The sequence below is a fragment of the Dipteris shenzhenensis genome, chromosome 9, assembly GCF_047967505.1.
Source record: "Dipteris shenzhenensis isolate YYH24624 ecotype China chromosome 9, Dip_SZ_1.0, whole genome shotgun sequence".
Lineage (NCBI taxonomy): Eukaryota > Viridiplantae > Streptophyta > Polypodiopsida > Gleicheniales > Dipteridaceae > Dipteris > Dipteris shenzhenensis.
This window is the reverse complement of record NC_141604.1, coordinates 41,795,842-41,867,930: the sequence shown is the minus strand read 5'-3', so window position 1 is coordinate 41,867,930 and position 72,089 is coordinate 41,795,842. Positions and strand designations below refer to the sequence as shown.

General features: G+C 41.4%; 2 protein-coding genes across 7 annotated transcripts; one reads left to right on the top strand and one right to left on the bottom strand.

Moving 5' to 3' along the window:
* Positions 1 to 15,659: 15,659 nt before the first annotated feature.
* LOC147898651 (pentatricopeptide repeat-containing protein At2g33680-like) lies at positions 15,660 to 19,861 on the bottom strand. Of its 6 annotated transcripts, none has more exons than XM_087379505.1 (5): positions 19,492 to 19,861; positions 18,955 to 19,337; positions 18,710 to 18,818; positions 18,433 to 18,611; positions 15,660 to 18,290 (listed from the first exon to the last, which is right to left on the bottom strand). In XM_087379505.1, the coding sequence occupies exons 2-5, from the start codon at positions 18,993 to 18,995 to the stop codon at positions 15,761 to 15,763; spliced, it is 2,859 nt and encodes a 952-aa protein (XP_087235631.1). In that variant the 5' UTR covers positions 18,996 to 19,337; positions 19,492 to 19,861; the 3' UTR covers positions 15,660 to 15,760. The 6 variants fall into 6 exon arrangements, with proteins under 6 accessions (XP_087235631.1, XP_087235630.1, XP_087235634.1 ...); XM_087379504.1 differs by having other exon boundaries at positions 19,497 to 19,861; XM_087379508.1 differs by having other exon boundaries at positions 15,660 to 18,245; positions 19,497 to 19,861.
* Positions 19,862 to 47,306: 27,445 nt separating this feature from the next.
* Positions 47,307 to 67,230, top strand: LOC147898650 (putative MYST-like histone acetyltransferase 1). The gene is made up of 9 exons (XM_087379046.1): positions 47,307 to 47,809; positions 52,205 to 52,293; positions 55,630 to 55,692; positions 58,574 to 58,783; positions 60,087 to 60,155; positions 60,455 to 60,616; positions 61,231 to 61,324; positions 63,724 to 63,866; positions 66,844 to 67,230. The coding sequence occupies exons 1-9, from the start codon at positions 47,431 to 47,433 to the stop codon at positions 67,048 to 67,050; spliced, it is 1,416 nt and encodes a 471-aa protein (XP_087235172.1). The 5' UTR covers positions 47,307 to 47,430; the 3' UTR covers positions 67,051 to 67,230.
* The last annotated feature ends 4,859 nt before the right edge of the window (positions 67,231 to 72,089 follow it).

Genomic DNA, 72,089 nt, shown 5'->3' with positions numbered 1-72,089 from the left:
GGTGCGTGACAGCCTCGGCAAAGTGACTAGCTACCCCTAAGATGGCGGCTCCACCTCTCCCTTCTTTATGGTTGGTACATAACCACTGTCTTGTATTGAGTCTTGTATTGTCAATTTGGCTGAGTTGCCAATGTAACGTATCCCCAAAAACTTTGACCTCTTGAAGTGCTAAGAAAACAGGTCTAAGGCATGACATTTTTAGCCACCTTTTAAGGATGGCGGGGGCTTGAGGTCATTTGTTAAGCCTTGAACGTTGATGCTAAGAAAGGAGAAGTTGTCTTGCATCATTGAGGAGTGTTTTTGTTTCTCTTCTTCTTGAAGCTTACTGGACTATTATGGGGAAACAATTGATCGGACAGTTCAGTGTTTCTTCACAACGACTTTGCATTAAGAGTGGGTGGGCTAAGAGTATACCTAGAAAGGGTCACATCCGCACCTTATGTGATCAACAAGAAATCAAGCCGGAGGAGCATTTTGCTTTCAAATGCCTTGTATACTATGAGATCTGAGGTCACCATCATTGTCTCAACAAGGAGTTTTCAAACTGCTACCTAGTTTCTTGTCCTACCCAGATCAGAGATTCCTCACAATTTTCATCCATGAGGCCATCCAACATAGGGACCATTTGCTCAAGACATACAAGCGAGATCAGGGTGCATAGTTAGACTCCACTCAAGCATGATCACTGCATTTTTTCCTAGCCAGACAACATTGAGCTCAAGTAGACAATGGATCCAATGGCCAAATCCAAAGACACAGCATACTAGCCCTTTTCTCTAATCTATAGCTGCTAGAAACTTCTTCTTAAGATCTGTCTCTGTTTCAACTGAAAAGTTGAATAATATCCGGTGCCATCTCATCTCTAACGGTATTTACTCTGGCCTCTTATGTCACAAGGGTCTCCTTCTCCTTTCCCTCCAAGTGAATTGGTCACATCTAGGTAACATGCCTCAGTCTTATTTGCTGCTTCATAGGCACAAACTTCTTGGCTGCCAGGACTACTTTCTTTTCCAATTCTCCTTTGGTTCTCTTGGTATTCATCATGATGAAGATTAGGGTGAACACGAAGTCTCACAACACACAATCATGCACACAAGGGTTCCTAAGCTGACCTAAGGCTATGTTCCATGTTCTATTAGGCTCTTGAATGGGAAGGAACCACCCTATAATATCTGACAAAATGTGCTTATGCGGAGCACAGTTTCCACTTAATGAACTTAGAGTTCAAGCTAGCCATTACTTAGAAATGCTTACACATTTCATTCAAAATTTCAGCAGTGGATGGACAAAAGCAGTAGAGCCTAATCTGGCTTCACAGCCACCCTCATCCACATTTAAATCAAGTGAACAACACCATCAAAAGGTAAAAGGCATTCATTCAACATCCTTGTCTCTTTACATTGAATTCATACACTGGCCACATTTCCTCTAGAAGCTTAACAACCTCAAAAAGACCCAGTGGACTACACAGCCCAACACAAGCCCCTACTAACTGAGCTCAAACTCAGAAAACACACAAAGGACACATGAAACATGAATTCATCTCTATAAGAGCACTCTACAACTACAATTATTCACTATGCACAACCACTTAAGGCCTTCACCCATCTCATATACAAGCCATTTGCTATCTATGAGCTCTCATCAAAATTCTTTGGGTCAGAAGTGAACCAAGCTCTCCTACAATAGCTTGCTATCCTTTGAGTTCATCATAGCCAGTATTCCATCTTCTTTCCTACCTTCACATTTATCCACTAAATTACCAACCACCTATTGGCAATACTATCTACCACCCACAAGCTCCTTATGGACTAAAGGAAATCTGACGTGCACTATGCTCCCGTATCATAGCTCGCCACCCTTGGAGATGTTGATATCCTGCCTGGCAAGGCCTCTCTGCCTACACTCACATGGAAACCTTGTTCTGGAGTGCATCCACCTACTTTTCATCATATCCCAAGAGTCCCTCACAGAAGTGTCTACCATCTCAAGGAAATATCTATATCAGTGTAGAGTCCCTCATGAGGGTGTCCATAGCTCAAAGCCACCACCAACTAGCTATGTACATAGCTATGCACATACCCATTAGCATGCAACAAGTGAAAAACATATTTACTTTTTTATCCACACATCTCTAGCAACCCTTTCTCTTCTGCTATGACATTCATGTCCAGCAGCTAAAAGAAAAAAATCAGCAAACCTCCTGGATCAAAAACAAAGCAAGCTTGTACTCTATGCCTTTGCTTTTCTTTTCCCAAATCAAAAGGATAATTTTGAACCCTCCACTACCAAATATGCATAATCCACCATCCCCCTAGATCAAAAGGAATCAACAACACACCAAATTGATATAGCCACCGGCTCCTTCCATATACCCACATCCTCACTAAGCCTCTAGGATCCCATAGCTTATCCTACCAAGACATCACACCACTCCACTGGCTATTAGCCATCACACTTGTATCATGAGTCACATCTCTTGAGGTTACTACCTCACACATTGATCTCACGGGCACAACTAGCTCATAATCTATGATTAGGGACTTCTCAACATACCCTATTGCCTCAACCTTGTAAGCTGCAAAACTTAACCCATCACATGAATTATCAAGATCACCGAAGAGCAAACAAACATCCTTCCCACCTATGGAATGCTCAAACATATTAGCACACTCTTTGCTATGAATCTTGTCCTCACTGATAACCTCATTCTCTGAACAATCATGAGAAGTACATTTTTTCATGTCATTACCAACTATACATGCAAAATCCATGAGGGTATCATCAAGTAAAGCATCTAGCTGATCATCAACCACACTATCACTACCATTTAGCTTAACATGCATACTAGTGAATACATTCTTTTCCAAAGAGATCAATGCTAACATATCATCCAATGCATCATCAAGAATGCAATCCAGCTCATCATCTAAATCACCACCATCATCCTGTAAACACTGAATCTTAATCTCATCATACACATCAAAGTCTGCATGCACACAATCAACACTTACAGGTCCCATCCAAACTAAGAGTTTTAAATGCAAGTCTTTTACTTTATCAGTAATAGCCACATCAGCTTCATCACTGTCAGACATGATTGAGCTCTCATCTTCACTGCTAGTTTCACCTCTCTCTTCCTCACTTGCTGAACCTGAAATCTCAACCTCTTCAGTATGCACAATCATAGTGTCAACCACGAATCGATTGCATTTAGCCATGCACTCCTTCCAAGCCTTGTCTTCAAGTGGCTACATATTTGCTGTAACATGACTAGCCAGCATATGCACATCATCACATAACACTGGAGCATCATCTACCACTACACACATAGACTTATCCTTAGCTGCCTTTAATGGGCTCTCAAACTTTCTACCATCTATGGAAGCAACCCCTTCACTCAGGCTCTCCTCTGGCACCTCACCTAGATCTGGTTGAGCAACACCCTCCTTCATAGCAATTGACAAGCCTCCATTCATAATAAGTGTAACGATTTCCAGCTCCCTACATCATCAACACTATATGCATCTGGTTTCTTCAACAGTGAAGACAACTGACTCTCTTCCTCTGATGAGATACTCTCTTCCTATAATGAGATGCTCTTTTCCTTTGTCTCACTCTCTGTATCTTTGTCTGTGACTGTCTTCTCAGGTTCCTCTTCCAATTCCAACCTATGGCTCATATTACACTGCATGGGTACAAACATAATCTTTGGTATGGTCTCCATTCTGATCAGGCTAATTGCCTTTCCTTTCCCCTTATCCTCCCATTTCACACCACTGGTAGGGTGCTGATTCAGATCTTTCACCTCCATACTATAATCACTTGATCTATCATTTGTTCTCTATTGCTCAGGATCCCCCCTGACCTGGCTAGCTTATCACAGTGAGGGCTGATATGTTCCAACTCCCCACAATTCTAGCATTGAACATTGCTGATATAATCAAGTACTCTCCCTACATCCGCTGAACTTCCTTCTCCAACCATAGCTTCTCTTTTGTTATTCTAGCATCTGCCTCTTCCTGCAGTCTCCATCCAATTTAGGCTGAGTGTTTTCATCAACTCCACATCTTCATGCAAATCCTTTTTCAAGGATTCATTCTGCAAAAGAACAGACACCGGCTCTCTCTCTTCATATGCCTTGATCATTTCTAGGCTGCTGACCAGGGTTTTGGGCTCTTCATGCATGCCCAACTGCCTTAGCCTCTTGAGTTTCCACTCCTTCTCTCTAGCTACTCTAGCTGCATCCTCAAAACTATCGATATTCCTCAGCTCCACCTTTAAATGGAGTGAAGGCTTCAGGCCTAAAATGAAGTGGTCTTTCTTAATCATCTGAGGAGGCACCTCTAGCACAAGAGCTTCACACGAGAGACTCCATAATCTCCCAAAGTGAATCAGGTACTGGTCAACCTCTTGCTCCTCCTCCTGTCTCACTTTGCATAGCTCTTTCCATACTTCATTGGGGCTTCTGGCCTGTGCAAATTGTGTAAGAAAAGCTGTTCTCACCACTATATACGCTGAATTTTGCTACTGAGGATGGGCAGTTCTAAAAATAGTGATTTGGGTTTGCAACCAAGCTTTGGCATCTCCCTGCAAACAATAACTCATGATCTGAAACAAAATCTCAGGGGTTGCCCTATCTTTCATAAGTGCTGTAAATTCCATCTTTTCCAGGAATCTTATTGCATTCTCGTATGGCATTCCCCAGTACTCTGGTAAGTCCTGTGCCATCTCTCTCAGCTCTTCACCACTACAACTAACTGCACAGCTTCACACTTGTAAACTGAAGGTCTGGAGTTCGATCCTCCATGGAGGCACCAAAACGTGGATGGACAAAAGCAGTAGAGCCTAATCTTCCTTCACAGCCACCCTCATCCACATTTAAATCAAGTGAACAACACCATCAAAAGGTAAAAGGCATTCATTCAACATCCTTGTCTCTTTAAATTGAATTTATACACTGGCCACATTTCCTCCAGAAGCCTAACAACCTCAAAAAGACCTAGTGGACCACACAACCCAACACAAGCCCCTAATGACTGAGCTCAAACTCAAAAAACACACAAAGGACACATGAACCATGAATTCATCTCTGCAAGAGCACTCCACAACTACAATTATTCACTATGCACAACCACTTAAGGCCTTCACCCATCTCATATACAAGCCATTTGCTATCTATGAGCTCTCATCAAAATTCTTTGAGTTAGAAGTGAACCAAGCTCTCCTACAATAGCTTGCTATCCTTTGAGTTCATCACAGCCAATATTCCATCTTCTTTCGTGTCTTCACATTTATCCATTGAATTACCAACAACCTATTGGCAATACTATCTACAACCCACAAGCTCCTTATGGACTAAAGGAAATCTGACGTGCACTATGCTCCCGTATCACAGCTCGCCACCCTTGGAGATCTTGATATCCCACCTGGCATGGCCTCTCTGCCTTCAACCCATAACTAATGCAAGCCCATGCTCTCTTTACAACACTCCCGGCACCTTCTTCATGAAATTCCCATCAAGAAAAAGATGACCTCTTCCAAAATCCTACCAAGGTGTTCCTATAGTAGTCCTCTTCCCCTCTCAAAATTCAAGATCATAATCGAGGCTATGGCTTCTTCTGCTTTGACGACCAAGCTCCACGGTCTCTTCTTCATGTGACCTTCCTGTGAGCTCACAATGCTCCTTTCTAATCATTGCGCTCCTCTCCTCCATCACTCACCTCCTATTCTGAGCAGTCACGACACCCGTCATTTGAGATCCTCCCTTCCTCCTTATGCAATCCTTCACCTCCTTATATGCTCCCATCGAGTTCCCCTTGCTCTTCCTCTGCTCTCCCTGGTCTTTAGTTTCCTCCCTTCCTCGAGCTCACGTGCAATTGCTCTCTACTCCACCTCTTTTACGTAGCTTCCAGTCAAGTCCCGCCGAAGCTTTCGTCTCAACCAACTGCCATAGCCTCTCCTGTTGTTTAGTAAATGCTCTCTGACATCTCAGGTCCTCTCTTTAGCCTGCATAGTTCCAGCAGTCGACCCCCTCAACAAAGCATGTACCTACCTCCTTCACCCCATCCACCTTCTCTCGATCTCATCGCTACCTTGCATGGCAAGCTGAAATGCCAATCTCCTTCTTCTCGAGTTCACACACAGCTACTCTTTGGTGCTCCCAATTCACGCCTCTAGCTTCTGGTTACACCCACCGTCAGCAAGCTCTCCTTCAACCACACTATCAACACACATCCCACTACTCAGAAAATAGGACCTTTGTAAGTGCCACAAGCTCCTTTGTGCTCATCATCACTGAGCACCTAGAAGTCTTTCTGCACCAAGACTCATCGTCAGAGACCCCCCCTCTGATCACAATTCTCCTCCTCACAGCATCCTTGCCCCCCAAATACTGCGGTCGCAATCCCCGCTCTTCTCTACTTAACCCATTCTCCCTTCTAGATCCCATCATAAGAGATCCCCTCGCCACCTTGCATGCAATCTCAAAATGTCAATTCCTTCATCAGGTAACACCTCGCCTCTCGGAAGCTTCCGAAGAGATTCACGTAACCACATTCACATGCCCAATTTCCTTTCTAAATCCATTTGGCCACCTCAGCAATGACATTTTGCCACTCTCAAGATCACATGCAATAACACCAAGCCCAAACAAATTCGAATTTTGGGACTTCTTAAACACCCCCAAATTCATATTTTTCATGTAAGAACTCGTTGCATGCAATCACAAGTGACCGCATTAAATGCCCCATGATATCACAATCAATTCCTCACATTTTAAGACCTTAGCCACCACACCCTACCAAATCTTCATGCAACACATTAATTGCATGCACTCTGAGATGTCTCATCACATGGACCACATACTCATCCTATAACAAGATATAGACACCCCATATTGACACACATCACATGGAAACCTTGTTCTGGAGTGCATCCACCTGCTTTTCATCATATCCCAAGAGTCCCTCATGGAAGTGTCTACCATCTCAAGGAAATATCTATATCAGTGTAGAGTCCCTCTGAGGGTGTCCATAGCTCAAAGCCACCACCAACTAGCTATGTACATGCTATGCACCTACCCATTAGTGTGCAACAAGTGAAAAACATATTTACTTTTTTATCCACATAGCAGGAGATAAGGTAGCAAGAAGAAAAAAAGAAAGGACACCACAACCAATGGAGTGTGAATGAGGTACACCCCCTACCTATGCTAATCCTAGGTATATTTCTTTATTATAGGCTTTGATTAAAATATTAATTCAGATCCTCAGACAAAACCCAAGAAAAGCCGGAAGTCCTAAAACATACATATATTTCGGAGTATTATAATGGTCTCCCCAAGTAGAGAAAAATGGAAGATGAGAATCCAAAGTAACTAAAAGTAGCCACTGGTAGTCCCTCTAGATATCACGGAGCGAAGAAAGGCCAATAAAATACAAGGGCTAAGATCTATAGAATCATTGCATGGGCACCAACCTATCTCTCAAGCTCTCCTAGCTTGTCCAAGGCTTGGAAATATGAAAATAGTAAAGCCAAAGTAGAATATGAGTGGTATTGTAGCAAATTGTCAGATTAGGAAGAAGAAAGAGGAGATTCAGATCTAATTTTGCAAGTAAAAGTGAACCCATAGTGTCAAAACTGGGCAACAAGAGGGGAAGAGCCCAATTGCAATTAAGGTAGAGGGTACTTTCCTACTGCAAACCGTTGTCCACCACCTTCCTTGCTGTGGCAACACTGTTGTGGGATTTGGCAAGTTCAAAACTGCTCTAGATGAATTACAATCACTATGGGAGCTTGCTGGATGTGAAAACGGGTGCTTGGGAGGCGAGAGAGAGTAAGAGAGCTGAAGTGAATTACACGAAGCCGAGCTAGAAAACACGAAAACCAATTGCACTTTTCCTATACCCTCTAAGTGAAAGTAGAAAGCTTCTAAAAGATAGGGAAATTAATAAAGCAGGTTAGAAATTAGTTTAATTTTTTATTAGATCTTTTAATAATTTTTGCCCCATTAGCCATCTACCCATGCACACAATTAATTAAACAAGTAGGCCTAGAACAAATACAATCCTAGGGTTCGCTAGGCTCACAACTTGACCTAGACAACATAGAATTGACATAAAGTCATACTGAAGATAACAAATCACACTGAAGGTGATGGGGTCACACTGAAGATGCTACAGGCTATACTCAAGGTAGCACTGAAACTGGTATGGTCACAATAAAGGTGACATGTGCTATACTGAAGATAGCATACATGGTGATTAATCAATGATAAGAGTATGCTCCGAACTATATCATGTGTGATACAACTAAACCATTAACGTCAAACTTTTCCTGCAAATCACGGGCATAGGCACAACTATGTTCCACCCAACCAACCCCTACTATAGCAAGCTCAAAAAGATACGTTAAGTAGAAAAAACTTGCATGCTACACATAGAGCCCACATATCCCTAGATGGATCTAGTCCGCCAAATGTCATCATTTGAGGGCATCTCCTAAATGCATCATTTACCCCTCTCTTGGGATATCATTGAAATCATTTGCCCCTTGGCACATTTAATGCATTTATACCCCTTAGCCTTAGATCCACCTAGTCTTGTTCCATGTCACCCTCACCAAGGACCTTGACCTTGATGCCTTTTGATCATTTACGTGAAGCCCAAACAAATATAATACAAACATTGATCCTTTAAAGGAAAATGTCCACTGACCCTTCTGAGGTCATGTTACCTCAACTTGAGTGTAACATTCATTCCCTCTTCAAACATTAGCGTCCTCGATGATAAAGTCTGGGAACACCCTCTGTAACTAGTATATGGATTCCCAGGTAGCTTCTGATAGAGGTAAACCATGCCATGCAACCAACACTGTGTGTATCTTTCAATTATTCCTCAGTCCATCATTCTTGTTGGTTTGTGTCCTGCATTATCCTGTATCTCCTGAAACAAAACAACATCCTCAATTAGTGAGTCACGTGCATGCAAAATTTTCTTTAAACGAGAAACATGAAACACTAGGTGCACCTTACATCCCTGTGGTAATTCTACTTTATAGGCCACCTTGCCTAATCTTTTTAGAATTAACCATGACACACAATATCGGGGTGATAACTTAGCACATTCTCCTGCAGTCAAAGACTTAGAGTGCAAAAAAACTCTAATAAAAGCTTTTTCTCCTCTCTAATGGATCTGTTTTCATCTGCATATGCCTTAGCTCTATCCATAGCTTGGTGAATGTTAGCTCTCAGAAGTGCTAGCATCTCCCGCATAGGAACCACAAAGTTCGCGGCACTAGGCACTTTCTGAGGTACTCCAACTGTAGTTGGATTTGCTGGTCTATAACCATAGTTCAGCTCAAACGCACTGAACCCTATAAAGGAATGTTTTTTATCATTATAGGCAAATTCTAACAGTGGCAACCAATTGTCCCATGTATGTTGCCTCAATGACACATATGCTCTAAGCATATCCTCTAAAATTTACTTGATTCTTTCCGTCTGACCATTCGTTTCTAGATGATCCCCACTACTCATTCCCAACTCAGTCCTTAGTGTCTCAAACATTGCAGTCCAAAAATGATTGGTAAATTTGACATCCTTGTTTGACACTATGGATTTGGGTAATCCATGCAAATGAAATATATGTTTAATAAACAAATCCGCCACTTGTGGGGGACTAACAGACTCTCTAGTTGGAATGAAGTGAGCCATCTTGGTAAGACGATCAACTACCATAAGGATAGAATCATATCCACCTTGTGTCGTAGGCAGACCTACAATAAAGTCCATGGAAATGCTCTCCCACCTACCTAGTGGTATTTCCAAAGGCTATAAATGTCCAGGTGGCTTCACCCGCTCTACCTTACTTACCTGACACGAAAAACAATGTGTCACATATTCATGAATATGGTTTTTCATTTTTGGCAAAAAGAAATCTCACTTCACGAGATCATATGTTTTCTCGACTCCTGGATGTCCCGCACATGGGCTATCATGGCATTGTTGAATGACTCTCTACCTGAGATCATTCTGATTAGGTACTACTACATTGCAATTTCTTTTCAGCATACCATCCCTTATGGTATCTCTTGCATAAGTTTGGCCTTTTCTAGATGCCAGGTCACCCTTTTCCCTGGGTTTGAATACATGATCCTTAGGCCAAAGGCTCTAGACGAGAACTCGTCCACCTTTTGAGTTTCTCTAATCTCGGTCATTAGAGCACTTTCTAATACCATGAAACTCATATTATGCATAATGTGCGACAACACATCAGCAACTTTATTATCCTTCCCTCTTCAATACCAAATCGTCAAGTTAAACTCTTGCATGAGTTCTGGCCACCTAGCTTGGCAGCCTCTCAAGTCAGGTTGTTTACAAAAACGTTTCAGAGTATCATGATCAACATCAACATAAAACTCTGATCCATATAAATAATGTCTCCATGTTTTTAAAGCATGGATAATAGCATACAACTCTAATTCATGAGTTGGCCAATTTTGTTGAGAGGGAGAAAGCTTCTTGCTTTCAAAGGCTACTGGCCTTCCGTCTTGGAGGAGAACTGCTCCTACTGCAATGCAACTTGCATTGATTTCAAGAAAAAACGGTTTCTGGGGATCAACTATTTTTAACACCGGTCTAGAGACCCGACCCAGAGACCACGGCTTGCTTTATGGTGTTAAAACTTTCTTGTTGATTTTGTCCCCATATAAAAGGTACTTTATCTGAGGTCAGATCAGTCAATGGTGACACTATCTCGGAATATCCTTTGATATGCCTTCGATAAAATTGGACAAATCACAAGAATGATCGCAAGGCGGTCAAACTCTGAGGGATAGGCCAAGTCAATATCGCAGCCACTTTCTCTGGATCCATTTCTACCCCCTCAGGAGTAATAATGAATCCTAAATATTCAAGTCTTACCATACACAATACAGTTTTCTTTTTATTTACATAAAGACTGGCTTTCCTCAAAGTATTGAGCACTATTCTTAAGTGTTTGTGATGCTCAACAATACTTTTGCTGAAAACAATAATGTCGTCAATAAAATGTATTACAAACTTCTCGATATACGGGCATAGTAAATCGTTCATAAGCATGACGAATGTAGTAGGAGCATTGGTAAATCCAAACGGCATTACCAAAAACTCATAATGTCCAAACCTGCTTCTAAAAGCAATTTTATGCACATCCTCGGCTCTAATGTGGTTCTGATGGTAGCCACACTTAAGATCAATCTTGCTAAAAATTATGGCCCCATGCAATGCATCTAGCAAATCATCAATCCGAGCCATTGTATACATGTGCTTAACAATGATATTATTCAGTGCTCTGTAATCTATACAGAGGCGAAAAGTATCATCTTTTTTTTTTCTCAATATCGCTGGCGAAGAAAAAGGTGAGAAACTGGGTTGAATCTGCCCTAGCTTGAGGTATTCTTCCAGTTGTCTTCGTACCTCCGCTTCTTCGGTAAAACTTAACCTATAGGGAGGTCTATTTACAAGTTCTGTCCTCGAGATTAGTTCAATCTTATGCTGAACATTCCGCTTTGGGGGCAACCCATAAGGTAACTCATCCCTAAAACAATTAGAGAACTCCTCTACTATTTGGTCAACCAACTTGGCCATCTCTCCATTTTGGGTAACATCAGTGCTAGCCAAAGGACCATCAATCGGCTCTACCGATGCTATACAAAGAAACAAAAACTCTTCTTGAGCTTTTCGAACTTCCATTATGGAAACCAACGGTCCTTGAGGTATATCTTTTTCACCTTGCAAGACATACATCACATCATTCATCTTGAATTGATAAATGTGCTTTTTCCAATCTATGCCTAGATTCTTCCTAGAATGCCAAGCCTTACCCAGGGCTATGTCTATGTGAGCAAGCTTTGCCATTTCAAAATCAAGCTTCTCAGCATAGTCCTGAATTCGAAGTTCCAACTGGGTAACCCTTTGGTCCCATACTTCAGTTGAACTTCCGTCTGCCATTCTGACTGTATATGCATAGTCAAATGGGCTAGTTTTTAATTTCAGCCTCTTTACAAGCTTGGAGTTAATTACATTGTGCGTTGACGCCGAGTCAAACAACACAATGACGTCATGACTGGCTACTTGCCCCTTCATCTTAATTAACTTCGTATCGTTAAAGGCTGTATATTCCATGCTGCGGGCTTTGATAAGATATTATCAGGTGCACTGTTTACTAGCTTAGCAACTTACACACATAACAAAACATGCACTGACCTTTGAGAAGATCCCACTAGCTGAATCTGCATCTGTTCTGCTTTGGGACTCTCCTCCATTTCCACATCGCATTTTGGGATCACCATCTCAGCCATGCGACGATCCTTGTTTCATGGACAAGCTTTCCACCGATGAGGCTGAAGGCATCCAAAACACAAGCCTTCTCTCCTCAATTTTTCTCTTTGCTCTGGGTTCAAAGAAGACTTCGACCAAGCCCGGGCTACCATTGGTGTTACTTTTCTTTTCACTCCAATGGTGGTACTTGGTTTAGGAGTCTCAACTAGCTTCGCCTGCTTGGCTGACCACTAGGTTGTGAGGGACTTTTTGAACCCAGTTTTCTTCGAGTACTCATACCGAGTCCCAACCTGCACAAACCCACTTGGTCTGTTCCCTTTGGCATCCTCATCGTTCAGGGCTATGGCAATTGCTTCATCAAGTGTGTTCGCATACTTAGCCCAAACTTCCATCTTGATCCGATCATTCAATCCAAAGATAAAATCTTTTATCTGCACCGACTAAAGTAGAGGTTCATAAATTTTCATTACACTTTCTTTGAACTTATTAGTGTATTTAGCCACTAATAAATTTCTCTGACGAAGGTTTTGATACTGATCCCAAGCTTGGGATGCTTCATTAGAAGGTAAGAAGTGTTTTCTAAATTCTTTTTTAAACCCCTCCCAAGTAGTAGATGCCACTCCATCTTTCTGTTGTTTTATCCACCACCTATCCACTGCTACCTTATTAAACATATGGGTGGCCTCGCGGATTTTCTAATTTCACAAATGGCGAAGGCCTCGTCCCATTTATGTAACCAGGTCTCTATGATATCGAAATAACAGTCAGACATCCGACTAGAATACTTTTCTAGCCTATAATTGGCAATATTAGGCACCTTAGCCCTCCTAGGCTCGACCGTATGAACACTAAATTCAGGCTCCATTGGAGCTTTACCCTTCTCTTCACACGATGGTCTGGCAGACATATCATGAACCATTGTTCTGAGCTTGGATTGCCCTATATTTGCTTGCAATTGTTGAGATAAAATCTGTTGCAAGGCATCCTCCAATAATGCAATTCTACCAAATAGTGTATGGCATGCTGGGCGCAACACCTGCGGGGTCGGTCGGAATCCTGACTCTACTTCTTCAACTTTCATTTAAGTCGATTGGGATTTCTCTTTTTTCTTTTTTTTCTTTTTTTCTTTTTTTAAAAAATAAACACTGCCTAAAACTGTATTTACAAACTGCTTTTCAATCTCACAACCACAAAAGGTGTCTAAATAGGCGTAACCATCAACTGAAAATAGCATATCTTTTCCCTATACTAGGGAAATATCTGCAATCTCAAATACCGAGGGCAAATAAACTAGCATATACCACAACAAATTTTAACAAGCATAGAAAGCTCCCTAGTCATATTTCTGCTGCATGAAGAGATCAACTTGTCCCTGGAAGCCACTCCATCTCTCAATCGAACTCCTTGAGCGAATTCATGCATATGAGCAGACCCACGAGTGCAGCCTCTTCTCTAGTTTAATTATGTGACATCGATCTGGCTTCTGTTGACCAGGCAGGTCTTCATGAGCATAGTCGTTAATCTTTATTAACGACTAAATGTAACCAAGCTTCCCCAATAGCAGTTCATAGCAACGTACGTAGCTCTGCTAGCTACCGAGCCCACAACTTGCAAAATCAACAGTACTATCGTATCCACGGTTCCAACACCCTACCACACCATACGACGTTGTGGCTCCAACTTTTGTCATTAACCAAAATACCACCCGCCAAGCATGACGCCAATCAAATAGACCGGCACCTCCCAGGCAATAGATGAAGGATCGCTAGTTATCACACCCAACTCCTGCGATGCCAAGGAGCCCTGAAGGCAGCAATCCAAGACCCTTCGTGTGCGCCGCTCAAATGTCCTGTGCCCCAACGCAAACAAACCAGATGACAAGGTTTACATTCGTTATAGATTATTTCCTTGCGTAGCGTTAGCTGGACCAGGAACGTAACGATCCTCTTTTCTCATCACTCAATCAAGAAACGCGACGCCTATCCTAGCGCAATCCTTTCGTGATCTGAATTCCCCCCTTTCACAAGTTTAATTGTCGACTCCCCAAATCGTTACCTAGTTTTTACGCTTTGATACCAAATGATATGACTAAACCATTAACTTCAAACTTTTCCTGCAAATCACGGCCCGTGCATAGGCACAACTATGCTCCACCCAACCAACCCCTACTGTAGCAAGCTCCAAAAGATACGTGAGTAGAAAAGACCTGCATGCTACACATAAAGCCCACATATCCCTAGATGGATCTAGTCTGCCAAATGTCATCATTTGAGGGCATCTCCTAAATGCATCATTTACCCCTCTCTTGGGATATCATTGAAATCATTTGCCCCTTGGCACATTTAATCCATTTAGACCCCTTAGCCTGATCCACCTAGTCTTGTGCCATGTCACCCTCACCAAGGACCTTGACCTTGATCCCTTTTGATCATTTAAGTGAAGCCCAAACAAATATAATACAAACATTGATCCTTTAAAGGAAAATGTCCACTGACCCTTCCAAGGTCATGTTACCTCAACTTGAGTGTAACAATGTGCATAGGATTTGTAGAAGATAACCAGCCGGCATGTAAAGTCCTGTCACAAGAACTCACATGTGTGGTCAGTAAACATATGATCATAAGAAAAGTAAATGGAAATAGGATATCCAATAATAATCCATAAATGTGGTCTCAGAAAAAGTGTAGGTCTGTTAAATTGCAAGCAAAAGAATAGCACTTGCCACTAAGCAAAACAACTAGTTTGTTAAGTAGCTTTAATGTATCGAGAATAGAAATCAGCAATGCAATACGATACATTCGTAGTACGTATATTACGAAGATGCAGTACATTATCACAAAAAGGGCATCTGTCTCTCATTGGAGATGATAAATTGAGTAGTCATTAAATATGCGACTTCCATCTATAGCAAAAAGTAACTACAAATGTTCTGTTCTAGTTGCTTAATTGAACTCCCACAATCATTCTCCAATATAAAAGAAAGGAGTCTTTATACACTACCTAGGATTCCTTATTACTCACATTGACAAATGTAGAAAAGAATATGACACAATCTTAGTTACACTTCAAAGTAACTCATTAGATGCTGAGGTAACTACTAGTGCACACAAAGTTACCAAAAAGAAGCAAAACCCTTCTGTGGTGTGCATGCCTAATAATAGATGCAAGAACATAATAAATAATAGGCGTGTGAAGGCATACAATAGACTCAACATCATAGAATAATAGGTGTGTGAAGACAAACCAACCTTCAAAAGAACATATATATATGACTGCACATTAAAGGCCATAGCCAGGCATCTTTGCTTCGTAAGGGGCAACCAAACGTATCAACCATGCTACAATTCATAGAGGCTTTCAAAATTTTAAAAACTCTGCACATTGAAATGTACCTCTAGACAGAAATGGGTAATTTCTCAAACTCTACTCCCTTCAACTCTAATTTGATACCGGATCTAACACCAAGGTTACCTGCGGCACATATCCCCCTTCCTTCATTGTTCTTCTTAATCTACTTAACTTCGCATAGATCTTATTACTATCTTGATGAGTTTTGTCTCCCACAATGAATTCGTGCACAGTGTTCTTAGACTCAACCCAGGCCTTCCCAGGTTTCTTCCATGCACCAGCACATTTTCTCATCTCTTGTAATTTCTGGACGTCCTCCCACATTTGCTGGTCTGCACAGATATTTGACATGAGAGTATACCCAGTGGCACTGTCTGGAACCAGGTGGACAGCTTGATTCAAGCATTCTCTTCCTAGCTCCAGGTTGCCATATCTTCTACAGGAAGTAAGCAAAGATCTCCATAAAGAGACATTGGCTAAGGCCGGGGTTGTTTGCAGCAACTCCTCTGCCTCGTTCATGCATCCTACACATCCAAGAAGGCCAACCATGCAGTTGATGTGCTCAAGGCTGGGCACAATCCCATGCTCTTCTTTCAGTGATTTAAAGTATTGATGGCCTTCCTCCACTTTGCCCATGTGACTGCAGGCAGCAAGAATGCTGGTGTGCGTTCTATCATCTGGCTTCAGACCTTCTCGTTGCATGTCCTCAAAGCATTGTCTTGCCAAAGTGTAATTGCCATGCTGAGCATATCCTGCAATCAATGCATTCCACGGCACCACATTTTGTCTTGGCAATTCCAGGAACACTTTATGAGCCTCCTCCAAGCTCCCACATTTGGCATACATGTCAAGCAGGCTGCTCCCAAGAATTACATCCAAGTCCAGTCCACTTCTGATAACTTCGTTATGTATCAGCCTACCCTGCTCCAAGGCTCCTATGCTGCCACATGCATTCAAAACACATGAATGTGTGACTTTGTTTGGCTGTACACCCTCCGATTGCATCTTTTGGAACAGTTCAAGCGCACACAGAACATTAACATCATGCTGTGCATAACCTGCAATCATTGCATTCCAGGAGACCACATCTCGATCTGGCAGTTCATTGAACACTATGTGCCCCTCCTCTAGGCTTCCACATTTAGCATACATATCTATGAGAGTGTTCCCAATAACCAAATCCATTTCAAATCCATATTTTAGAAGCTGCTCATGTATCTGCCTACCCTGCCCAATCTCTCCTAGGGTGCCACACACTTTCAAGATGCATGAGTACAAAACCTTGTGTGGATTTATGCCCTCCTGCTGCATCTTTTCAAAAAGTTCAAGGGCAATATAACCATCCCCACACTGGGCATGTCCTGTGATCATCGCACTCCATGATACCACATTTCGACTTGGCATTCCATCAAACACTTTACAAGCCTCCTCTAGGCTCCCACATTTGGCATACATGTCTATTAGAGTGTTCCCGATGATCACATCCGCATCAAGTGCACTTTTGGAGATTTGTTCATGCACAAGCCTGCCCTGCTCTATGGCTCCTAAGCTGCCACACACTTTTGCGACGTTAGAAAATGTGACTTTGTCTGGCTTTGTACCCTCGTGTTGCATTTTTTCAAAAAGATCAAGAGCAAGAAGACCCTTCTTATGCTGGGCATATCCAGCAATCATTACATTCCATGACACCACATTGCGATACGGCAATTCATCAAAGACAGTGCGGCCTTCTTCCAGGCTTCCACATTTGGCATACATGTCAACAAGAGTGCTCCAAATAATTGCATCTAATTCCAGCCCACTCCCGATTAACTGATTATGTATTGATCTACCCTTTTCAATGGCACGCATACTACCACAGGCTTTCAACATGCATGAAAATGTAACTTTGTTTGGTTTTATGTCCTCGTTTTGCATCTCTTCGAAGAGTTCAAAAGCCAGACACCCGTTGCCATGCTGAGTGTATCCTGCAATCATTGCATTCCATGACACTGCATTTCGATGCGGCAGTGTGTCAAACACCTTGTGACCCTCCTCCAGACTGCCACATTTGGCATACATGTCAACAAGTGTGCTCCCAATAACTACTCCTGATTCAAGCCCGCTTCTGATGATCTGTTCATGTACCAGCCTTCCTGGCTGAATGGTTCCTACGATGCCACAGGCTTTCAAAGTACCCAGAAATGTGAATGTATCTGGCTGGAAACCCCTGTCCTGCATTTTGCAATAGAGTTCCACAGCCGTCTCACTATCGCCAAGTTCAGCATGTGCTGAAATAATGGCATTCCACGTATATGAAGTTGGTTTTGAGATCTTGCAAAACACCTCTTTTGCTTCAAGCAAGCTTCCACATAAGGCAAACAGGCGGATAAGGTGATCTCCCAAATAAGCGATTGAATCGAGTCCAATACTGATCATGAGAGAATACACTTGCCTGCCAGCTATCAGGTCTTTTGTTTTAGTACATCCTTGCAGAAGGTCATATACCAAGTCCCTGGATATGTGCGACCCTCCCTGACGCATGAGGCCTAGGGTGTGAATTGCCACGTCCAACCCTTCCTTCTGACATAACTTTCTGAGATCTTCAACAGAAACAAAAGGGTGACCATTACCAGCCACCCTGGCGGTGCAAGTATATCAAGACAATGACAGAATATGTTTGCAAAATCTAATAATCTATAAAGGAAAAAAAGGTGACACAAGTAACGGATTTGCTTGGCGAATAGCTGCAGAGTCGCATTACGGGTCATATAAAACAATACCTAGCAGATTCCGCAACTTTACTCTCCTGAATTCCACCAACGTCTAGGAGATGCTGTGGGCTTGCAGTGGAAATCATGTGCGCTTTAGGCTGGCTCGAGCTTACTACGTCTCCTTCATTCAGACTACAAGCACCGAGTAGGCCCTCCTTCGTTGAGACGTCTAAATATTCCCAAGTTTTCTGTAGGGCATCCTTTAACAGCTCAGAGGCTAAGCTACCAAAGCGCTAATGATTTACGATATGGAACGACACTTCCTTTTCTTAGCAAACGAGCTCACCTTTATACACCGGTTGCTCCAACACTGCAGATGGTTTAGGAAAAGCTCCCACCATAACAGTTCTTGCTTGCTCAATCCGGCTGTTACTACTGGCCTCATTCCCAAGCACCTGTGCATGTCTGAGTGTTAAAAGAGAAATGGAAAGGATGTTCCAACTGTTGGGCAATCACTAACGAGAATCAGTACAATTACTAAACAGGCAATCCTCAACATCTGAGAGTCTGTTCCAAACCACAGTCGTGTACCATGTCATTCTTCCAGCTCCAGCAACCTGCAGCGAAAGCATCACGGATGGAACAGATGCCCACAAAAATTGGAGAAAGGGAACAGGAGGAGGTCTGGGCTGATAAGAGAAGATCTAACGATGTGGTTCCTCGACAGCTCGATTTTCGCTCCATAACTCGATTCGATTTGGTTGCTCCGTAGCCTTTATTGCTGCATTTTTCTTCTCGACAACCTGAACCCTCATCCATAGCTTGATTTTCATCGCTGTTGGTGAACAACCCATAGCTTCAATTCTCACCGCCATGGGTCTCTCTCTTTCTCTCAAATTTCCTTCGACATATACAATCAATAATCCTCATGCCCGGACTTTCAACATCGAATGTTGCCCACAAGACTGAGTGAGCTACACAAATGAAAACATGCACAACAGAATCTTGCTTTACACCAGCGCCCAAGTTGGTATTTCCATGCCCATCGTTTTTGAAATTCTCACAGCAATTAAAAACTTTCATTGTGCAATTTAATTGATGGCATGGTGATTTCATTGTGCAATTTACCTCACCTTGCCATCCGAGAGCCGGTGTGTAATGGGTGTGCCCATGCCAGACAGTGCCACGAAGTTTTTGGCGCTCGTGACGGTGTGTCTCTACCCTTATATACAAGCTTAGAGAGCATTCCCGTGCGAGCGTCAGTGCCAAAAAATGCTAGGAATCGGGCGAATTGCCAAGCGCCTGCACCGTTCCCGCCTTCGATGCCACGCCCATTCCTAGCGTCTCAACGCCCCACTGGAGACGGGATTTGGCACTCTCCAGTTAGGCATTAGATCGTCCACTACCTTCTAGATGCGTCAGAGTGACTATGCCAGCATAATGCATTTTTTGATTTGGTACGGTCCCAATGTTGTAAACTTTGCTTCATTCCTCCCAATGAAGCACCATGCAATTATGAGCATGCTATCTTTTAGGGCTCATTTCTTGATGTGGTGATCATGCCATGCCTACCTTTTTTGTTGGATTACACCTTGCATCCAGTCTATCCTCAGCTTGATTTTATTAATTGTGATCAATTTGTCTAGTCCCTTCAGGATAGCTTCCTCTTGGCCATTCACCACCCTTAGGCTTGATGCAAAGGGTTTTATTGGTATGTCTGATTTAAGGCCAAAGGCCAAGTGGAATGAGGTATGCATCGTTGTGACCTTGAATGTCATTTGCTAGGCCCAGAGTGCCTTTTGTAATTGGTGATCCCAATCATTTAAGTGCTCATTCACTGCCTCGTGGAGGATCATCTTCAAAACCTTGTTTGTTGCTTTAGCCTAACCTATTCACATGTGGATAGTATGTTGTTAATTTATTGTTCTGAATGATAACTCCATCGTTATATTAATTATTGAATTGATGAAGTAAACACCTTAGTTGGACATGATCTCAATGGGACACCTAAATCGATATATGAGTTATCATACAAGAGTCATGTTGTGCTGCTAAGTATGTTGTCCTTGAGGGCTTTCACTTCAGCCCCACTCGATGACATAGTCAATAAACCACCATAATGTATCATACAAGAGTCATGTTGTGCTGCTAAGTATGTTGTCCTTGAAGGCTTTCACTTCGGCCCCACTCGATGACATAGTCAATAAACCACCATAATGTCTTACCATGTTCAAAAAACCAATGAAGTTCAAACCCCACTTCTATAATGGATCCAAGTAGGTAGGCCAGTTACAACGACATTTGATCTTGGAAGGTTGGCCATTTGATTCTTTAACATGCATCATAGTTTTTGCAATGCTACCACATTAGTGTAGATAGTGCTCTGCCATAATCCCACACTCAAGATCTTTTGAAACGTGACCTCAGTGGAGAAGAGACCACCCCTTTTATTGGCTTTTGCCATGATGATTGCTCTTTCGAGCAAGGCACATGGCCCTAGAGAACCACATCCCTCCCTTTTTTGTACAAGTAGCCACCTATGAGCAAGTAATTCCATGATTTGCACCACACCCGCTTGTGGTGCACCGCCATATTTGTCTCATGCTGCATTCCATAGCATGTGGAGTTTCTTTTTCCACAATGTAGGCCTTCTGTAGCATGTCGAGTTGCTTTTTTAAAAATCTACATTTTCTTTTTTAAAATCCCTTGCTACAAGACTAGTAAGCTAGTTGGAGCACATTTTTTGGAAGCTAAGGATGGCTTCCTCTAGTGATGGCTGCCCTAGCAATGCAGCTCAAATAAGGTTTCTCTGTCTTCTCCTCCTGAAGCTCTCATGGCTCGTCCCCTCAGCCCGTGTCCCATCAGTCTTGTTCCTGTCAATCTGGAGTCTAATCAGATATACATCAACAGTGCTTCGGATACCGTCATGCAAGATCTAGCTCATTATAAGCGCGATACTCCCCTTCACCCTTCACCTAGATGAAAGCAATATTCTACAACTCAAACAAGGTGGCAGAGAGATGGACGCTCTACGTAAGCTTCTCTCCGAGTTCAAAACCTCTCCGACTAGTAATTTTTTCATTATTAGCTGGAGCAAAGACAAACTTCTCTTTGTCTCCTTTGCTACAAAGGATCCTCGATCCCAATGGAGCCCCCAAGTCCACAGTGCACCGGGTCCCAAAAGGGAACCCCATGCCAGAGCTGCCGAAGAGCACCTATGCTAGTGCTGTCAGTGGAGGACGCAGAAGCCTTTTCAAGGCTCCACCAATGCCATCAACCTGGGAGTAGCTCTCACTATGAGCCAAGAGAATCTTCAATGGCATCCCGCCCTCCTCCACTGTAGTACCCGCAAAGCTCTGTACCTCCTCTGATCCAAACACTATGAAGGCTATAAAGCCTCTCAAAGGTAAGCTTCCAACAGTCAAAGTACACAATGGACTACTTAATGAAATAAAGAAATGGCTCTGTTCATGCACTGCCATAGGATATATTCACAGCCCCAGGCCATCTGCACTTTTCTTGGAAGGATGGGTCTGTAATTTCTGGTCACATAAAGGTTTGGTTGTCACAATGATTCACTTCCTCAAAAATGGGTATATCGTCTTCATTTTTGAAAAGCCGGAGATGGCGATATAATTAGTTCAAAAAGGGACATGGACTATTAGAAATAAGCCTTTGACAGTCCAGCTCTAGGAGCCCTCCTTTAGCCTTGATTCCCCGCCTCCGTCTAAGGCCCCTATATGGGTTGAATTCCCTGACTTACCATTATCTCTCTTTCCCTAGATTGAGACTCTCTGTGCCCCACTTGGCCAGTTCCTCGGTGTGGATGGTGTGGAAAAATGTGTAGGGCAGCTTCATGGAGATAGCGTGTGATTAGGGCAATTCAATCCTCTAGGAGATGTAGATAATCGATGTATGTGAGTAGAGTGGAGAGGCGTGCAAAGTACTCAAGTGAAATGTTGTTATCAAAATGTATGTTCAGATAAGCAACATGTGTGACTGGTGTGTGCCATAAGCCGTGGGATGGATATACTAAAAAACAGATAGGTATGATCCGCTCCTGGAGATGATAGTGAGTGAAACCAGCCTCAAGGCCAACAAGAGGGTGGTAAAACAACTAACCAGCCAGAAGCCTTTGCATTAAAATATTCAGCAAATACTTTAAAGACAGATTGGGGGAGCTAGAACACTCCTGCTCAAGTACAAAGACACACACGGGCCCCAAAGCTTGGCCCCCCTTTCAGTATTTCTTTATTAATTGAAGAGTCCAACAAATAGATTATACAATGAGTACAATATCACTCGCATTCAGTGTTCTTCCCACTCTCAGTAGGCATCAGTATCACAAACATTAGCCCTGCAGGACTCTGCTCTCACACAGGCATCCATTCTTAGTGCAAATACTTGCATAAGAACCCGAGAGATGTTACTAGCAGCCCTTGTAGGACCACACACCCCCCAGCCAACCACAAGTGTTCACTGACTCACTAGAATACCCAAACAATGGGTGAAAGCATAATTAATCTGCCCACAATGCTCAGAACCACGGACTTACTTTGCAAGCATTCATTGTGAACCATCCTGCCAAGCAAGACTCTACAAAAACAGCTTACAACTCATGCCAATTAGTAAGCATACAACATGGCTCTACATGGCATGTACTAAGCCTTGAATTGCTGCCAGAAATCCCACACTGGGGCTTACAATCCCCTTTTGTACCACTAACACCCTCTTGAGCATAAGCATAGGACCAATGGTAAATCGTAAGGTGACCAAGCTCTACTTGTCAACATCTCGAGCAAGCAGCCAGCATTAATAATTGCTCGTGCCCAGACCGTACAATAATTGAACTATCTTGCCAGTCTTGCATCTGTACAACCATCAACATCGTGTACTACAGACCGCATGATAATTAATGAACTGTATGGTCGTCTGTACAGTCCCGTACTTGCGATAGCCAAAAAATACCCCTTACATTCTTATATGCTGTTCCATATAGATTCGAGGGCACAAGCCTTCCCCAACTACAGGCACCTGTCCACAACATATGATCACCAGCCGTACGATGGCTATACTTGCTGTGGGTACTCATAGGCAGCAGTACCTTTAAGGGTCTGTGCACATGAGACACAAATGCGCAGCTGGTGGCACAACAAGATTTTGTTCACACACATAAATTGATCAAGGAGGCTTTGGCATTTAATAGAGGTTGGTGGAGCATTTAATAGAGGCTAGATAGAGGTCTGAGTACCTGCAAGGAGCTCTGCACTTGAGAGGTGGGAAGTTCTCATTGGCCTACCCATCCAAACCTGTACCTTTCCTGGGAGCATTGAAGGCACTTTAACCCACTCTCAATTTGAAATGCTGGCCTCCTATTGGCCGGAGGTGAAATAGAGCACTGGTGCTCAAAATGGCACGTTTAAAAAAAAAGTTGCACAAAGGAGCACCAGTGGCACTCCAACTGTGCCTCCAAATTTGAGCCAGCCTTCAAAACTCACCACCAGTGGTGCATTTTGAGGCGCGTGTGCACTAATCCTAATCGCATAACCTCTCCGCCTACCCTCGTGACACCCTATGCATCCCTTTGCTTTTGTACGTGATACTTTTCTCTACTCCTTCCAAGCGCCCATCGGCGAGCCAGATCCTTCCATGTCTTCCTTGCTAAGTTGAAATGCATGGGCTTGCCATGTGGCAGTCCACGTTTTAAGATGTGCCCCTAGGCCCTAGTTGGTCAACACCAATGACTAATTTAAAGTTCATTTGCCCCTTGCCCCCTTTAGTGGGACCAAACCCATGGCAAACTTGTGTCCTAATCCCTTTCTTTGGACTTTAAAACAAATTCACCCCCAAGGCTAGGGGGGAAACTAGCACACCCACATCTCGTGACCTTGCCAACTAAATTCCCAAGGTCACGGGCCCACATGCAAGTACAAAACTCATGCCCTCATGACATACCCCTCTCTTGAAACATGGCAAGCGACCTCGATTGCATCTAGATGTGACAAGGATATGCAGTAACTAAATTAGATGTGAATATACCATCATGAAAGCATGTATTACCATTTGGGATAGCATATATGATTGTTCAGAACCTAGGATATCAATCCACATAAACTGCTAAAACCAACTCATAGTGACTAGTACACTGATCATAGAAGTCCCAAGGTAGATATACTATCAGCAAAAGCAGTACCTCAGGTGAAACATACAATGTCACCAACCGACCTCTAGATATCTGAGCCTATTTTTAACAAAGAGATAGAGGTACTACCCCTCTCTTGAGCATCAGGCAATGCTCCAAACCTATGCTCTACTGAGCTTGAAGAAGCCACAACCACAGTCGGCTCAAGCTGAAAAGCATCTAGACAGAGTTGTAATAACTGATGTGTATCTGCCAAATCATCCTCTTCTAGCCACTTTGCATGTAATGAAGAATAATTTTTGAATTTTACTAAGTAGCAGCGGGAAACTCTACCTCTAATCTTCCTTTCCTTATGTGCCAAAATCTACTCTAGAACTAGGATCTCATCCAATTCCTCAACCTCTGGTTGCATCTCAACAGGCATATCCTCTAGCACATCACCCTTGAAAGGCTTAAAGAGACTCACATGGAAAGCGTTGTGAATCCTCCAATGATCTGGTAGCTTCAACCTATAAGTTACATCACTTAACTTCTCTGAAACTTGAAAAGGGGCATTATTTGAGTTAGTTGTGCATTACTTTCCCATTCTCACAGCCTCACCCATGTTTTATTTCCAAACGATGTCTTTCAGTGTATATTCGATGTATATATGCAATTTTCTTTATATGTGTAATTCCTCTTATCCCTTCAAATACTGCTTTGTTATAAATTGTGCTTATGCATGCATGCTCTATTATGATTTTGAATTCCCTTATTTATACCAATTCTTGTGTACATGCACATAATTAATGTTTATCTATAGCTTTGTTGCCATTTGTCTATTGACATACTCCCCAAGTTGTGTGCTAAACCTGTTCACCATGGTAAGAAAGAGCTAGCGACCACTACTTTGCATCATCACATAGGTGCTCCCTTGTGTTAATATAGATTATAGAGCATGACATAGGTGGTGTTGAGAAAAAGACACAGAGTTGACATTTTCTCTATTCAAGTTGGTGAAGTGGCATTTGCAACTTAGCCCGACTTATAACTATTGTGAATATTGTGGCAAATAATGGCATGCGTTTGAGCATTGTTACAAAAGAGTACATGACAAAAGAAACAAGAGAAGCTATTAGTATTCAAAGAGCAATCCAAGGCATGCATGGTGGAATACAAAGATGCACAAGAAAAATTAGATGAAACTGGTTTTAATGGCCTTCTAATGGAGTCTCTCGACTATAGAGACTATATGAATAGAGTATATGTTTTGCAATAAACATGATTTTGCATTCATGATAGCATGGTGATGTTGTAGTTCTAGGTGTTAGTTGTAGGGCTTTGATCTTACCTTTTCTAGGGAGCTCATCTTGCATAGAGGGTTCATATATATTGATCTGGTCTTTTTAGATCTCTCATTGATGGATCTATTGATGGGGTCATGTGTGGATCTCTTTATTCAAGCGACTCTTTTGTAAAGAGATCATGAGTTTGATAGAGGACCTCCTTATGTGTGTAGAGCTCAAGATTGTGCACTTAGCACCTATCTTGATCCTATTTTTTAGGTACTCTTATAATCAACACTTCTCATGTGAAGAGGAGGCAACAGATACTCTTTATTCATTTCTTTCCTCCTTGGCTTGAGAGGAGTTGATTAAGTAAGCCTCGAGTTGACCTTTGTGGCCTATGAGTTGGCCATGCAAAGTGAGGTGGCTAATAGTGTGGACATATGTCCATGCATGTGTGGACATATCCATGCATGATTTATAGGGCTCATGTGGTAAGTAGTACCTAGCATTAACTATAGTTGGTGATATTTGGAGGAGGATTTGGAAAAATTAGTTGAGCTATGTATGTAGGACTCTTAGTGATGGTTTTGGTGATTGGAGAGCTTCCTTCACGTCCTTTTTTGGATCATAAGTTGGGTAGTGCTCTTCTTTTTCCACTCTTTCTCATATATGAGATATGTTTCTTTATTAGTGTGTGGTAGACAAGACAACAATGCCTTTTGCATAGTTAAAAGACAAAGGAGTCACGGAGGAGAAAAAAAAGGAACACTAAAGAGTAAAGGAAGTGCTTGAATGAGTAAGTATAAACACCTATGAGAATGTGGATGTCTTGAGTAGTAGAGTGTGTGACTTGTCATCATGATAGTAGCCATGTAGCTAGTGCTAAGATTGTAGAGGTGTTAGCTGAGCTATGGGATGATGCTATCATTGAATCAATTGCATTAGTAACAAGATTCATTTTTCAATGCAATAAACAAGTTATTATTCTTCCAATCTTCATATATGTTGGTCTAGTGGAATATTCATTTGAGTATCTCCATCAAGCTCTTCATATGCTATCTTGTAAAGCATGTCAATGTAGTATCTCTCTATGCAGTATATTCTAACTTGAATTCTTTCATAACCTTTGCTATGTGGGTTACATTTGTTGTGTGCATAGTTATATGTAGCAATGTAACGAGTGTGCAATGTTTTTCCCCCAACTAAGTTGTACATCATGTAGAGTTCAATTATACAAATCCAATCAAAGGGCTCAACTACTATCACTATTCCAAACATGTAGGGGAAAAGGCTAAGGTTAACATGGATGAGTCAAGAAGAAGCTAGTTTATCAACCCCAATCAGAGACATTATCTAGTGATGAAGTGGCTGGTCCTTTTAAATCAATTCCATGGTCTTATGCTAAGATCCATGGACTGCATCCATTGCATAGCCTTTCTCGTTAAAGAACCAAAGCAAGAATAAAACTTATAAATTAGTAGAAACTTTGTTTTAAAATGAATGCATTTCTAGAAAGTCAAATAAATCACAAATCTTGAGCTCTAATCTCTAGCCATAAGTCTCTCTCTTGATGTTGCAAGCATCCCATAGTATAATGGTAGCCCGATTGCACAATTTCTAGTCCTTTCTAAGAAGAGGGTAGACCATAAAGAGGTGGAACACATCCTAGAGTTCTTGTACCTCTTACACATCCCATTTGATTTACCAATTCCTAAGCTTTTGGAATTTATCAAGGTAGCTTTATGCATTATAATCCACATCAACATAAACATATGAAGTGAAAACTTGCATTTATAACCCATTTTTGCGAGTTGTATTAAGATGAGAGGAGAGAGAAGAAAAACACGTAAAGGTGATTGTGAACATCTCATAAAATTGTCTCTATTTTTAATGAAAAGTTGTAATGATTAAAATCAGGAGGATGCAAGAAAAAGGTCAAGGTAGCATCCGTGTTTGCATCCATAGACCACATCTACAACCACTAACGATGATCCAAAGGCCATGAGGTTGCCTTTTTTTTATGGCACTAGCCTAATAGACAAAGAACATCCCAAATTACATAGTATGCCATCTAGGATGCAGATTTTGAGTATTGGATTGTCTGAGGCATAGTTCCTTGTATTGCCAATCATGCCTAGATGGATGACTTGGGTGCTGTAGGTAAGGTCAATTGTGGCCTAGATGGATGAATTGGGTGGTGCAGGTAAGGTCAATAGTAGCCTTGTTTGATACATTGGTTGGGGAATCACCTTTGGATAATGACATTGTGATGTGTCATGATTTTCCCAATGTACGCAATGAGCACAATATAGTGCAGGTCTTAAACAAGGACACTCATTAGTGGGATGACTCCTAGTGCAAACTCAGCACCATACATTGTCACGTCGTGGGTACAAGTGAGGGTTATTTGGAACTTTCTTTGATGCTCCCCCTTTCCAATACTGGCTAAGCTGATTTAGTAGATTGGTATCCAATTCCTCAAGATTCATTGCTTTAGAGCCTACACTCACCTCTTTAGTTTCTTCTAAAGTAGTTACCTTCAAGGTTTGTGACACATCATATGAATTTCAAGAAGATTTTGTCCTTGGGGATTTCTCCATCATGTTATCACTTAGACAAATCACCATTTTTACACAACTCAAAGGGGTTCATTACAAACAAATGATTGTGAAAATTAAAGTCCTATAGCCCTATGAGATATCATGGCAGTAGTTGTGCATCACTCATTCTCTCATGAGGTTCACATCAATATTCCAAGTACTTTATCTTGGCAATATAATCATGAAGGGATTTAGTTTCTTTTTGCTTCACCTCATATAGCTGGTGAATGGGGCTCCACGTCAGTCCACTTGATGCAAACCTCACTATGAATGACTTGTGCAAGTGGTCCAATTAATATCGTACTCTGGGTTCAAGTCCCTAAAACATTTTCTAGCCTTGTTGTTAACGCTCAATCCAAAGGCATTAACCGTCTCTAGGTCTCCAATATCACCAAATGTCTCACAAATTTGTTCTAATTGTTCCACATGAGATACTCGGTCTCCTTCACCCAAGAATTTAGTGATCCGTTTGGAGATGGTAATCAGTTTGCTCCTTGATGGATTTGGTTCCCTACATATAAATATTGGGGGTGTGGCCCCACTTACTAGTGCTGTCACATAAATATTGGGGGTGTGGCCCCACTTACTAGTGCTGTCACTAGGACCCTCAAAGCATCATCTGTGAAATAGAAGGGGTGAGAGGATATGGCGATCTTGCTTCATGCATAGATGGTAGATGGAGGGTTCCAAGAATTAGGTGGCTGGGCAACTGCAGGTTTTGAAGCACCTGATCCACTAGGCATTTGCATTGTCACTTGGGATTGATTAGGCCTAGTGGCTCGAATTGAAGGTCCCCTAGAGATTGGCATGTTCACCCTAGGCATAGCCCTATAGGTAGTTGTAGATGGGTGCCTCCCATGCTTCTTGTCCAAGTTGAATAGATTGGAACTTCAAGTATTGGGAAATGGATTTACCATGTCTGCTAGTTTAGTCAGCCCAAGCCTTCCCATCATATCAAAAAAGGTTTCCTGTAGTCGAGCTATAGTAGTGAAAGGGGTAGGGGACCGAGCTTTAATAGAGCTAGAGTTTGGGTGCCATTGAAGCTCTAGCATTAGAGGGTTCTCCCATGTCTCTGTCAAAGCCCATGGATTCTTTCAAGCTAGATAGTTCACCATGTAGTGGTTCATGCATGAAGTACAAGCTTCGGATTAAAGCCCCTAATTGGATTAATGTAAAGATGGGATGTTTTTTGAAGCACTATCTATAGGCTCAAGTTTTTCTTCTAGCACTCTTCCAAACCTAAGGTTCATGTAGATGAAACAATCTCACCTTACAAGGTGCTTTTAACCAAGTAGATGTTTGCAATTGTATATGTCCAACTCAGGTTCATAGGCTATCTTAGCATGCTGACTTAGCACTATCTCAGCATGTTGAGTTAGCCCCATTCTAGCATGGGGATATGTACAGCTATCTCGAGGTTGTTTCTGTCATGACATGATATTTGTATTAGATCCTAGTGGATCATTCTAGGGAATATGGCAATTTAGGGTTGTAACATTGTAAATTGGCCAATTGAATATAATAAAATATGCACATATGCATTAGGTCCTAGGATGGTTAGGAAAGGGTAGCATTTGCATGGGTATTGCATTAATCAATGGTAGGCATAAAGAGTCATAGGCTAAGGGTAGAATAATGGGGTATGCCCAAGGGATGTGATCCCAAGAGGCATGAGGGTTGCACCCTCTCGTGTCATTCATGGTGTGTGAGCATGGGCATTTGCATGCATATGGATCGTGGCTTGTGTGGAGCATGTAGAGACGAGTCTAGCAAAAATACACTCACGTGGGCACTCCTTCCACCCCATTTGGAGGGCCAATACTTCTCAATTTATGCATCATCTACACACACGTGCATCACTGCATCGAAAAACGTGACAAGTGGTTTCAGAGCCAAGATCCTCCTACCGTGAGAGCCTGCCATGTGGAAGTTGCAACAGTCACGACATCGGCGTGAAGTCATCAAAGAGAATCAAGATTCACCCATCAAGAAATCACAAGGGGGCTTCCTTTTCCTATCAGAAAGTCACTGTCTTTTTGGTGATTGGCAACTTCGTTTGGTAAAGTCAAGAGAGCAAAAAAAAAAATTTATTTTTTTTGTGTGGGAAACCGGCCTCGCACCGCCAATCACGGGCCTTCAGGCAGGCCCCTGTGCAGTCGACACACGCCATTAATTAGGCGCAAGAGGAGCCTAATATAAGGCCTTGGCCCTTGTGTATAAAAGGCCTTGGGAAGGCCTTTTGGAAGGCCGTGTGGTGCGTGGGTGGAGCGCGGCGCCATAATTTCCATCACGGCCCACACTTAGGAGCTACCCTTGTAGCCTTGTAGCCGTCGCATGGTGCACTATCTCTACTATAGTGGTGCAATAGTCCTGCCCCTCTGTCCTCTGGATCCTAGACTGCGTCCCCATCAACCCTGCAACCCTGCCTACTGCGCTTGCAGGCCGTTGCCCTCTGCCCCACTGGTGCATGTGCCATGTGTCGACTTGTGCATCACCTCCTCCTTCCCAGCCACCTCAACTACCTCTGCCCCTGCATGAATTTCCCCCCCTTTCATCAGCACTTACCATCCCCTTGCAATTTGAAACCCCCCCCTCTCATCACTACATTGTTTAATTACCCCCCAAGGAAAACCCCTCTGTATAAATGGTGACCTCCTAAATATGGTCCCCATCCAATGCTAAGCTTGTTGGAATCCAAATAACAAACCTAGTTCCTAGTTGGCGTGAGGCTAACTACCCTACCTACCACTACCCTGTCCTGTAGTGACTATATGGCTTTCTTCACTTGGTGTTTGTCTTTTATAGAAAGAAGAAGCCTAATAGCTTGGGAGTTAAGGGTGCTTCCATGTGAGCCCCTCTAGCTAGACCAATGATCACCACCAAGCTTTGATTCTTTAAAAGAAAACACAATGCTGCAAGCAAGAGGATGGAAAATGAAAGGCAGAGACTAAGAGAGAAAAGGCCCTCTCAAAGGTCCCTTGGGGGCAGGCTAAGGAGGACCAGCAAAGAAAGCTCCAAGTAGGAGGGAGAAGGCCCATCCCTATGAAGACCACTGCCAAGAGGCTCCAAAAAGCCCCCAAAAGCACACAACTAGCTAGAAGGCCAAATGTGGGCTGCTCCAAGAGGTATGGCACCAAAAAAGGAAGGAGAAGCTGCAAAGCACCTCCAAGGAGAAATGCCTAAAGAAACTGGATGAATGAATCACTCCAAGTCATCCTAGAGGGGAAAACTTCAATGCTGAGGAACACTTGAAAAGCACCTGAGGGTCATCTTGGAGCACAGAGGGGAGTACACCACTTTGAGAAGACCCAGGCCTACAAGAACTCACTCCCCACATGTTACTACCTAGCTGTCAAGGAGGGAGGGATGAGTTCCTCTTGTTTGCCACCACCATGGCAGATTTGCCACTAGGCTCGAAAGGGGCCATGGGCAACAGAGGGGCCCGAGATGGGGGGCTTGAGCTCTCACCTATCTAGGGGCTAGGAAATCGATGGTGTTGGGGGGAGCGAATGTAGTCAGGGGCCGAGGAAGGAGTTGCATGGTAACAAGGTAGCATGAAGGAGGAGAATGCAGGGGAGATATTCAATTATTAATTTGGATAGACTAGTATGCCAATTGAGAGAGGAATATTGCTTTGTACATTATTCGAACACTCCTCCAAACTCGATGGGTTGATCAATCAGGTGAGAGCCTATGGGAACAATATTATGATGGAAGCATGTTGAACTAGTGCCACTCCATTTTTATGGGAACAAGGATTTGGTTCTTTAGAATAAAAGGCCATTGCTTGTTTTTAATGGCACTTATCAGAGGACCAAGCATTCGTTTGATTTTTCCACTTTCCCATTCGTAGGCCAACTAAAATTTTTCACCTTGTTGAGCTACAAAGGAAGTGAAGTAGACTGGCTGAAACTAAATAGAATAATTGTAAAATGCAGGTTTGACATTGTAAAGACCTTTCATGTATGTGAAAGCATGCTAGCTATTTCCAATAGTTGGCAGTATTACAGATTGTAGGATCTATGTGTGGAATGTTGTGATGGAGGCTTAGTCCACTCTCTTATTAGACATACCAAACTGGTTTGTACATACCAACGACTAACATTTTGATTTATGTGCTTACAAACAATAATATGATTCGATGACAACACATTACCTAGCCTTTAATGGCATGGTAGATTTGGGATGGAAACTCTGTTTCTTTTATGAAACTAGAGACTTCAAAATTGTTACTAGTTATTTTTCTCTGTAAGACTTTGCAGCTTGATGGGTTGCAAACTATTGAGGATAAAGATGAAGTGTCGGTGTGATTTTCCAATTTGAATAATGAGATGATTTTGTATATTTATCCTAAGTTTTAAGGCATGACCTTTGGGTTCTAGTGCCACATCTAGAAGCAACTATACCTTTTCTTTCAAGAAGAGGGAGAAACTTTTATGTCATAACATTATTGTGTTATATCTTGCTACTAACAATGCACCACAAGCTCTTGTTTATCTCTTTGTAATTTCAAAAAAATGTCTTGCTTTTCATCGTATAGCCATCTAGGGTCCTATTCTTAGGATAGCGACCACATCACATGGACTTTGAAAAAATCTAGGGATGCCAAAATGTTTCATTGCAAGATGCAATGTCATTATGACTATGCATGGAAAGTCTCATTGCAAGATGTAAGACCATCATGACTAACTACTCCTATAGTGTGGCATTTCCCTTGGATGGACATGATCAAGAGGTAGACATAGACACTGATGGTCCTCTTGTGGATGAGGTTGCTAATTGTGTAGATTATTTATTTCTTCTTTAAATTGAAAGGAACCTAAACCATAAATATATTGGCAGGAGGATGACAAGATGGAAAATCATGAACATTCTAAAAAAGAGGAAGTTGAAGGACCAAAAGAAGCTACCAATGATGACATATCTTGGAAGGCTAAATAGTAGACTGTAAAGAAATAGGGAGAGAGATAGGAGACTCAAGTTCAGCTTTCTTCACAACACACAAAAGAGAGAGGACACAAGGTTGGAGGGTGAAGCCTTTCTTCACTTTTGCACACAACAACAATACAATAGAAGAGGGAAATACCCTATATGTCAAAACCTAGAATACGTGGTTCATATGTGAACCCAAACCAAAACATACGTGGTAGTCTAACTACACCACGAGTACAACTAACATAGGCGGTGACATAAATGATAGTCATCCAGGAGATATGTCGGGGATAGAGCTTGATATCTCAACACTCCCCCTCAAGCTCAAATCCATCTCACGTACACCAAGCAAGCTCCTAAATCTGCGAAGCTTCTCGGTACCCAATGCCTTCGTAAAGATATCAGCCACCTGCTCCTCAGTGCTGACATAGACAAGATCAATCTCACCAGCTAGAACCTTCTCTCTCACAAAGTGATAATGCACCTCAATGTGCTTCGTTCTAGCATGATAAACTGGGTTATTAGCAAGCATGATGCTGCTAATGTTGTCACAATGAATGACAACTGCTGCATGAACTGACTGTCCCATATCTGCAAGTAGCTTCCGTAACCAAGCTACCTCACATGCAGCCATTGTTGCACCCCTGTACTCAGCCTCTGTGCTCGACAAGGCAACTGTTGGCTGCTTCTTGCTGCTCCAACTGATGGCACCACTCCCAAGGGAAAACATTAAACCACTAGTAGATCTCCTGTCTGAGACACTACCAGCCCAGTCAGCATCTGTGTATCCATGTACCTGTAATGCACACCCAGCTTCATAAAACAGTCCATAATGCAATGTGGACTTCACATACCGCAGTATGCGCCTAGCCGCATCCAAATGTGGCTTCCTTGGTGCCTGCATAAACTGACTCACCAGCCCCACAGCATAGCTCAAATCTGGTCTGGTTATAGTCATGTAAATCAAGCTACCTACTATGCGCCTGTACATAGTAATATCTTCAAGAAGCTCACCTGACTCTGCATTGAGCTTCACATTCTGCTCCAATGGAACAGAGATAGGCTTACAGCCTGTCATCCCATATTTGGACAGCATGTCCAAACCGTATTGCCTTTGCAACAGCCATATCCCACTCGGGGATCTAATAACCTCAATGCCCAAGAAGTAACGCAGCTCTCCCAAATCCTTCATCTCAAATTTCTGCTTCAACAGCAGCTTCACTTCATTAATGTCTGCATCACTATCACCTGTAATAATCAAGTCATCAACATAGATGACTATAAGCACAATCCCTCTGTTTGTCCTTTTCACATAAAGTGAAAAATCTGAATTGGAAATCTGAAATCCAATAGTGACAAGATATTGCCCTATCTTGTCTGACCATGCCCTCGGCGCCTGTTTTAAGCCATACAAGGCTTTGCGCAACCTGCATACAAAGTCGGGGTGTGAGTTATCCTCATAACCTTCTGGCTGCATCATATAAACCTCTTCCTGCAAATCACCATGCAAGAAGGCATTTTTCACATCCATCTGATGCAAAGACCATCCCTTTGCAGCAGCCATAGCAATTACTGCTCTCACGGTTGCCATCCTTGCAACTGGGCTGAAAGTTTCCTCATAGTCAATTCCATATGTCTGCGCAAAACCTTTGGCAACCAATCTTGCCTTGTACCTGCTAACAGACCCATCAGCATTATGCTTTACTTTGTAAACCCACTTGCAGCCAATAGCCTTCTTATCATGAGGCAAAGGCATCAAATCCCAAGTGTGGTTTGCATCCAAGGCAGCCATCTCTTCATCCATAGCTGCTTCCCAATTTTTATGCCCTGCTGCATCCTCAAAACATGTGGGCTCTGGCTCCTCTAGAACCTTGACCATATAAGCATAGTGATGTGCTGTATACCCATCATATCTCAGCCTGTCAACTGGATACTTAATACGAGTGGACCTCCGTACAACTGGATCAGTTGCAGGAGTCTTTAAATCATGCCTGCTTTTCCTTGCACCAGGTGTAACAACAGAAGGAATCCCAAGTTCCTCATCAAGGCTCATTTCAGAGCCACTTGACTCTCCATCAACATGAGAGCTACCAGCAGACACATCAAACACTGGAGCATGGTGCACTTTTTCTTTTCCCTTATGTGATACCTGCACAACACTATCAGGACTGCCATGTGACGATTCACTAGATCTCAATCTCCCTGTCCATGCATTAGATCCACTAGTAGAGGACTCTCTGGGTCCACTCAAGGCTTGAGATTGCTGCTCTGCATTTATTGCAGCATTCCCATTTCCTGCATCTGCATCTCCTACCATAACAGTTGGTGCATACCAGCTGCTCATTTCATCAAAAACAACATCTCTGCTCACTTGCATTTTGCGGGTGGAAGGGTTATAACAGCGATACCCTTTCTGGTGCTGAGCATATCCAATAAAGATGCATTTTTCTGCCTTTGGATCCAGCTTTGTTCTCTTCTCATCAGGAACATGAACATAAGCTATGCAACCAAATAACTTCAAGTGAGAAATATCTGGTTTTTGGCCTGTATACATTTCTTCAGGCGTCATGCCATGGACAGCTGCAGTGGGGGTTCTGTTCATAATATAAACAGTAGTTGCTACTGCTTCAGCCCAAAAATAATCAGGCATGTTTTTCTCATTTAGGATCGCCCGTCCTACTTCTGCAATATGCCTGTTCTTCCTTTCTGCAACCCCATTCTGCTGAGGGGTAGACCTGCATGAGTACTTCCTTTGAATTCCCTGTTCTTTCAGATATTCACAAAATTCTTCTGAAAAGTACTCTCCCCCTCCATCAGATCTTAGCACTTTAATATGCACACCTTTCTCTTTTTCAACCATGGCCTTAAAAGCCTTGAAATGGCTGAACACTTCACTTTTGTGCTTCATAAAATAAATCCACACCTTCCTAGTGTAGTCATCAATAAACGTCACATAATAATGGCATCCACCAATAGAAGCAGCTTTGGTTGTCCAAACATCTGAATGGATCACTTCCAAAGGTCTTTTGCTCACCTTAGCATTTTTGGGAAATGCATGTCTGGCCTGCTTACCCATTTGGCATGCTTCACATACCTTTTGCATTCCCTCAACTCTGAATTTAGGCAAACCTGCAACAATGTTTTTCGTTTGCATAGATTTCAGCCTTTGTATATTCACGTGCCCAATGCGCTTGTGCCATATCTCAATATCTGCAATGACACCTCTCCCATGCGCAAACATAGCAGCTTTCACCTCAGGCATATCAACATCCAAGGTGAACATTCTGCCATTTTTGTTGCCTTTCGCAACCAAGCGGCACTTATTTTTCAAGTCCTCAACGAAGCATCCATCAGGGTTAAATCTAACCTGCAGACCTTGCTCAACCATCTGGCCAACTGAAACCAGGTTCTTAGTGATTTTTGGAACATGAAGTACATCTGCCAAGTACTTTGTTTTGCCATCTTGCATAGCCAATGGCACTTTACCAACCTGCGTAATTGGGTGCACAGTATCATCACCTGTTTCAACATAACCTGGCTTATCCAAATTTCTGACATCATGAAACCACTCACCATGACTGGTCATGTGGTTAGAGGCACCTGAATCAACATACCAAACATCATTGCAAGCTGCAGCATCTCCTGACATGGAGTTAACCATATGCTGCATCACAAAAAGGTGCTCATTTCTGTCGTCACCATGCCCACTTGATGATGCATAGTTGCTTTGCTGCAACTTTCCACTTTTGATGTCATTCTGCTTTTTATAGCATGTATTCTCCTTGTGTCCAGGCTTTCCACAATAATAGCATTCTGTGCTGCTATTTACTTGCTGGTTCCTTTGCCATGAACCACGGCCTCTTTGGCTCCCCCTGCCTCTAGAACTACCACGTCCTCCTCCATAGGACTGGTTTTCCTGTTGTTGCTGTTGGTTCTGATTTCCTGCACGGCCACCAGAACGGCCTCTTCCTCTACCCCTGCCTCTACCTGTATTCGAGTAGAAAGCAGTCTCTTGAGAAGTTGAGGTGGCTGAACCACCATTCCTTTGCTCTTCACTCAGCAAGAGAGCAATAAGTTCCTGAAAATCAGGAAATGTTTCACGGACTCCAATGGATGTCCGAAATTGTGCATAATCTTTCCCAAGACCATTCAAGGTCACGGACACTAAGTCCTCATCATCAACAGGTGCTCCAATGGAGGCAAGAGAATCTGCAAGGCCTTTCACCTTCAAGGAATACTCATTTATATTCATATTTTTCCTTTGCACATTGTGCAACTCCTGCTTTAGCTGCATCTTCCGTGCTTTGGTATTTGTGCTATACAGCTTCACCAATGTATCCCATGCCTCCTTAGGCGTCTCTAGATCCTGTATATGCACAATCATAGAATCTGAAATGCTAACGGACAGCCAATACAGGCATTTTCTGGCTTTTTCATGCCATTCTTTAAAGGCCTTCAATTCAGCAGGAGTGGGAGCAGCACCCAAAACTGGTTCTGCAGTTTCACCACTGATGTAATCCCAAACTCCCTTTCCCATAAAGAAGTTTGTCATCCTGAACTTCCATGCTTGGAAGTTGTTCTTGTCAAGCTTCTCACTGACAATGGTAGACAGATTCTCAGACATTTTACAAATCACGAAATGCAACAGCAACCTGTAAACACAGCAAATGCCTCAGAAGGGCAAATAGCAAAACTTCTGCAAAGAGCCTCACAGGGGCAGATCTGCAACACTGACGAAAGTGGTATTTCACCACACAGTCACTTCCTCGTGACGATTTTGCATCAACAGGCAACAGGCATGAATCTGCAACTCCCAATATCTCTGCACATAGGCATACGATGCAATGTCTGTGGCACCTTTCCACCGACTAGCCGCGCGGTGGTCGCACAGCAAAAACAGGGCCTTTTTCTGAGTGCCTGCGAAGAACTTCCGCCTTCAAAACGGGCCCCGAAACAGCCTTAGATCAGAAAAATAAAGTCACCAAGGGCTTCGCCTTCTCCCGCAGCATATACTGTGCTCTCGCCGCACCGCGAAGGGCCTCTCAATCTGAAGCAGTGCACTCCTGCACTTCTGGCTGTGCTACCTGCAGAGATTTGCTCCCAAACTCGAAATAGGAAAGCTACACTGGTCCTCTTACCAGGACACCAGAAACTTGGCTAGCTTTCTTGAGCTCCTTACCACGAACAAGGCTCTGATACCATGTAAAGAAATAGGGAGAGAGATAGGAGACTCAAGTTCAGCTTTCTTCACAACACACAAAAGAGAGAGGACACAAGGTTGGAGGGTGAAGCCTTTCTTCACTTTTGCACACAACAACAATACAATAGAAGAGGGAAATACCCTATATGTCAAAACCTAGAATACGTGGTTCATATGTGAACCCAAACCAAAACATACGTGGTAGTCTAACTACACCACGAGTACAACTAACATAGGCGGTGACATAAATGATAGTCATCTAGGAGATATGTCGGGGATAGAGCTTGATATCTCAACATAGACAACAAAGGAAAAAAACACCAAAAAGACAAGGTAGGATACATGAAGAATTTGATTCCGCATAATTTTTAGGTTGAGTTGCTAGTTGAGACCATGAACAAGTTGAAGGTAAAGAGAGACATTACCAAGAACTAAAGTTTTCAGTATTCAATTGAGACCCAAAGGTGAGTGGTCCAATTGAATGGCAAAAAGAACAAATTGTGCTCCCAATCAAGGAGCAAGTGCAAGGACTAGGCAAAGTAGGGAGTAGCTTGTGCTGCTTGTTGTCAACATTGTGTACCAAATTCCCAATCTCTCGTAGGGCTAGAAAGCAAGCAAGATAGTGATAGAAGACAAGCAAAGAAGCACCATGCAATAACGTGAGGTGACAAAGGACCCCAACTATCCAAGTTCTATGCATGTTGCACAACAATTGAGGAAGAGACAAAGCTAGAACCTGAAGAAAAGTTAATGAACTAGACTAAGGATGAGACTGATGATGTATGGATGATCCACAAGGGCGAAAGATGTTAGATAAGATTGATACAATGTAATAGCAGCTGAATCTTTTGATAGGGAGGTGCAAACCATTGAAAATGTGATGGGTAGTGCTCATTGCAAATGTCAGCATCACTCTCAAAGTACTAGCCCAACTTGTTAATTGGTACCTGAAAGAGTTTTCGCTCCTCAATGGGCGTTCCACTACCTTGGGGTTCAAATTTTCTTAGGACACCATCTGTCCATTCATCTAGTTGGAGAGGTCTCTCCAAAGAGTTTGGTTACCCCATAATAACAGGGTTGCAATGGGCATTTCAACCTCATTGGATCAGAATGTAGCTAGTCCAGCCACATCTCAGGGTTGTGTGATTGGTTCATAGCCCACTGATTGTGGCTTTTTGAGCCCATAAAAGGACATATTATCCTCTTCTTTTGCATGGTGCCATGTAGGGTCCTAACTCAAACATCTTACACCTTAGGAGTGAACATCCTATTGATGAAGCTTGCGATCCTTTCTCATTTAGTCTTTTGAGTATAGTGGAGGATTTGGGGGCTCTATTAGTAGTCTAGTGCTAGGATGAATGGTTTTGGCCCCGTTCTATCCTTGAGCCATTACTCAAATATATCTTGATAGTCATGCACAAGCTATTGTACCTCGGCATATTCTCCTTGCACCTTGGGGTTTGTACTTAATCGGCCAAGGGAGTATGATTAGAAGAGAATGAGGTGGATAAGGTGATTGTTTCCTCATTGATACCATTTTGAATAATCACCTTGTCTAAACTTTTTCCCACTTTAACTGCACCCTTGCCATTTACCTCTCTAGGCTGCAATGTACTATTTTGCCTCTTTCTACACTCAGCAAGTTAATGCTAACCTTAGGGTCTCTGATCATTCTAGGGGTCCTTTGCATTAGGTAGTCTGATGATCCACCACACCTAGAGAACAGTAATGCACCCACATTGGTGGTGTTGCCATTGGCATGGTTTGGTCTTTTGTGTGTGGGCAATCCTTCAAAAAGTGAGGTCCTTGGCACTTGTAGCATGACACTTGTTGATTAGTCATCATCTCATATGGACACTCACTAGCCCTATAGGGACCTTAACATGTGTAACATTGGATCGGGGGTTTTTAGGTCAAGGTATTCAAAGGGTATTCATATCCTAGCTTTCTGGGAGATAGGGGTTGTTTGATAGATTGGGATATCTTAAGCATCCTGCATAACATAGTGACTTATATAGTTGTATTGGTTCATAGAACTCTCCTATTGAGAGTCCATTGTGCACAATGATCATAATAGAGTGCAGGCCTTGGCCTAAGGCAAGGGCACTCATTGGTGGGATGGTTCCCTGTGTAGATGCCACACCACACATTATCGTGGCTTAAAAATATGTGACGATTATTAGGGCCTTCCTTGACCATCCCTCGCTTTAATTGTTTGCTCAGTTGATTCAACAGGTTCAACTCTTCCATATTCATACCCTTGGTGAGGAGGCTTCATTAGGAAAAAAGGGAGGTGATTTTGGGGCCTTTTAGCCTTATCAATTTTGCTCATCCTCTCATGTGGTTTGAACCATGAGTTCAAGGGCTTGATTTGGATAATAAATTCACGGGGGGACTCGGTCTCCTTTTTCTTGACCTCGTATAGTTGGTTAATGGGGCTCCATTTGGGACCATTGGGGGCAAACCTCACTATAAATGATTGTCATAGTGTATCGCAATTGATTTTCTCTTCAGGGTTTAGAGCCTTGTACTATTGACTTTCCTTGCCATCTAGGCTCATCTCAAATTCATTGACTTTATCTAGATCTCCAATGTCCCTAAAAGTTTTGCAAATATGCTTAAACCTCTCCACATGGGACACTAGGTCTCCTTTGCCTAACAATTTCGTGCGATTGTGACTGGCTTACTCCTCGAAGGGTTAGCATCCCTTCCAGTAAAGGTTGGTGATGTGGCCCCCCTTCATTGTGCTTGCAATAGAATCCTCATAGCTTTGTCAATGAGCACCACTTGTGGTGCGAGAGGATTTACTGATGGGGGAGGCACTAGCCCATAATAAGTAGGTTGTCATGGAGGAGGATTATAGGAAGTTGTAGGTTAAATGAAGGGAGGATTGGTAATTCATGACCCACTTAGTCTTGGGGATGGCATACATGCTAGACTCAAACTTACAAGCTGCATTGTTTGTGGCCTAGGCATAGGCACACTTAAGTTGGACACTGACATATAAGGAGTAGCTGTCAGATAGGGAGCATTCTCTAAGCCACTTCCCCAAGTTGAATATAGCGGGGGTTAGGAAGATGACATTCTATACTTAGAGAAGTGGAAGCACAATTTTAACCCTGATCTCCCTAGATCCACTATTACTCCTATGTGGGTAGAGCTCCCCGATCTGCCCCTCTCTCTCTACAACCAACTAGCTTCCTTGTGTAGCTGTTTGGGTGAGGTAGTTGGAGTTGAGAAGGAAAACTTCATCAATCCTAGAGCTAACCCGCAAGTGTGTATTAAGATGGATATTGCTGAGGACCTTCCCAACACCTTGGTTATGGTCAACAAGAACAAAAGTGTGTACAGGCATGTCCCTCTTCTCTCTTAGTTGGTTGTGTAAAGCAGTGTCATCCACGTCCATTAAATATTTCATGGCTCCTTAAGAATGAGTGCTTTGGTCTTGTATCTCCTAAGCAGCTTGTGTGGATGGTTGCGACAATGATGCCATTGTGAAAGAAAGCATACTAAAAACCTAAGAACAAGGTCATGAAAGAGTATGAACCATGTGTACATTGCACAATTAAAGAAATTTATTCAAAATCGTTCTTAACAATGTTAAAATAGCAATCGTTTCTGACATTTGAAAGGACAAGTTGAATGTTATAAAATTATCCAAAATTGTGGATGCATGTAGTAGCAAATTAAACATTCAAAAATGTTCAACTTTATAAAAAAGATAGTACATAGTAGTTAAACTCTTAGAATTATGGCTACAACATGAATCCTATGAAACCATTTAACTATCTAAAAGTGACAAGCATGGATGCATGTAAAATCAAGCTAAATACAAAAAAATATACACCTTGAAGAATTTACAAAATTTGTCAAAATTGTAGACACCTGGTGTTAAAATGTACAATATCCAAAACATGCCTTCATATCCTCTAGGGTCGCATTGCGACGTCCTCATCAACATTGTGTAAATCTTATCAAGATATCTTCCATTGTAGATCTTTCATTCTTGCATAAACTATTTTGGGAATCTATGAGAAGCTTGATCACAAACCATGCATGTGAGTTGTCTTGTAACGCATACATACAATCTCTAAGGAGGTTGGCTATTTCTTTAAACAACCAACCCATAGCATAGTAATATGAGCAAGTGACCATTTGCGCTTAGGTTTTACATGTCCACCTCCAGTTGCATATAGCTCCAGCGCCAACCAAGGAAAACTATGTGGTCTCGCATAAGTCAAATTTTGCTCGAACTTATTCTCTATCCAGTGTAGACTCTTTGCCTAATAAATAATTTCTACCCGCACCAATCTATCATCCACCATAAAATCTATCATATAGGTGTAGGCATTCAAATCGATGTGTATGAAACCTCACTTGTGCACCTCCGGTTGCATATAGCTCCAGTGCCAACCAAGGAAAACTATGTGGGAGATCATAAGTCAAATTTTGCTCAAACTTATTCTCTATCCAGTGTAGACTCTTTTCCCAATAAATAATTTCTATCCGCACCAATCTATCATCCACCATAAAATATATCATATATGTGTAGGCGTTCAAATCTATGTGTATGAAACCTCACTCATGCACTGCTCACAATGCACTTACAATAGTGTCAGTGATGAAAAGTGCATGCTGGCAAAGCAATCATGCTCCCATCTTCGTGAGCAAAGAATTCCAATTTGAGCAAGGTTCTTCTTTAGAATCTGTAGTTTTTATCCATTTGGTGTATGATCCAAGGGAGGAAGACACATCAACATATCATGAATGGACTCACACACCAAAGTCCCTTGTCATGTAAATAACCTATTGCTCAGCACACGGCTTCGTGCATTAGATTCATCGCTAACTATATCTTTAGTGAAGTATGCATTATTGCATCATCATGCTTACTTCTCTTGCCAGTGTATGACACAGTTGGGGTCTGAGACCTAAGCACACCCACAATGTGCACCCAATATACCCTTCCTTCCAATGATTCATGAACTATCGGTGCTACTAATGGTATATTGCAAGAACACATGTCAAAAAATTGGGTGCATAGATCAATCTATGTCGTCCTACCTTCACGTTGTGCAGGGTGTGTTTGGCTCTACCCCACTAGCCATCTAAGTAAAATTGATGAGGGTGCTAGTAGTCGAAATTCTTATTGATCCTTTCTCTCTTGCATTTTTCCTGCAAATACCATCTCATGATTCCTTCCATTGGGTCATCCACAAATTAAGATTTTCCTCTCGTGACAAGTAAGTTTATATTTGATGCTTTTGTTAATACTGTCAATTTGACCTAGTACATCCCCAACACTTGAGGAAAAAATGGTCCACTATCTCATCCACCTCGGACTTTGGCATTCGACCACACCTTGCCAGCCGATACAAAGGTCTTCAAATATCTAAGCTTGCATTTGGTCTTGCAAATATTTATTTGATGCAATAATCCAAACATCCTCGTAAATCCTACAATGTTGAATCGACAATTGATGAGCTAGCATTTAAATCTTATCCTTCAGCTCCTCCCTCTCCCTCTCCCCCTCCCCCTCCCCCTCCCCCTCCCCCTGTCCTTGTCCCTCTCCCTCCCTTCCTCCCTCCCTCCCTCCCTCCCTCTCTCTCTCTCTCTCTCTCTCTCCCCTTAAAGAATGTTAACAATAAAGATACTAGCACTCAATGGATGCAAAAGTCAAAGATCTCATGTAACCATCTCACAAATAGTTTTTCTCAACATCATTACATCTATGAGACAAACCATGTCTACTTATGTAAGGTTACATGATAGAGTCTAAAACACCACCAAAATCAATTTGGTATTAGTGAGAGGCACCTCAAACTAATGAGATGTATGAGACAAACCATGTCTCCTTATGTAATGTTATATGATAGAGTGTGAAAGGAAACCGATATTGATATTATTGAGAGGATTTCACATCTCAAACTAGCGATAGTATATGTTGTTCCTCCACTCTCTTTTCAATATATATTGATATGGGGCATATGGCCATAAATAATAGTCCATGATTTATGCAAATAATGTTTGATGGAATCAATAAATCCTATACAAAAACCACAATCATCCCTACATCATTTTAATTATTCCCCTCTCCTTCAAATTTTGACACTTTAAATATTGTAATCCAATTGGGAATGAAAACTTTTAATTTTGGGGATTTCTTCCCTCCCTTGATAGCATTTATTTCAACCTCCAAATCAACAATATGCCGTGATTCCGTTTGTTTGACTCAAATGACTCAAGTCTCTCTAAGATAACATTATTTGGGTTAGTTAAGCCCTATGTTGTAGACTTACATATGATATGTTTATGATAGCTTGTAAAATGAGCAAATATCTACTACTATGTTACCAAAAAAGCTCTCAAACATATTTGTTAACTAAATGAATTCTATGTATCCTTTGGCCATCAATTTTCTGAATGGCATGCACTTTTCCATACTTTAGGTTGTCTCATGAAAAGAGTTGTCCCTATTCAAGCGTTTGTGGACGTGTTTACCTAGCTCATTTTAATGAATACTAATGTTGTTCATGCTTTTCAAATTGTATATTTTCACCCAACTCAATATACGTGACTTGATGTTCATAGCCTTAAGTTGGTGCCCTAATAATCCTCATTATAATGCAAAATAGCTAGATTTGTGTATCTAGTCATGAATTCTTCTTTTTTTTTTTTTTGGGGCAAAAAGAGACTTCTCTTGAGTAAGAAAGAAACTCGCTCAAGCAATCTCTGTGCAGAAATACAACATGCTAAGCATGTAATAAAAAACGCCTCAGAAGAATGAGGTAGAAAGAAACCAAGGCTGAGGCTGAAAATGCCAACTCAACCCTGTAGAAGTCTCAGCAAGGAAGGGAGAGTCTCTCCAATCTCTGAGAAAAGTAACTCTCTTGGAGGAGGCTGCTCGAGAGGATCCCTGCATGGTCGCCCATATGGCCATCAGAGTGTGTATTGTATCTGTCCAAGTACTGGCCAAGGTTTGAGAAGGGTGAACCTGAGAACCCTCCATAGCCTCAGTGCATTTGGCTCTCCAAATGTGCCATGCTGCAATGCTAGCTAAAACCTCCCATGGAGAGTCAATCGAGGAATGAGCAGCCCTGAAGAGAGTGGCCGGAACATCTTCTAAAGAGCACGACTCCACAAGGTGTCATTAGATGTGAAGAGCGCAAGACGAGTCATGTCTCTCAAAGAAAACTTGGGGCCCTGAAAGAGTGAGCCAAGCCACTGATCCCCAGGTCATATAGAAGGGGAGGCGAACAAAAGTGCTGAAAAGACTTGCAATCCCCTTCCATATGATTCTCGCTCGTTTGCAATCCCAAAGGCAATGCTGTACTGTCTCCCAAAGCAGAAAGGCAACGAGGGTAAGTAGGGTCAGCCCCGAACCTGGATCTCCAATGGTTCACTGCTATCCCACCATGAATAGAAAGCCACAAGAAGAGAGTGATTTTTCTATTCCGGTGGGATTTCCATAGCCTCTGCCAAAAAATTTTCTGCAAATCTACAGAAATTTGAAAATTCTCCCAATGAGGAGCTCTGGTGGGCCTCCAACCCCTATAGCTAAGCTGGAATTTCTTGGCATTACTGACTAACGAAAGAAGGGGATGCCCTTCTCTCGGTGCCCTTCATCTATCCACTCCCATTCCCTAGGGTCCCACTGCAAAAACTTAATTGGTTGAATTAAAGCTCGCTATATTGAAATGGGAAGTTTTAATATTTGTGTTCTCAAATCCATTATTAAAATTATGCGGAGAAATGTAAACTTGTAAAAGATGAACGAGGTGGCAAAACCATTGTGGCCTAGCTTTAATGAAAGGAAGAGTAGTCGAGGTAGTACTAAAGAACATGTCCATTAACAACTTCTTCCAATGGCCTTGCTTTAACATTAAAGAAGAGAAGTTGAGGTAGGGCTAAACAAAGGCAACTTGCCCATTAACACCTTATAATAGGTTGGGGTTAGGGTAAACAAACTAACACAATGCTTAACACTAGCCTCACTTTCAATAAAGTCATGTGGATCAAATACACACAAAACAAAATATATGATCGAATTGCTTTGATGATAGTTGTTGAGGTAGAGCTAAACAAAGGCAACCTTTAAGGCCCATTAACAACTACTTTGTAAAATGGCCAATGGCCTTGCTAAAATGAAAGGGAGAGTAGTTGAGGTAGTATAGGTAATATTTAATGCCAATTAACACCTTATAAGGGTTTAGGGTAAAATAAACTTATAATACGTTAGGGTTAGGTTGAACAAACTTGTAATAGGTTAGGGTTGGGATCGACAAACTTAACACTAACGTCAATTTTAAAAAAATAATGTTTTTTTTTTGAAAAAGGAAACCAATAGTGCACAAGTGCGCATGGGCATTGATTGCCTTCAAGTATAACGGGGTAAGTGCTGTTGGATGCAAAAGAGAAAGCAAACGATTTCTAAAAGAGCATGGGGCTATTAGCAGGCAGGGTAATCTTCACAAATGGCAATTTGTCAATTTATTTTTTAAAAAAATTACATGCTTGAAATTCACAAAATCCTCCACTATAATACCTCTAAGGAGACAATGCTACCCATATAAAAATCCCTCAACTGAAGTTGACTTACATCAGTGAGCCTGCCCAAATGGCCTCGAAAGGCCAATTCTGTGGCCTTCAATAGTGCACAGTGTGTAGCGGAGAATTGTGTCCAGAATAATGTCCCTCAAGAAACGTCAATTTCCCTTTGCAAGGCAACCGAAGCCTTCCCCAAAACGAGGGGCAGGCCAAAAAGTCCCTTAACGTTCTATAGAAGGGCCAAAAAAGCCCTAACTTTCCGAAAAGGTCAGACTAAGCGATTGGTAGTCCAAAGGTCACCCCTGCGGGTTAGGGTTTTTGTTGGTGTAGCATCAGAGACAGCGTACAGACTTTGCAAGGGCACGCCTCATAGGTATCATGGGCTCCCTCGACGATGCCGTCGGCATCAACGGTAACCTCGACGAAAACGGCCATGGTCATCTTGCTTCCAACGGCATCCTCAAAGATATTGCAAACGATCCAAATAGAGAATTTGCCAAAGCCTCAGCTTACAAAGAGGCCAAGACTAACGGTCGCTCTCAGCTGTCGGAAATGGCCTTCTCACATAGCCTGATGTCTGATGGGAATCCGGAAACTCATTTGAAACGAAGGAAGCTTAGCGCTCTGCCTCTGGAAGTCGGCACCAGGGTTTTGTGCAAGTGGAGGGATGACAAATTTCACCCTGTCAGAGTTATTGAAAGGCGGAAACTTTCTACCGGCCCCAATGATTATCAATACTATGTGCATTACACTGAATGTGAGTGCCTGCTATGCTGTTCTTTGAATATGGTAAAGTCTTAGGTCGAATTTTGGACTTTCAGACCTCCATCTTTTAAGTGTATCATATCTTGGGACGTTTGAATGCTTTACAAGCAAGGCTAGAAGATTTCGGGGAACGACTTATAATGAGTAATCTGTCCATCAATGCGGTGGAAGATGTAAACGTACATAATTATATTATCTTTAGACTTACATTGAGTAATCTCTCTATCATTGCGGTGGATGACGTAACCGGAGTAAACATCAAGTTATCTTTCTGAAATCTCGAAAGGACCACAGTTTCTGAATAAAAGACACGATTAATAACTAAAGGACACTATAACCACGTTTTGAAATGCTGTCCTTTTGGCAAGGTGATGTATGAAACACCATAGAACGAGGGAAGGCCCAAAATGCTGTGGCTTACTTCCTCACACATTTATCTTTGTTCCTGCTGCCCAAGGTATTCGACCTGTTCTACATAAAAGTGCACATGTTGGCTTTAGCAAAGAGTTGATGCAACCTTAACGTTTCGAGCACTTATTTGACATGCTCAATGTGCTCTTTTTTCTCTTTACTATGAATGACATGTCATTAAAAATAACTAGCACGTAACGGAATAGAATTGGTTACAAGATCTTGTTCATTAGTGCTTGAAAGGTGGCTGGTGTATTAGTCAATCTGAATGGTATCACTTTGAATCCATACATGCCCTTGTCTATGCGTTAGGCTACTTGTGCTCATCACCCTCTTTTACCCTTATCTTGTGGTATCCTAAAATAATCTTCCAGTATCACGATCCACTCCTCTAGCTCATTTGGTGTATGAGTGTCTCCCTTAAACTTCTGCATCATGAGCTTATCCTTGACGTCCTTTGCAAGGAATTCTTTGTTTTGGCCACCCCCAACTCCACGGGCATCATCCCTCTAAGGTTCACATAATGGTGAAATGACTTCTCATCCTGAATGTCCTTAGGTGAAGCACAATATGATCACAAAGCATTGGTCATTGATGGCAGGTTGCTGTCCAATACCATTGCTTTGTTGAAATGGGGAGCCTCCCATTCGATGCACAGGTTGTGTTTGGCTGGAAATGCTTACTTGCGGCAAGAACTTCCTATTGTACTGGCTTGCTTAATGCATCTTGGTGTATAAATTGTGAATCAAAAGATTGAGAGGAGGATTGGTCTCTCTTGCTTGTTTTGGTGTGGGTATTGAATGGATGTACAGTATTGGGTCGGCCCGAGATAGAGGGCTCCATCAGTACAGGTGCACAAAGTGCACCGTTGCCGCCAAAGTAATCCCCATGCTATGCCATAGAACTCTCTTACGATGTAAAGAAGGCATCTTGGCTATTTGAGTTATCCCCATGCTGGGCTACAAAGGTGTTTGCCTTTGTTTTGAAATGTTGGGAGATTGCTGACCAAGTTGTTGTCCCAAGGCCTTTAAAAAGTGTGCATGTACATCGACAGATATAGCTGATAGGAAACGGGGAAGCATCCTCGTGCTACTAGTGGGTGCTCCTAGTGTGAAAAGCGCTTGCTCATGTCGAGTAGCCTTAATCAGTGGATCATCACTTGGCAACGGCTCATGGAATCGAGTTGCATGTTTTAGTGCCATGGTGAATGAGAGTGTGCCGCATCTGTACCAGGGCCTAGAACTCACAAGTGTGCACCGGATTGTGAGAATATGCTAGGTCTGGTGTCAGAATTCACAAGTGTGCACGAGGATCATGTGTCAGATTGTATGTTGGAAATGTGAAATGTGAAATTTGGGTGCATACGTGGAGTTTTAGATTTACGTAACACAGAACATGGGATTCGAGTGTCAGACGTGAAACTGGGGATCAGGGTGATGACATAGAATTTGGGATACAAGGTAATAGGAAATGAGGAGGCATCCCGGTGCTACTAGTGGTGCTTCCTGTCGTGGAAGGCGCTTGCTTATGCCGAGCAGGGCTTAATCGGTGGATCATTGCTTGGCAATGGCTCATGAAATTGAGTTGCACGTTGGTGCTATGGTGAATGAGAGTATGCTGGGTCTGTGCGAGAATTCACGAGTATGCACCAGGTCATGAGAGTATGTTGGGTTTGGTGCTAAAATTCACACGTGTGCATCGGACAATGCACCATATGACGGAAATGTAAATTCTAGAATTTGGGTATTGACGTGGAGTTTTGGATTCGAGTGATGACACGATATCTGGGATTCAGGTGCGAGACATGAAATGTGAGATGCGGTTGGTGACATGAAATTAGGGATTTGGGTGTGTTGATGTAGAAATCGAGAAATTTAGGTGATGACAAAAATTGAGGGATCCGGGTATGTTGACGTGGAATCGGAGGATATGCCTCTAGATGTGCGAATCCTATATGCAGGAGAGAGTCATGCAATTACTACATGTAGAGAGAGATCTCAAAACTTGTATAGATATCCCATGATGGAATGAAGCCCATACTCTTTTGGGGCATAGTGTTCAACTCAACTTTGATTGTGTTTGTTTCCAAGTGTCTGTGCTCCTTTGCACTATCAACCTTCAATAGCATGTCTTACCCTTGTCTCCCTCCGCCTTCTCAACCTTGAACTCCCCTTCTCCCCTCTCCTCAATCAACTGACATTTGGCAGGGAAGATTTTGATCGAAATATTAGGATTGTTGATAGAAGTACTGTCCGTTGACACAAGTATCGTACCTTGATGAAAATTGTCATATAGAACATTTGGAGCTCTCGACAGAGTCTCAAACATGTGACGACGTGGAAGTTCTTAGAAGGGCTGATGACAAGAATGCAGTAGAATACTCACGTGATGCGATATGCAGCTATGGCGATACTTCGTAGAGGCCTAGTAGGTGGTAGTCAAAGTGATGGCGAGTCGGGTAGCTGCGTGACATGCAACATACGGGTTATGAGTTGAGCCTCTGCTTCAACAAAAAGGCCGTGACAGGAGTCTATGTGCTAAGCCATAGATTCAGTAAAACGGAATGCGACGGAGAATAAAGCGGCATGTGTGTGGTGCTAGTGCATTGTTGTGACGAAATCTTCGTGAAGCGAAAACAATTACATAAGGTACCGTGTTCACGAAACTGTTTGTTGCAAATGAAAACGTAATTGATTGGTCGCTCCTTGTAGCTCCATCGTGATAGGTAGCATTGATTGTGGCCTATAGGATTAAATGATTGTGATTCTTTTGATATTGTAATCATATGTACATAGACTAGTCTGTGGTCGGAATGGTGCAAAGGAGGGCACGAAGAGCAACTTTAACCCTTTGTATATAAGCTTTGTTTTCTTATGCCTATCATGTTGTGTGGAGTGAGACTGTGAGTGCCTATTTTGTCAACTTGAGATCCCTTCATTTCAAGTTCATATTAGAGCTGAAATGCCTAAGAGACCTCCACCTTCTCATTTTTTCCAAGAAAGTCTCTTTAAGCTAAGGGAGATTTTCATTCGGGATAGTGAGGAAGTCCTAAGCTTTTTTTTGTAAAAATAAAATAAAAAGGAAGTCCTAAAGCTTTAAAGCCTCAAGAAGGCCTTGGATAAGACTTACAGCCATCAGGAAGTCCTAAAGCTTTAAAGCCTCAAGAAGGCCTTGGATAAGACTTACAGCCATCCTGGCCGTCTATAACCTTTGTATAACTTGGATATATGATAAAAGACATAGATTAGCTCTGATGCTTGGGACGACAAACTTTGCTTGCTTAGTATGTCTTCCTTTTGTTTTTCAAAAATTTTTGTTACCTCTTTCTCTTTTATTTTCTTGGTAGAAATTTGGACTTTAGAACAACAAAAACTCTCTTTTTCCTTCTCTTTCGGTTTTTCGTTTTCTCTTTTATTTTCTTTGTAGAAATTTGGACTTTAGAACAACAAAAACTCTAAATTTGTATGATTGGATATATTTTAGTCTTACAAAGGTATATATAGACTAGCTCTTGAATGTGTGCATACTATAGTAAAAATAAATATGGATTATATGCTGTTGCATAAACTGGTTTGAATATCAAGTACTGATCATACGTGATATTGTTTTTGTTGATGGCATCAATAGAAGGCTTGATGAGTTTAATTAGTTGAAAGTTGAAGCTATTGACTGTGGAGGCCTACTTAACAAACATAAGCTATTCTATGATCGAATTTGAAGTAGGAGTGGAGAATCAAGTTTAAGTAATGAACATTGTTCACATGGTTTTTTGGAGGTCTTTAGTTGTCGTGGCATGGCAACTTGCTCGCACATATGTCCTACTTCATTACTATTAATGGTTGTCCATGCTTTGCTTCTAGGTTATCTCCTCTGCCTTGTGTTGATGGTTTCAATGCTTCATTTGAAGTAAATGTTCTTGTATGCATAAGTAAAATTAGGTGGTAGTAATACATTTTATTGCTCGAATTGATGGCAGTCAATAGAAGGCTTGATGAGTGGGTGAAGCTTGAGCAATTGGAACTTGAATCTATTGAGCCTGATGCAGACGAGAAGGTTGAAGATAAGGTATATAAAGCTCTTGTTAAATATTTAAGTAACTACTTTGACATTGGATGAATTTTAGTAACTATTTTGACATTGTTACTTGAAATACTTGGATGAATTTCATGTAACAATATTTTAGTTAAGGTATATAAAGCTAAGGTAAGGTATATAAAGCTCTTGTTAAATATTTTAGTAACTGACATTGTTACTTGAAATACTTGGATGGATTTCATGCTTTTATTTATAGAATGCACTTGTAGAAAAGAAAAATGCTGTTTAGATTCCAGAAGCTCTATAACTTGTGTCGAATCAATTCTAGGTTTCTTTTTTTGACTTTAGGTCAACAATGTTTCCGACACATTGGACCTAAATTCAAAATATGCATACATTGGTGATCAGCTGTTCAACTACATCGTTTTATCTTATGCGGGTGCAAAAGCCCCAACAGCTAATCTTATTCTCATTTATTCTTATTATTATTGAACAACAAAAAATTCTAAATTTGTATGATTGGACTTATTCTAGTCTTACAAAGGTATATTTTTCTATCACCTTAGCGGACATGCAAATTCTTTGAATTTTCGTCCAAGTGGTGATCAGCTGTTCAACTACATCGTTTTATCTTATGCGGGTGCAAAAGCCCCAACAGCTAATCTTATTCTCATTTATTCTTATTATTATTGAACAACAAAAAATTCTAAATTTGTATGATTGGACTTATTCTAGTCTTACAAAGGTATATTTTTCTATCACCTTAGCGGACATGCAAATTCTTTGAATTTTCGTCCAAGTGGTGATCAGCTGTTCAACTACATCGTTTTATCTTATGCGGGTGCAAAAGCCCCAACAGCTAATCTTATTCTCATTTATTCTTATTATTATTGAACAACAAAAAATTCTAAATTTGTATGATTGGACTTATTCTAGTCTTACAAAGGTATATACATACACGTGTATCAACACATTCAAACCTACATGCCCATACATGCACATGAAACTCTTCAAACTAAGTTTCTATCAAAGCTCTCAACGATAGACCCCATCATAAGGTTTGTACCAGTTTGTTTGCGTAGTCCAACCTACTCCTCATGAACTTACAGGTGCTATTCTAACAATTTCATTTATGGAAGTTCTAGATGGATCGTTAGGGAGTAGGCTTCAACGTCCACATCGGATACGTATATTTGAGCTGGGGTCGTGATGGCCATTTGGTCATTCAGGAACTCATTGGTGTGCAGGTCCAATGTGCCAATGACAATTTGGTCTTAAACAAACCTTGCATGGCTCTTACCAAATTGTGGTGATTTAGTTGCACTTTCATAGACTCTAGTGGTAGACTTTGAACTTAAGATTGTGCATCCAGAATCCATAGACAAAATTAATGCTTCGACTTATTGTCGCTGCCATGTACATTGCTGCTTTTTGGCCACTAGACCTCTTTGAGGGTTGAGAGTGGAGCAAGCTAGGGCGACTCTAGGTCATAATGCATCTTGTCTGACTATTTGTTACAACTATTCTGGCTGGCATCAGATTATGAAGGCAAGGTTTGGAGGATTCTACTGTTGGATGCACCTTTCGTTTCCATCGCATATATAAATGTCCAATAATCCATGGTGTAATCCAATGTTTCAACTTTGTCATCCTTACTAAAGCTGAGACGCCTACTTGTAAGGCCCCCACGTGAGTAGAATCGAAGAGCATGTTTGAACGAACAGCATAGGTGGAGAAAGATGTAGATGTGCCAATAGCGTGGCTCATGTTTTGAGCTCTTTGTTGTCCAAGACAGCTTCTTGCTGTTCATAGGAAAGATGATGAGGCACATAGTCTCATGCACTTAACTTGAGATCGTGATGTGGCACACAAGACCATAGGGGATCCATTCGTGGCATAACATCCACGAACGAAGGCATAAGGTCATGTGGCAGTAGGCACGTGTAAAAGCGCATCCATGTTGTGTTTTTAGAGGATGAGTTTGGGAATGTTCCTGGATTCATCTAGGTATATACATCCATGTGGCATAGTTGGTGGGTGATGTGGCATAGTTTGCAAGTCCAGCCTAGCCCTTGCGTGGGTATATAAGTGGACTTTGCACCTCCACTCTCCACCATATCGTGTATATGAGTCTTCACCCCTTCATCACTGAAAAAGTGTAAAAGTGATCAGGCAGTTGCATGTTGTTGCTTCACCTCCTGTCTCAGGAGTTGTGTGAAGAAGGCTAATAGAGGAGAGCATGATTTCCAAATATTGTACGCCTGTTGTGATGCTTCAGCTTTCAGCTTGTTTGCATTGTGTATATTTAGATCTACATTGTCTCTTCTATCTCTCTTCAAGTGTGAATTACGTGAAAATAGAAAAGTTTTCTGCAGCCTTAGAAACAAGTTACAAAGGGTCCCTCTTTTAACACCTTGATGTCAGCTGTGCTTGTGAGGAATCTTGTTTGTCCCTTCCATTGGATACTTGGAATTGTCTTTGGATGTGAAAGTCAATCTTGGATGTGTTTGTACCAATCCCTTTTGGTTACTCATAAAGGCATCACCACATACCCCTTGTCGCTGGGATTTGGCACCAAATTTGCTGGAGTACGTATCTCCTCGTTGGTGATGAGTGGCTTGTCGATGATGACATAAAAGTCCAATGCTTTTCCAAACTCCAAATTGTTTTTGTTTGGAACTTGTTGGCCAAGAGTTTTCCTTAGCTACACTTACTTTACATGGGCTTAGTTTGACTAGTGTTGGTTTTTTGTACTAGACGGGAGAAGCACTATTTTTGCTTTGCAACTATTTAATGTATCCTTTTTGTCTTGTAGACCAATTATTTCTTTCTTTTCTCTTGCGTCTTCCGCCTTTCCCCCTCCCTCCTCTTCGCTCTCGTTCTATCTCTTATTCTCTCTCCTTTATGCTTTGTACAATTATTTTGGGTTTGTTAGTTCCTTGTTTTTTGCAATGCCAATCTAGCCAGCACGTCTTTCATGTAGGATCGAACAGACTATATTTTTCTCTCTGTATCATTTTAACAAGTATCATGCATTATGCAAGGCATAACCTATAGTTCCTGATAGGGGAAAATCGGTATCTTGAAAAAGTACATTACTTAAAAGTGTATCTTTCTGCCTACATCACTTGAATTCTGATTGTTGGCAATATCTATTAATTAGATCAAGAATTCCTGTAATACTTAAACTCATGTTTCGACTTCGCTGTAAAGAATTGGGGTTTGCATTGAATGTGCTTTTTAAGATAACATTTCTTGGCTGCCATCAATCAGGTTTTTGCAAGACAAGTTATTAAACATGGGATCAAAGGTTTTTGTAGTCATTTCACTGAGATTTGTTTCATTTCTCATCTTCTGCCATTGCAGGCTGGGAGTTTGAAGATGACCCGCCATCAAAAACGGAAGATTGATGAAACACACGTGGAGGAGGTAGGCATATTGTGGCATGATAAGGAACTAAATGTCTTTATTCGTGGCCATTGTTCATGAATTTCAGCCTCATTTTAAAATACATGCTGTTCAGACTGCAAATGAGGAGTAGAATATAAAGCAAAGTACTTGATTGAGCTCTTGTAAGTTACTCTTTGACAAGTGTGTCTGTAAGAAAAGAAATACTTTAAGATGTTATGCATAAATATACTCGTAAGTTCCTTTTTATGTGTATCGTGCCATCGGTTGCCGATTAAAGCTTGTTGTATACATAGTATAGAGTCTGTAGGTGGCCTTAATCGTTTTATGGACATTTTCTCAATATTAAATGTGAATCCTTGTGACCAGATTTATGTCCCATGGAGCTTGTAATATGCCTGTTTCTTCATTTTCTTTCCCACTTGGGGAAGATAATTTCTTTTCTTAACTCTTTGACAAGTGTGTCTGTAAGAAAAGAAATACTTTTAGATGTTATGACACACAAATACATAAATATACTTGTAAGTTCCTTTTCATGTGTATCGTGCCATCGGTTGCTGATTAAAACTTGTTGTATACATAGTATAGTCTGTAGGTGGCCTTAATCGTTTTATGGACATTTTCACAATATTAAATGTGAATCCGTGTGACCAGATCTATGTCCCGTGGATCTTGTAATATGCCTGTTTCTCCATTTCCTTCCCCACTTGGGAAGATATTTGATATTGCCTGTTATATTGTGATGATGTTGCTCTCCACAAATTGATATTTGATTGACTACTTTTGTAGTGTGTCTGTAGCAGTCTTTAGTAGAAGTCTTGTTTCATATTCCTTGAGGATAGACCACTGCACTACCAACGGTCTTGAAGTGCTAGAGATAAAGGTGCTTTGTTTGTTTGTCTTTATGTGAAGCATACAACTAAGCATGACGCCCTTTGTACAGAAGACAGTGATTTTCTACTTGTCATCAAGCTAAGTTGGCGAGCTGCATGATGATTTTTATATTCTGCATTGCTGATATTATGATGTCATTATACAAAACCTAATGCCTATGCTTGATAATAAACTAATTGTTTGCTAGTCCATGAATGCCAAATCCATGGCTGTGTTCTGTTTTTTTTGGTGGGGTTTCGGGTGTTCCGGGATTAGCCCAATGATCATATGCAACAGTAGTAATATAATGATTTACACTCATCATATGCTTGTTACGAATCAACAATATTTGACTGGCCACGCATAGAAAATGTGAGTTCTTCTACGAGTTTTCTGCCAGAAAGCATTTTATGGCTTTGAACTAATGCTGTAAAAGCTTTGTTTGTTTTATAAATTAGGCTGTGATGATGCAGAGTCTAGCTCTTAAGTATTTGCTTTCGAGAAGCCACATTCCATTTGTGTTTTGCTGCAGCCAAATTAAGTAGCTGCTCTGTATGAAGGCTAAAGGTGCTTTTGATGTGCGTATGTGCAAAGATGTAATTAGGCAGTAGTGTATTCTTTTCCTATGGCACATATCTAGCTAGCCTAACAAATTTGCAGTTTGCTGACAAGGATTCGGTGGCTTTTATTTATCTGCCTGTTCAATTATAAAGGTTCTCTGGATTTTGTTTATTTTAATGCCACCTGCCCCCCCCAAATTGTAATTGATGCTGTGATTTTACCCAATGTAGTCTATTTGAGATGCTTTCAAATCTTTACTCTAGAGAAGCCACAGATCAATTCTTTATTTTGTTTCAGTCAACTTGAGTGGCTGTCCAATGATTTTTATTACAATGCTAATACTCTGATACTGTGAATTCTGATGGGCAGTCTCGCTACAGACTGAATAATTATGTTCCAATATATTCTGTCTGTTTTCAGCACTAAAGGTGCTTTGGATGTTATGCTCATGCGCAAACATGTATTGAGCAGTAATGTTTTTTTTTGCATGACTGCTACCCTTGGATTGTTTACAAGTTTTCCCCCTTAATATGTAGTTTTTAGGAGGGTTCATTAGCTTTTGTTCGACCCCATTTTGTGGTTTCTCATTCCCAACAGGACTTCTCAAATTTCATCTGCTATGATCATCGTGTTTCTTATTAAAAAGTCAAAATTTCAGTTTGGGATTAGTCTGTTTGTACATATGTTGATATTTTGTTCTACATTAAACTGATTTCGTCAGCTGCCCAATGATGATTAATTCTGCAATACTGACTATGATGTCATCTATCACACAAAGATCCTGATGGGCATTGCTTTCAAGTCACTGTACTATGATCACGGTCTTTCTGATTTAAAAGTCCGAATTTCAGTTTGGTCAGTCTGTTCATACATCTAGTGATCTCTTATCCTGCATCAAGCGAATTCATTACCTGCCCAATGATGATCAATTCTGCAATGCTGACTATGATGTCATTTATCACACAAAGATCCTGAAGGGCATGCTTTGAATGAGACAACAAAGTCTGATGGTGCCTAAATGCGAAATCCCCTACTGTGTTGTATGAGGACTTTCTTTGTTTTTGCTGTTAGGATCCTTTGGTAATAATGTTGTCAGACTCATGCAAGCATATAAAATGATGCTGTTAACTATGAGACTGAATAAAACTGGATACAATGAGGAAAACTAAGGGATAGAGCCCCTAAAACAGGAATTCACACCGAAGACTGATATTTGAGATCATAAAAAGGTGAGGAGAATGTTCATTTAGTTGCTATTTGATGTATTTTCTCCTGTGTCAGTATTAGAGTACTTACAAAGATAGAGTCCAAGCTGCATTGATTTATGCTTTTGTCTTAGGCGTTTCAGGTGATAGGATCACCAAAATTTTAAGCAGTATTTGTTTCAATTGAGCTAGCTGTCTTATGAAGTTTGTGTTGTTTGATAGTGATTTATAGCATCATTTGAGTTTTTTTCTTTGTGTGACAGGGGCATGAAGATTTTGACGCTGCGAGTCTCCGAGAGCATGAAGAATTTACAAAAGTCAAGAATATTGGCAAAATAGAACTTGGAAAGTATGAGATTGACACGTGGTATTTTTCACCATTTCCTCCGGAGTATAACGATTGCGAGAAGCTATTTTTTTGTGAATTCTGCCTCAATTTTATGAAGCGCAAGGAACAGCTCACAAGGCATATGGTGAGTTAATTTGGAAGATATACATACTAAACAAAGTAGATGATGCATTGGAGTGGGTATGGCTTGCTGCATGTAATCTTATAGATGTATGGGGTGGAAGGTTTTTTTGAACTTGTGCTTATATTAAGATTGAAGCTTTGCTTAGCAGAAAGCTGGAGCTTTTGCATAGTCAATACGAAACATTGGAATCCCTTGTCCCTAGAAGCCATAAAGCATCTTTATCATAATTACTTGACTGCGAAATGCTCCAAACATTTGAAGATCATTGTTTATAAATGCAAGGCTATATTTGTTATTGTAGGCTTTCCTCATGACAAAAGAATGCGATTTGTCTGTACTGATCTGGAGATTGTATGTATGACGTTTTGGTTTAAGTAGCATTCAAATAATTTAGTGCTAGTAAAGTTTCTGATGCAGGCTTGGGTGCAAGACATTTGCGTAATACTTGTAAGTAGATAAGGATAGCCTCTCCTCTTGTTGGAGACTGGACTGGACAGGGAACACTTTGAATAAAGCACTCCATTGCAAGTCATTAAGAGCATAGGTTGCTGTGTCCACCATCTGTCATATATGTACTGCAATGTCATAGTTGCATGAAATGCCGTTTTGGCAACCTGAAATGGGATCCCAAAACGGCACGTGTTGTTTTGCCGTTTCGGAAACTTGTTTTTTCCCCAAAAAACTCGGACAGGGTTTTTGGTCACCGTGGCCCATCGCTCCTCATTCCAGCCCATCGTCTCTCCTCTCCTATGGATGCTTTTAACTTGTGCAGGTGCAAATTGTAATCCGTTTTAGTTGACTGTCTTGTGGAGACTTTGAATAGACCTAGGTAGGTCTGCATATAAATTACAGCAAGCAATAAAATGTAGTGTTCTGTTTATCTCCTTGGAGAACAACATCATCTATGGGACATCACAATTCATTGTAGCTTTATATCGCTTACCAGCTCATTCATAGAAGCACATCATTCTTTGTAGAAATCGAGCCCTCAGTCAGTCCACCAAAAGAATGAAGGACATACACGTTATTTGCAAACCCCCCAGCCCGCAAGTAGGTTTGAGGTGTGGGCTAAGCAGTATGAACGAATTCATGATATGTTTGCTATTCTATTGTGCTCTTTTTGATGTTCTGAGATTTTTCTTTCAGATCAGGGTTTGCTTTATTCCTTCTCTCTTATCACTTTTTTGAATATTGAGTATAAACATAACAATCTGTTACAAGTTCTAAGGTGAAATGAAATAATTTTTCTGTCATTTTGTTTTAAGTTTAGTGACCTTGCTGATGCTCCTTTATTTTCATGCAGAAAAAGTGTGACCTAAAGCATCCACCTGGAGACGAAATCTACCGCAATGGAACATTATCTATGTTTGAGGTAAGTCCATGCAGTCAATCCCACAGGATTAGTTTCTCGCTGCTGTGAAGTGCACTGAACATTAATTTCTCAATTTCCAAATATGAGCATAATTTTATTTAGGTGCATCATAGGCAAGGTTTATCCCTGCATTTCTTCTTGCATTAGTTTTGGAGACATGATTGATTGCTTAGATGCGATTCTAAGTTGAGCAACTAAGATGTGAGCCAGAAATGAATTTCCCATGCAGGTTTCACTCTGGCCCTCTTGAAAGACTGTCAGTTTCACAATTTTGACTTCTTTTTACTGCTGTTTGATAGGTTGATGGCAAAAAGAACAAGATATATGGGCAGAATCTTTGCTATCTTGCAAAGCTTTTCCTGGATCACAAGACCTTGTATTATGATGTGGACTTTTTCCTTTTCTACATTCTTTGTGAATGCGATGATCGTGGCTGTCACATGGTTGGCTACTTTTCAAAGGTTCAATTGCCCCTTCTCTATCACAGAAGATCAATATTCAATGGCCTGTACAGTTGCCTTTCTTTTTTCCCCTAGTATGATGTCAAGTGTGGCAAAAGAATTTGTACTGAAACTATGAGTGTTCCTATTTTCTATATTCTGACTCCTTTTCTGTTTTAATTGTCTTTCCTACGTAATCTTGGCCTGAATGAGCAGCATAACTCTGGCATGTTTCACATGGAGGTTGTATATGCTTTGCTCAATATTAGAAATACTGAGGGTTCTTTATTGTATCTTCTCTCTGGCACAAGTGTTTCTCCGTCAAGAAAACTTTGACAGGAGAAAGAAGGTTGATAGTAAGGAAAGCTAGGTGCTCCTGCTTGACAGGAGGAGCTTTCCAAGTCTTCCCTGCCAAGCAAAAGCAACAGAGCTCCTTGTAATTCTTCAGGTTGAACATCTCCTTCAGATTAATAGTACTTGACAGGAGAAACACAAGTGAGAGAGAGCTACAATAAAGACTCTACAATATTCCTTCTAATCAGCAAAGCCAATAGAACCGTCCACATCAAAACATGTCAGAATTATGCTGATCATTCAGTCCAGTATTGCGTATGAAAGAAAATTTTTTTCAACAGGAGAAGCATTCTGAGGAAGGCTACAATCTTGCTTGCATTTTGACGTTGCCACCTTATCAAAGGAAGGGTTATGGAAAATTTCTCATCGCATTTTGTAAGTATTGTTTTACAATTCAAAGTGTAGGGCAGGTTAATTAAATTTATTGTGATTCGCAGGGACATACTGTTGTAGCATGCTTAGGCATATGCATGTAATGGTGTTCCCTAGGAAATTAAAATTTGTAAGCCTTTGTGGCATACAAATGAAAAGGCTGAAGCCATCATCTTGGGTCATGTTTTCACCTCTAATCCATTATTTAGGGCGTATATTTGAAATCACTCTTAGCTGAATAAATAGAAGCAGCAAATTTCACCCGTTTCGAGTGGTATTCCTTGTTGCCACTTCATGATGTAAATATTTCAGATGGTACTTGACAATTGCAGGCTCTTCTCTACCTTATTCACATGTCTCTGCCTCAATCAATGCTTGTGACTTAGCCACAACCCTTTCTTGGTACAAGAATCCACTACATATCAAGATCCACTTCCCCCTCAGCATTCACCTGCTTATGTGATGAAAGGAGAGAGAAACTAGGGACATTAACCACAAAAGCAAAGGGCAGGGAAAGTTTAGGATCTTAAATACTCACAAAATCAAATAGCGGAAAAGTTGAGGATCTTAAATACTTGATCCTTTTGGACTGATAATATGACCCGTTTGAGAATCCTTCAAAATTTCACAAAAATTGTTGTATTGTCTATTGATACCATCTTTGAGACTTTGAGATAGACGTCTAGTTATGCACTCCAACATGAACCTTATGTTTGGGAGAAACATAAGTTGCGGCCTGCTGGTATTGTGATAATTCTTTCTATCTTAAATGGTGCGTTGCCCTATCAGCTAGATTTAGATTTAGATGCTCGTTGGGGAGAGACTAAAATGAAAATGTTTAGACTTCACAAGCACCTTTTGATTAGCCTTCTCCTTTAGTGCTAGCCTTCATCATGGCTGAGTCTGACCTTCACCTCCGGAGTGCCGACAGAAACTCAGTACGAAGACTTTGTATAAATGGATGCTCAAGTATGTGTGGGTGTGTGTTGTATGTGTGAGAGCATATTTTTATACTATGGTCTACTCCCACTGTTGGGGGCTGATGACGTCAGTGGGGATGCCATAGTAGCTAGTCCCTGCTATGCATGATGGAGTTTATGGTTTTCAACCTTGTGAGTGACTATCATGAGATTGAAACTGCACTATGTTGTGTTTTTAGAGGATGAGTTTGGGAATGTTCCTGGATTCATCTAGGTATATGTTTGGGAGAAACAACACCATCTTATATCACCGAAAGCATTGATTGAGATCAAATGCACCACCATAGTGTCGAACAAAGTGCAAGTCTCTTCCAAAACAAGATGTGTCCAAACAGGCTGAAACAAGTGTGCTCTCTAAAACCATGCTGGTAAGACATTGTAGTAATTTAATATCAATAATGAGCTAAAAGTAGAAAGACATTGTAATGAAACCAGAGAACAAGAACTGTATCGAATCAGCGTATTTGGGAATGAGTGATCCATACAATAGGCCTCTCTCTTATAGAGAATGAAGAGCCACACTTGAAAGGGTGTGTTATCCTAAGGGTACACTTTCGTACCAAGAGATCCATACAATGGGCCTCTTTTGAATCAGCGTATTTGGGAATGAGTGATCCATACAATTGGCCTCTCCCTTATAGAGAATGAAAGCCACATTTGAAAGGGTGTGTCCCCCAAAGGGTACACGTTGGTACCAAGAGAGTGTCAAACAAATCACTCCATCCGCATGGTTTTCCTTCTGCTGGCATGAAGCAGGCAGCATTTTCTCTGTTTGGGTGGATTGCTTTCTTTGATAACATTGTTTATGCATAAGAGAAAGCAGGACCGAAGGCTCACTCCATAGTATGCTCAGGGCAATGTGAATTCTCTCCGAAAATTACCATTTCAAGTAGGTTAAAGAGTAAGAATTGTTTAAAGTTCGACTATTGCAAAAAGTTTATATCCTGTACAAAAAAACAGGCAGGGTCTCCAGTAGTTGACGAAAAGTATTCTTGAGGCCTGGAGACTCACATTTGTTTCTGCACCTTGTCACTTAGTTGGCACTTCTTATTACTGCTTGAGTCTTCTTTCTGTGAATGATGATTCCTATTATGTGTATTTCCGTTTTCTTAATAGCATCCTAATTCTTGATATGATGAAATTGGGAAAATTAGAGCATGATGAAGTGAATATTGATTGAGCAACCCCACTCGACTTCTAATGTTAATGCCACACCATTCCTATCACATATGGTCAGTGTGTTGTGCGATGTAATGAGCACAAAGCCTGTCATATGTTTTTTCCTCTTGACTGTACAATGGGCATAATGGTTTCGCTTTGATGTTGGGATGGCTCTTGTTTGTTGCTTGTCATTAATCTTTTGTCGAGTGCTGTAAGTTGCCCACTGCTACTTAATTTGGTTGTCTCCTTTGGTGAATTTAGCATACGAATTGTCAAAGAAGGAGCTTAAAGTGGGAACACCAGAACGACCATTGTCCGACCTGGGGCTATTGAGCTATAGAGGGTATTGGACTCGTGTTCTTTTAGACATTATAAAGAAGCACAGAGGAAATGTCTCAATCAAGGTAAAGATTTAACTTGGAGGACTTGTAGCGTCTTTGAGTTGCGAAAATTTACACGTTTTCAGCTTATAATTGGAATTGTGTGTTCCAACTTAATATCAGCGTAATAGAAGGATGTAAGCAATGCCAGCCTCTAAACAGATCGTTAATTTGTATCCATAGGTTATGCTTTGGTGTCCTAACCTTTTAGTAGTCGGTATATTTTCTCTTGTATTGTGCTTAGATGTCTATTTGTTCATCAGATTGTCGTCCCTGCCCCTGCCCCCTCTAGCACCCCGTGCTTCTGCCCAAAAAAAGAAGGAAAAGAAAATTAAAAAACCACCTTGCTGTGTCCCATATATGCTGAGGTACTGACCTTTTTTTGTGTTCACAATCTTTGGTATGGACATAGTACTATCAGTTTTCCTGCTAATTGGGCCTTTTTGGTACTGACCATGGTAGCGGTTTCCTTGTTATGGTTTCGGCTTGTTGACTCGATGGTAGATGCTTAACCTCCTATCCCTCAGGCATGCCCTCCCTCTTTGTGTCAAATAAAATGATAAGGGTAGGTGGCCTTGAGAATGTGCTCTAGGGAGTGGTTAGAGTGCATGAATAGAGAGGGGAGCAAGGGAGGGATCGCCAGGCAAAAATGTTAGAAATGACCCAACAGAGGGTACGCACAGCGGAAGACTGATAGTAATGCCCAGGAGCTCTCACACTGTGATGTGGGGTGTCACAAACTTCTAAGCTGTGCAAGCCAGTAAATAGACAATGCTCAGAGACAAATATAGAAGCAACACTTTATATTTCCGTCCGTCCAGAAACTAGGACAGGATACAATACCAGTCCTACTACAAGCCTGGCACTTCTAGATCTCTGAGCCTGCCTGCTCTACCTGGAGCATATGCAGACAGACTCTCTGTGTAGATCCCTTCCACCTTGCTGTCCGGAAGCCAGCCTAGGTGGGCAGCACCTTGAGCTCAGTCTGCAGCCCTAAGTCAGCCTCCTTCTTCTCCTGTGTGTAGGTCCAAGGGTGGGCCTGTGGCTGCTGCTGTCTGCTCCCCAACTGCTACTTCAAGTGATGTATTATGATGCTAAATGCCTCTCCTTTTATAGGCCCCAAGGGGGCTGGCAAAAACCGACCAGCCTGTACAGCATGCTATAAAGGTTCAAATGCAAAATATCAAGTACATACCAGACTGTTGTACTGCTTGTGTGTTTGCTCTAAAAGCAAACCCTGCACCTCATTGAGGCACCCACCAAGAGCCTGTGTAATCTTGTACTGTCCCCTTCTGAAGTACAGCATCCATCTGACCATGAGACCCTAGGGCCCTCCATGGAATCCACCGTTGTGTTAGTGTCAACAGCCATGCACCTGGAAGGTACCAAGCGCTCCATGCTGTCCTTCACCTTTACAAAGGCATCGTCGACCCACATCTCTATGTCAGACATCCTCACTATGATTTCTTGGTCAACATATCTGACCTCGGTAACACTCGGTGATGTCACCAGGAACAACTCTTCGGTTACCACATTTGCTTTGGCCTCTCCCTTTGAATCTGAGTCGGATTCCTTCCTTTTGTTTTTCTGGTCCGCCTTTTTCTTTTTGCAGTCCTTTACAAAATGTCCTGGTGTATAATAGTAGAAGCACTTCTTCTTCTGCTTCCTCTTGGAAGTGTCTTCGTCATGAGTCGTCATTCTTGGACTTGCCACCATTAGGCTTGCCCTTTCCTTTGCCAGTGTAATCCTTCGTCAGCATCGCCTTGTCGTCGTCGTAGAGCTTCTCCCGAGCTTCCTCCTGTAGCAGTAATGGACCCAACTCCTCAAATGTCAGAGGTTTGGTCCTCTGTCTTGCTGTCACGGTTGTAACAAAGCTCTTGAAACTCCGAGGTAGTCTCTTGAGTACCATCAAGGCCAAATGGCACGAGTCTGTCTTCTGACCAACTGCTGCCAGCTGATCCCTCACCACCTGACCTGGGTCTGCACACCCTCCGTACTGCTCCGTACAGTTGCGCCACCTGTCCCGGGTCTGCATACCCTTGCTGATGTGTCCGCCTCTATTCAGGGCCTGTTCCAGCCCATATAGACGGCCCTTGAAGCGCCTCTGAAAGGCTGCTGTGCTGGCCACATGACAGCTCATGTGCTGCCCATGTGGCGGCCCCTTACCCAGCCCCCTCCCTTATCTTTTCTGCCTAGGTTCACCCCCCCCCATGCTCTCCTCATATGGGGGCTTACAGATGGGGAGGTGACCATTCCAACAAAAAAGACATGGTGCTGGTGCAATGTAAGGAGAAGAACCGCCTGCAGGAACACTTCGCGAAGCGGAGAAAGTGGGCCTCCAAGACGGACCATAAGGTCTGCCATCTCGGTGAGAATGCGAAGGATGCTTTTTTAGGCCGAGAGGTGCAGGCACGGGTTGTCCTGAAAATGTAAATTTCTTAAGGTTTGGGTGAATTTTACATTTGTGCCTTTTTGAGTAACAGCTTTATATATTGTACCTGGTATATTTAAAAGCATGCTGATAGCATAAATGAATCATTCAAAAGCACCTTTCGTGACACCCTTCTGCTTGCACCCATAGATCTGATATATCAGATATTGAAGATCTGCATTGGGACACTGTTTGTGACTTGATTTAGCCTTAGTTTCCATTGCACTAAACAGAATGCCATAGTTCCACCTACGGCATTAATTTGTGCAAGCACATGGTATAGACTTTGGCATGCTCTTGGCCACACACTCAAGCATGCCACAGGTATTATGTCTAATGGCCGAGCAGTATTACATTAGACAAGAATCTTGTTTCTGCTGCAGTCACATCCTCAAAAGAGAAGCTGCAAGAGGACAAATGTCGTTTGTCTTCTTATTCTTTGGCTAAGCAGGGGCTGTTGGGATGTTTTTTGAAATCTGTATTTCATTTTTAACTGTGGTTTTCTGTGCACCTGACATTCTCGTTCAATATGTTCTTCAGGATTTGAGGTTGTCTCTTGAATCCTTGCAGGAACTAAGTGACATGACTGCCATCAAGACGGAGGATGTCATCAACACACTACAGTCACTGGAATTAATTCAATATCGTAAAGGGCAACATGTAATATGCGCTGATCCAAAGCTACTGGAGCGCCATCTCAAGGCTGCTGGGAAGGGAGGCCTTGAAGTAGACGTTGCAAAACTGATTTGGACACCTTACAAGGAGCAAGGAGGTTAAATTCGATCACAGCTATAGTTTGTATATTGATGAGAGGTTTGTGCATCTGTCAAAAGGAGGATGCACATTCTCTTTCTGTAAGCATAAATGCTTTGTAAAGGTTCTGGTATGCTTGATCTCATGAATGCAGGAAAGATGCCACTTCTGTATCATTGTCCTTTAAATATGGTGCCTTAATCACCTTGTGATTTAATCTCCTCAAAGAATATCAGCCTCCATATTGAAACTATCATTGGTAATCTTTTGGTTCGTGCTTAAAGACAATTTAAAGGGGGTTGTATATATGTACCTTTTAAGAAACTGTGCTAGACGTATACAAAGGGGTCCAAGTGAGAGGGTGATGTGTTATTCGGTTCATATATGGCTGACATTGTTCACATGCATGTATATATGTAAAAAAGGAAGATAAATATCTTTCCTTGTGCTGATAGGTGCAATCTCATGTTGTATTTTAAATAAAAATATGAAAAGCATATTCAAGGATGAGAATTTTACTGTGTTGCAATCTCGGTAGCACAAATGCGGGTGAGATTTGAACATTAAGGACTCTCCTTTCTACTTGGTATCAAAGTATGCTCTTGTAAGTATCGGATGGATGGCTTACTATACTGGGATATGCGAATTGCAACTTCTTGCTGTTGGGAAAGAGGGAATTTATGTCAGACTTTTTTTAATGTGCCATTTCATCTGATAGTGATGAATGCAGTGAGGTGATGCATCTAACTGATGCTTATCTTGAACTAGGTAGTGTAAATTAATGTCTTCTTGTGTCTCCCAATTAATATCTGCTAGAAACCTGCCAGTATTTAGTTTGTCGGGGTTCAACTTTCCGGACCTCGTTGTTGTGGGACCCTAGTAGAACCTTGTTTGAACAGCACCCCGGCTTACAAGATATCTATCTATGGGAAGCAAAACAAAGCTACTCATCTGGCGCTTTACTTGACAAATGAGCTAAGGATGTTGATTGCTGTGTAAAGACTTGACTAAGCTAGTAACTTGTGTTGGGGCAGCATGAAGCAAGTGGGAATGAAAAAATAGCCGACTAGATTGATAGAACTCTGACAATTGGAGAAGGACAACATACAGGTGAGAAGCACTCAATGAAAAAGACGCACTAAACTGATGTTACAAACTTCGGGTTTCTAGACCCTATGATGATGTGGCAGTGCCATGTGACGGGCTAGATAAATTTATCGGCCCATTGTAAAGATAAGCCACACATGCTGAGCTTAATTGATGTCAATATGACCACTGGTTGGTCAAGGAATGACAGTAGTGGGCACACTGACTGAGACTTGATTTTTCTCCCTCCCTCAGTGCTGTTCGAGCATGTCCTTGCACCATTCAAACTTTGTGCCACCTAACGGCTTGTGAAAAAACCAGCTACTTGTGTATTTGTGGTGCTTTTGTCATCACCACAAAGTTGTTTGAGGCATTCTAATTTCTTTTAAGAGAGGCTTAATCAAGTGGCTTCACATGCTACAATGCTTGCTGCCTTGAGTACTTGATTTAGCCGAAGGCAATGGAACTACCTATTGCTTTTTACTGCTCCCAGGTAACCATGAACCAGCCCGGTCTGCATTTTTAAAGCCATGAAGAATCATATCATATACGACCTCAATACGTTGTACCTTTCAGATGTTTAAGTATTTTTTTGACTACTTTCTGATTAACTCCCTGGGTTCTGCATAATTTTACTTTATGGATTGCATAACTAATATCAAGCCTAGGAGTCGTCTAATAAATTAGGTTGTCCACAAGCTGCCTATATAAAGTCGTATCATTTGTCAGCTTGTCACTGCCATTCATGGGAGTTTTCAGATGTTAGTAACGTTGCATATCGAACCTCTTTAAGATATCTATGATATGATACCATCAACTTGTGAGAGAATATACTCACTAGAAAGTTGCCATATTTCAATCCTCAAGCAGTGCAGCAATCCTAAACTGATCATGTCAACAGACTTATAGAGGTTAGTTGTACTAAATGCATCATTGCTGCCAGTAATCAAGTTATAAATCACATATTTTGAAGAAACCATTTTTCTGTGCTGCAATAGAGCAAAAGTGTTTTGATACTCCTAAGTCTTGCTACAGGTATGACGGTTTTTTACCATCAGTACCTGCAACCTGTTTGTGATCCTTTGCAACAAGTATTGCTTTGTATTTTTGTGATTTACCGTTGGTGTCCATTGTTGATTTACCATTTGGTAACACATAAGTCCCATATTGTTTCTTCATATGAAGTTATATTCAAACTCCATGGCATCCTGAAGAGAAGTTCTTGACTGCTTAATTAGATCTATCTCACAAATGATGCATGTTGTCTCTCGTATGTAAAAGCTACATTGGGATAACTAGAGTCTCCCTAATTGAGCTCTTTGAGATCGTCTAAGTCCCTTTGATGGTTTCTAGAGTATCATGTATTTTAGAATCTATTGTTATACCATTTTGCAAGCTTTTCTTGAGTAGCAAGGGGAGGTTCCTTTTCCCACTTTCTTGTTTTTGTTACTCTTGTTATGTTGATTCAACCTCTTGCTTTTGCTACTGTGTATTGTAATTCCGTTATGAGGAATGCATATTCAATGTTTAGATTTCTTAGAATGCTTGAACGGGCTCATTTTTAATGTTGTTTGGTTGTTGCAATGACCATCGAAAAGTCCCTCTTGTGGTAGATTATCTCTACAAACCAAAGTTTTGACGACTTTAGTATGATGTCGCATGGTTCACATTCTAAACAATTCTTCTTCTTTGAAAGTGGAAAGACTTGTATAAAAAGGTGATTTTGATCATTCTTTCACTCTACTACAAAAGTAAGGTTGACAATAACCATCATGGTGATAACATCAATCCTTTTCAATTATGCTCATATATTAAGGAATCATAGGAATAAAAACCCCATGTATAAAAAACCCCTACCTATAGATTGCACTCCTCCTATAAATATGGGGATGACCCTTTTGCATCGAAGGTCTCTTTTTGAATTAAAAAATTATGTATGTATAATTTTTATTACGGCGAAGAAAACAAAATTGGTTCTTTTGAATGCACATGCTATCCTACATAATTCTTAGACAATTTTAGAGGCCATTAATAATTTAAGGATTATGAATTAATCTATAAGGATTGCCTCCAAAAAATACACTTAGTACTATTACTTTTGGGCTATATGTTAAAAGGATACGTATTTTGGCAACAAAAGAAAATAGCTCTAGATTATTTTGCCATTATTTTATAATATTACCTTTTTTAGGTTCATAATGAACATTGAAATTTATGTTCTATTAAGTGTTGAAATACTCTTCTCTTAGGACCAATGATATGAACAAACGTGTTATGCACTTGAGTGATCATGCTATGACATTCATAGATATAAGCATGTAAAATTGCATTGTATCATTAAAAGTGGATGTTTGATAATGTGCTTGTATTGTAGCACCATATGTTTACATTATGATTACTTTTTAACTCCTGTGGTTTTTGTGAAGATTGGTATTTATATTTTAATTCTTCTCATACACTTGGAAGGCCACCAACTTCACTTATTTCATCACAAGATTCTAAACCTCATGTAGATGTCTCTGCACGTAGGAAGTTAGTATTGAGTAGCATGCAAATGCTATAGCTAGTATTAAAAAGCTAGGGTGTAGGAAGAGTTGCCAAGCGAAAGACTTAGAACAGCGTGTTGACCTATAAATGAGAGAAATACTGTTCCTCATAAGGTACATAAATGTGACCATTACAAATTTAAGAATATTGATCATCAAAATAATTTTCCTAATGATATGTAAATTTTCTCATGAATTTAATACTTTGATAACATCACCATAATGTACAACAACCATTAAAATATCTAAGCATTCTCCTTGTTGCTTATATGTGTTTTATTTAGATTTGAGTGGCTCATTATGTAAAACAATAGATAGCATGCATTTGAAGGGTTAATAAATACCCTTAATTTACATTAGTATTTTATCTCTAATCCTGCTTGAACTTTTAGTTTAATTATAAAATCCTTCCATAAGTATAATTATGTAAAGCATGTGTGCAAGTTCAAAAACATTCCCAAATAGTTTACATACATATTTCGATACTTATTCTTAGAAATCTCTACAAAACTATAATAGTTCCATTGGTTTCACAGTGACAATGAACTGATTTGACGGAGGCTTGTTTACAACATTGCAAAGTTTGCTACCTAATACATTTTATCAGACTATCTTAAGAGAACAATAAAAACCTATGAAAACATCAAGCTATGATGTATGATATGGTGTAATTTTGGAACAGATTTAGATGCATTAAATCCCATAGATAATTTAATGAAAGAATGATCAAAATTGTACCAAACGCCATGAATTGCACCATAGTACAAAAGTGATTTTGATGATCGATGGGCTATAATCAACAATGCATGCTAGAGTGAATGATCATAAAACTTGGAATTATATCTTTGCTTCCACTTAACTTATCTAAAAAACTCTAACCTTTAATATAATATAGTAAGGACTTTCGGTCTTCTAGATTCTATATTTAGAGTTGCATCGATAAGATATAAAATGTAGCTACGTATAAACATTGAGTTAGTGGCAGAGAAGTAAGGCAGGCACAAGGCTACCTAATCGATTCATACACATTGAAACTCATAAGAATTCATGATGAAAAAACATTGGGTGCAAGAGCTGCTCCTCTCCCCGTGAGCTGCTGCCCCCCCCCCCCTCTCTCAGCCAGCCCCCTCTCCCTCTCCCTCACCCTCGTTGCCCCCCCTCTCCCTCCCCTTGCTGCTCCTCCTCTCCCTCTCTCCTTGCTAGCCCCCTCTCCCTCCTCCCTCACCCTCCCGCTCCCCTTCCTCCTCCCCGCCCTCCCTCTCCGCCACCCGCGAGCCCCCCCATCCCCCTCCTCCACCCCCGCCCCCTCCCTCTGCCCCCGCCCACCCTCTTCCCCCTCGCCTGCCTACCTGCCTTCCCTTTCCCCCCTGCCAGCCCCCTCGCCCACTCTCCCACTCGCCCCCTCCCCCTCCCCCGTGCCCTGCCCCCTCC

Bases quoted from the DNA above. Each gene is read 5' to 3' on its own strand.
- LOC147898651 (XM_087379505.1), bottom strand. From the start codon at position 18,995: ATGCTTTCGCTGCAGGTTGCTGGAGCTGGAAGAATGACATG. The intron at 18,819-18,954 runs GTACACGACTGT...AGACATGCACAG, and splicing joins GGAGCTGGAAGAATGACATG to GTGCTTGGGAATGAGGCCAG. The intron at 18,291-18,432 runs GTATTGTTTTAT...TTGCACCGCCAG, and splicing joins AAAGTTGCGGAATCTGCTAG to GGTGGCTGGTAATGGTCACC.
- LOC147898650 (XM_087379046.1), top strand. From the start codon at position 47,431: ATGGGCTCCCTCGACGATGCCGTCGGCATCAACGGTAACCTCGACGAA. The intron at 47,810-52,204 runs GTGAGTGCCTGC...AATTGATGGCAG, and splicing joins CTATGTGCATTACACTGAAT to TCAATAGAAGGCTTGATGAG. The intron at 52,294-55,629 runs GTATATAAAGCT...CTGCCATTGCAG, and splicing joins ACGAGAAGGTTGAAGATAAG to GCTGGGAGTTTGAAGATGAC.